The sequence below is a fragment of the Pinus tabuliformis genome, chromosome 4_2, assembly GCF_031772625.1.
Source record: "Pinus tabuliformis cultivar Carrire ecotype Pingquan chromosome 4_2, CPIR1, whole genome shotgun sequence".
Classification (NCBI taxonomy): Eukaryota; Viridiplantae; Streptophyta; class Pinopsida; order Pinales; family Pinaceae; genus Pinus; species Pinus tabuliformis.
The window spans coordinates 461194694-461266782 of record NC_142304.1 but is presented as its reverse complement, the minus strand read 5'-3'; the positions used below and the strand labels follow the sequence as shown (position 1 = coordinate 461266782).

Sequence of the window (72089 nt, the reverse complement as noted above, 5' to 3'; positions counted from 1 at the left end):
AGCTGATTTCCCTCCTCCTGCCATTGCTCAAGCGATGGAAAAATACTTCATGCACCGTACCGATTTGGCCGAAATTTTAATCGAACCGAGGGAATTTGCGAATTTCTTTTTGCCAATACGCCCGAATTTGATAACCATGCTTGAAATATAGAAAATACATTAACTCACTCCGCTCAAATGAATTCCGCTGTACAATACTGACCTTAAGCGGTTCTTACAGTTCATCCAATCCTGACCTTAAGCGGTTCTTGCAGTGACGTCGACGAATAAGTTCTTCAAAGTTGTATTTGCTTAATGACATACAGATTACGTAAAAATTAAGCTGATTAAGCTGGCGTGACATGTGCTGTCTGTGTTTTTAAGTAAAGTACAGAAAGATGGTTTAATTTTTTCCTTTTTATCTCCTATATTTTTGGACGAAGTTTCTATAAAATCTGATGGAGGGTAAATTTTATTTACTAAATATTTATATTGAATATTTTCTGGATTTTTCATAGGTTTCGATATGTATTTTAAAACTAACAAGCATGGTAATGTATTTTTTATTTTCTAAATAAGAATTTAACCTTTTGTTTGAGAATTTAACCTTTTGTTTGAGAAAATTAGTTAGTAAATATTTTTTTTTATGTTTAGTGTTATTTTTATAATTATAAGTTTTAATTTTTTATTTTAATGTGGAGTTTAATTTTTTTTTATTTTTTTTAAGTTTCTAAAGATTATATTTTCATCATATCTAATAATATATCGTTTTTATTTGGGCAGGCAATTGAACGAGTGACCTCATATCAAAAAGTGCCTTAAAAAAACACGGGATCACGGCATATCCAAAATCACATAGAAAGAGTTTAAATTATTATTATTATTATTATTATAATACCTTTGAAAAGTTTTAATAAAATCTTAATTTTTTTAAAGCAATTATATTGTGCAAACTATGTAATTCAAACTCTTAATTACAACAATTCCTCACGAAAATGAAATTAATATTAACCCAAAAATACAACTAAAAGACAAAAACATAAAAGAAAACCTAACTAATTTTAATAAGTGTGTAATATCTATATTCTCCCTATAATACTAAAACACCAAATTTAATATTATTAAATCTTTTATTATTGCTTAAATTTTTATTAATAATCTAAAAATAATATTAATCTGAAAATACAACTAAAAGATCAAAACATAAAAGAAAACCTAACTAATTTTAATAAATGTGTAATATCTCTGTTCTCCCTATAATATTAAAAGGCCAAACTTAATATTATTAAATATTTTATTATTACTTAAATTTTTATTAATAATCTAAAATTAATATTAACCCAAAAATAAAACTAAAAGGCAAAAACATAAAACAAAACCTAACTAATTTTAATAAGTGTGTAATATCTATATTCTCCCTTTAATATTAAAAGGCCAAACTTGATATTATTAAATATTTTATTATTACTTAATTTTTTTATTAATAATCTAAAAATAATATTAACCCGAAAATATAACTAAAACGCTGAAACATAAAAGAAAACCTAATTGCAACATGCCTTTGTAACCTCGCATGAAAATGCAGGGACTTAGAATTTATTTTACACAAACTACCCAGGGGTAATTATCTAAATCACTATTCCACATTCCTCATTAACCATTAGCTAGAGTGTTCATTAGTACATAACGTAATTTTAGGAGAGGAATAGTATGTTGCATAACCATTAAAAACCACTCTTGTAGTATATTAACATAAATTCTATGTTTTAACCGTGCATCCATTTCATGATTCCTTCAACCACATTAATTAATCACATACTTGACATTATCAACATCATATTATGCAAGGAATCAACATCACTAAATTGACATAATAAGCAGTCACATTATTGAACACCGATATACTCTGGAAACCCCATAGGGTGAAAACCAACAGACGTTTAATTTTATTAATAAACACTTGTGAGGGTGTTCACCCCTCACTCAATGGCTTATAAGGGAGTTCATCCCTTATCCATTGTTATAAAATATTACAATGAAATATCATTAAAATAAAACATACCTAGCTAAAAGCTATTACAATCATCATGAAACCATTTACCACAAATAACCACTCTATATCCTTGCGGCATGAATTTTTAGTGGTCCATCCTGAAACTTAGACTCATCAACATGGACCATTAGTTCTTATCTACCACAATGTTAAACATAATTTGTGTTTAGCACAAATAGTCATCATTTCTTGTCATTGTTGTCATCAACAAGCTTTGGTGACAAGATTAGATAAACTATTTATCAATCAATAATCAGTGTTTAAAAGAAATATTTTAACATCTATTCATGTGCACACATGAAATGTAAATATAATATCACAACATGATTTTTCTAACAACATTGTGCATTTATAAACAAATAATTATCGTGTATGTCAAAATAATTACCACATTACTATGATCATTCTAGCATCAACATGTGTTCATATCCAAAGGATACTAATGTAACCATTCATATGCCATTTAAAGGATACTAGCAACTTATCTTTTTTTTCCATATACGTAATTAGATAAAAACTTATTCAAAGAGAGCTAACCCCTTAGCTTCTTCTTTGTGCATGTAAGTAAGTAATCTTTCCAATACAATAGATATTATTATAATACATAAAAATACATGCCCTTTTCTAAGGGAAGACTAGCATGATAGACATCATTATTGCACATGCTAATGCAAGTAATTTTTCAAAAACCATCTTTCCCAAAAACCATCTTTCCCAAAATAGAGTTATTTACAAATTCTATTGTATGCAAAAAGACATGCATTGCTCTAAACAAAACTAATGTTTTAGTCATTATTTATTTCATGTGGATATGTGTGTTTTACAAAAGAAAGCTAATGCTTTTGTTCCATGTGATTTCTTGTTTCTCTTCCAAGGTCTAACACAATGATTATTCTTTTCTACGCACAAATTTTGGTTTCTCTTCAAAATCCTAACACAATAACTATATACTTTCCATGTATAATTATTTTTAAAGAATCCAACATCATATATGTAATTAACATGGATACAAAAATTATCTCCTTTCAAGAGATAAAACACAATATTTATATTTGTCATGCAAGCAAATAACATATTTCTTTCTAGGAATATCAAACATAGTAGCCCATTTTGGTGCATGCAAATAATTTATTGCTTCTCAAGAAATATCCAACATAATAGTTTTAGCTTGGTGCATGCCAAGAACTTAATTCCTATCACCATAACTATACCAAACAATGTATTCTTTCAAATGATAACACAATAATTATTTTTATTTGCATTCAATACAAATTCTTATCCCAAAGAATACTAACATAATAGTTGCCCTTTTTTCATGAAGTACAAATTTCCTGCTACCTTTTCAAAACAACAACTTGGGTAACCTATGTTTTTTATGCATAGAGATTTATGGGTTCTTTTCAAGAGATTACTCTAATTAATTTTTCTTTAGTTCACAACCCATGAAATCCTATCAAAAGTTACCCTAGTTAACTTATAATTGAAGTTATGGAAGTATTTCCAAGAATTAATCTAAATAAATCAAACATAATATTCTTTTCTTTTTTCAAGGAACTTTTAAATCATCTTTTATAATTTACATATATATATAAGTTTGTTTTTTTCCAAAAATATAACGTATGGAAATGTTTCCTTTTCAAAAATGATAGGTATAAAAACAACCCAAATATTAATAACATATCTCTAACTTTCCACATAAATTCTTTTATGTGTAAAATTCTAAGACATTCTTTCCCAAGAACATAACATCATTAAAATCCTCTCCATGCATAATGTATATAAACTTTCCTTTTCTATAAACATTATAGTAACTTATCTTTTCAAGAAATAGCATATAATTAACATGTATACTTATTTTTCAAAAGCCTAACATGACTTGATGGTTACCGTGACTTGAGATTATCTTTTGGTTGATAACATTCACCTATACTAACTCGTGATTCTTATGTCTAGTGCTTCTTATATGGAGCCAAAAATTCTAGGACACCAATTTCAAAGAGCTTTTCCTCAACACTAAAATCATTAGACCAAGCAATCATTAATATAAATCTTGTAAGGTTATTAATGAGTTGCCTACTTCCCATGTTCCCATGTTTTGGAATTACTTTCGTAAGAACATATTATTTTACCCCCAAAAACATAACACCAGGTCCCTCATGTATTCGATACATGTTCCTTTCTTTTTCAAACTAGTAGGAGTCCCTCGAAAACTTAAGCATTTGTCCCCCCAAAAAAAAATCGAAGAACCATTTTTGCGTTTCTTCAAAGTCAATGAGATAGTTACAACTGAATCTTGATTAAACTGCTCAAATTAAATTTAACCACTAATAAATTTATGTTATTAAATCTTTGAGGTCTTAGCTTAGGGATAGTTTGTTGTATGCAGATTTGCAAGCAAGAGGGAGTGGGAGAAAATCCCCAACCATTGGAACGCATCCAAACCAAGAAAACGAACAGAAGAATAGTTATCAAAAAATTAACCCTAACTTAATTCTAATCCAACTGTCATGTAAGAGAGGATAACTAAATTTTGATTGATATTCTTTCTTTAAAATAAACGTGAAATACGAATGTGACATACTCCCCCTATTAAAGGGAACACCATCCCGGGTGTTCATATATCACTAGGACTTAATTTCTATTCATTATAAAGAATCCAAACAACTAAAAACAAGATCCTTTCCCTTCAAAATGAAGGATTCCATTTCCAAGGAATACCAATAGGGAAAAGAAATAAAGTTGATCTATAGTCATAAGCATTTAAAACTTCAACACTAAGCAATTTCTACTTTCCGTAGCTTAACCACTATTCAATTATATAGAAACAAAACAAAATTTGTATACCAATTTACCGTTACTTACCAATTACTCTTACAAGTGATGGTCACTTTTATGCAAGCACTTCAACAGTGATTGGATGACCCATCGACACTCCATGGCAAGTAAGGTTTAATGTATGACTAACAAATTCAATCGCATTAGTCACAACATTTTTTATCAAATGAAATACTTTTAACTATCAATCAATTATGCAATGTCAAGTGATATTTAAATCACAATACTTTTACAAGTACTTAGAGATCACTAACACTCTAATCATCAAAATGATAAATCACTGCACCACATGCACACTCTCTTATATCTCGCTAAAAACTTCCACTAAAAATACCCAAAGAGAACCTAGCTTCTAATCATCGAAATAGTTAATAACTGCACAAAGAAATTTTTTTATTAATGCCTACTAGGACACTCAAAAGATTATTAATAAAAGAACTTACACTTCCAGTAATTCCTTTTTGAGCACTAGGCTCATTTTATGTCAAAATCATACATAAAGTATTTACACAATTATATATAAAATTCACTTTTAACATAACACATAGCTGATTAGTTAATTTTTTTAGCTATGAGAACCACAATAGGCTAAAAAATGTTCATCCCAACCCATGGGAACTGGTTTCCACAACCAGATCGAGTCATTTTTGCATCCAGACAACTCTTTGACAGAGACATTACAAGGTCTAGTGCACAATTCCACTGGCCAACCAGCTCAAGAATTCAAATGACCACATGGGTTCCAATATAGGATTCCTGTTAGTAGTGTCATGCCTATTCCTTTAACAATGTCCTAGTTATGAGGAAATTTTTGGCCTCCTCCAACATGCTCCAAATCAACAAAGTTTCCTAATGGTTTTTACCCTCTTGACCATCTTGGCCAACTCTTTTCCCTTATTGAGATAATGTATCTCTAGGGAGAGGAAATCTAGGCAGGAAAGTGCCATCAACCCAAGGCCTTCTAACCTTTCTCAACTATCCACAATTGTCTAGCATGCTAAATTTCTCTTTTAGCAATCTTACACAAAGTAATTTACATAATGAATCGTATGAACGTCATCATTAACAAAATAAACATGCATATACACCATGCATTTACACATACCCCTCGTCATGGGTCCACAATATATAGATTGATATGAAAAATAAATAACATAAATGTTATATGCATTCTGATTTTCCAGGTAACATAATCATGCATATCATATAACATTATACTTTCTCATTACGATTGCAATTCACATTGCAACGTTTTACCATGACAATTTTTCTTGTTCCCATTAAGCAACCACTACTTAATCCCATCAGCACGTTAGTCATAAATATGCATCGTTTAACAAGTATTCACTTTCAAAATCATTTTAGTTTGAGGCACAATACTGTCATGCATAAAAGTATATGCAAATTTTCATTAATGTGTAAATGCTAATGATAGTTGAGGCAACAATTTAAACATTTCCAATTTTCGACAGTGTATTGCCATCAACAGACCCATACATGAAGTAACTACCATAATCACTTGTTTACGAAATGTAACAATCTTAAATCAAATTCAGTTCATGTCTATAAGTTTTATTAATCACTCATGCAACACTAACCAATCACTACTACCAGCTACCTTAATGTGTAGTGCATTGTAACTTTAGTCATGTTCATTAAATGTATCATTAATATTTCCATATTTGAAAAAGTTGGTATTTTATTGTCACTTTCCTTAATGAGTGTTCAAAACTTTTGATAAGTCTGTCAAAGGTTTTAGTTTCTTTTATCAACATCAGGATTTAAATTTCATGAACATAGTTTTGCAGTAGAATTTATTACTTACTACTCTTTAATGTGTTTATAAACATGAATCACACATATCATGTCAAAAGTAGTCTACTGTATATATCAATATGTAGGATTTTAGATTCATACCTGAGCTAATGACCACTGGTGGCATACCTCGATTTATTTTCTGCTTAACAACTTTCAAAGGTTTGAGTGTTGCAACTTTTAGCTCTGATACCACTTGTAACATATCTCGATAACCTCACATGAAAATGCAGGGAGTTAGAATTTATTTTACACAAACTATCCATAGGTAATTATCCAAATGACTATTCCACATTCCTCATTAACCATTAGCTAGAGTGTTCATTACTACATAAAGTAATTTTAAGAGAGGAATAGTATGTAGCATAACCATCAACAACCACTCTTTTACTATAATAACATAAACTGTATGTTGTCACCTTGCATCCATTTCATGATTCCTTCAACCACATTAATTAATCACATACATGACATTTTCAACATCACATTATGAAAGGAATCAACATCACTAAACTGACATAATAAGCAATCACATCATTGAACACTGATATACACTAGAAACTCCGTAGGTTGAAAACTAACAAACGTTTACTTTTATTATTAACTGCTTGTGAGGGTGTTCACCCCTCGCTCAATGGCTTATAAGGGAGTTCATCCCTTATTATAAAATATTACAATGAAATAGCATTAAAATAAAACATACCTAGCTAAAAACTATTACAATAGTCATGAAACCATTTATCCACAAATCACCACTCTATATCCTTGTGGCATGATTATTCTGTGTACCATCCTACAACTCAGACACATCAGCATGGACCATTAGTTCTTATATGCCAAAATGATAAACATAATTTCTCTTTGGCACAAATGGCCATCATTTCGTTTCATTTTTGTCGCCAACAAGCTTTGGTGACAAGATTAGATAAACTATTAATTGATCAATATTCAGTCTTTAAAATAAATCTTTTGACATTTATTCATGAGCACATATGACATGTAAATATAATATCACAACATGCTTTTTCTAACAACATTGTGCATGTATAAACAAATAATTATCAAGTATGTTAAAATAATTACAATGTTACTATGATCATTCTCACACCAACACACATTCATATCCAAAGGATACCACTGTAACCATTCATATTCCATTTAAAGGATACTAGCAACTTATCTTTGTTTTCCATGCATGTAACTAGATAAAAGTTTATTTAAAGAGAGCTAACGCCTTAGCTTCTTCTTTGTGCATGTAAGTAAGTAATCTTTCCAATATAATAGATATTATTATAATACATAAAAATACATGCCCTTTTCTAAGGGAAGACTAACATGATAGACATCATTATTGTACATGCAAATGCAAGTCCCTTTTCAAAAAGCATATTTCCCAAAATACAGTTATTTACAAATTCTATTGTATGCACAAAGACATGCATTGCTCTAAACAAAACTAATGTGTTAGTCATTATTTATTTCATGTGGATATGTGTATTTTACAAAAGAAATCTATTGCTTTTATTCCATGTGATTTCTTGTTTCTCTTCCAAGGTCTAACACAATGATTATTCTTTTCTACATGCAAATTTTGGTTTCTCTTCAAAATCCTAACACAATAACTATATACTTTCCATGTATAATTCTTTTTAAAGAATCCAACATCATAGATGTAATTAACATGGATGTAAAAATAATCTCCTCTCAAGAGATCAAACATAATAATTATATTTTTCATGCAAACAAATAACATATTTCCTTCTAAAAATATCAAACATAGTAGTCCATTTTGGTGCATGCAAATAATTTATTGCTTCTCAAGAAATATCCAACATAATAGTTTTATCTTGGTGCATGCAAGGAACTTAATTCCTATCACCATAACTAAATACCAAACAATGTATTATTTCAAATGATAACACAATAATTATTTTTCTTTGCATTAAATACAAATTCTTATCCCAAAGAATACTAACATAATAGTTTCACTTTTATGCATAAAAATACAAATTTCTGTTGGCATTATGGCATTATGGACATGTGTTGAACTTGATGGCAACCCTCTCACAAACAAACATTTCTCTTAATGGGGACAAGAAGAGCCAAAAGGAGAGAAGAGGGGCCATTTACATATGCTTATTGGAACCTTTGAGCCATTGGGAGCTTATCGGAGCAATAGAGGCTCTTTCTCATATATAAAGAGCTTATCGGGAGTGATCAGGCCACATATGCATTTATTAGTGTTATCGGGAGATGTTTGGGCGCTTAAAACCCATATATGTATGCATTATCACTATCGGGAGCTATCAGGCTTATTAAAACCCATATATATGCACTATATCCCCTTTTCAGTGGTTACATGAATAATATCATTGCGGCATCGAAGTTTCGGCATATCGCATAACAATTATATATATATATATATATATATATATATATATATATATATATATATATATATATATATATATATATATATATATATATATATGTTTCGGCTGTGTAACCCGGAAGCATATTGCAATGGACCCGATGGTGGCATTAACTCTGGCTTATAATAATATCGCATCCGCAGTTCGGCATATATGCGATTGCGGTCGGACCCGATGAAGGCATCAAAGCATGGTTTATAAAAATATCGTGTCCACAGTATATCGGAATACATAAAGGGTCGCCCACCCCAATCCTCCGATTGCGATAAGAGGGGTCGGACCCGATGAAGGAATTAAAAGCATTTCATATTAAATAGCATCCGCGATGTTCGCCCATCTTATAAGAGCCTCCCACTTCAAATCGCCGATAGCGATGAAAGGAGCGGACCCGATATATAAATAAAGGCTAGTTAATGGGGCGTATCGCATCCAATCCATCGGATCAGACGCCGGGCATGTATTGTTAGCGATGAGGAGCGGACCCGATATATAAATAAAGGTTGGTTAATGGGGCATGTCGCATCCGATCCATCGGATCGGACGTCAGGAATAAATCATGAGATGGGCAGGCGCCGATAGCAATAAGGATTGGACCCGATATATTATTAGTTTGGATGCATTAAGTTAAAATCTCACCTTTTGTGGTTTTGGACCGCTATCACAGTTTTCCCGCTTAAGCCTTCTCTTAAGAGAATTGGTCAAAACAGTTGCGCCTCAGGTTTTCGGATCCTATGGTTTCAATTCATTGTTTTATCAAATGCGTGATTATATAAAGAGAAAGGGGATCTGGTGGCAAGGCATCGATTATGAATTGAAGATCATAAGGAAACTGTGCAGCCGCAGACACGCAAAAGATAGAAGTCTCTTCGGGTGTGGAGAATTGCTATTCAGGAGGTGATGTGGGAGCGGTCACCCACAGATTCTTTTTATCAAAGTTGCAATCATTTCTTATATATGCTCTATCCGCTTCTGCTGTCTACTAAAGGGTTCTAGGTGCGCAATATTAAGTTTTTTTTTGTTTAGCCTCCGGGTGTGCAGCAGTATGTAAATCCTCTGTTTGGGTCTTAATATCAGCCTCTGTTGACTAAATCGGGTGATAATTGTCATGTATATGGATCTGATGCTTGGGTAACTAGATCCGATTGTGATCATACATACTATCCTTGTAAAGTGTTATGATCTGGTGATTGGGTGATTCAAACGAATTATGTGCTTCAATGATATTAAAGGGTCCAGTATGAAAATTGGATGAAACGTGGCCTTTCATATTATGTATTGTGCTTCAGGTGTATCCAGTCTGAAAATGTATGAAACGTGGTACCTGGAGGAGAGAAGATTGTAGGCTGGCACCTACGTACTAGTATCTAAGCTAGTACAAGAGCAAAGGGGGTTGTAGCTCCCGTACTGGTATAAGACTGCACCAGTACTAATATTGTAAAAAGATTTTCTTATTAAGAAGAAGATTGAGATGACTTACAGCAGGTGGTTTTCTCCCACATTGGGTTTCCACCTTATATCATGGCGTTCATGTGTGTGACTTATGTTTGATGATCTATTCTATTTTACTGCACCAGTTTACTGTTAGTATGATTGATAATGTTCTAATGCACTCATTAAGGATCAACTAACTGAATCATAAGAAGTTGTGGAAGTAGCATATATGAATCTGAATATGGAAATGAAAATGTTTTATTAATGTGATAATACTGATTCACCCCCCCCCCCTCTCAGTATTATTTCCAACAATGGGTATCAGAGCAGGTCCTTTGGTAAAAGCTTGATCGCTTGAAGGAAGATCGTTCATTATGAGCAACTACGAGAGGGAAGCATCAATCAGGCCACCGATTTTTGATGGGACAAACTTCAATTATTGGAAGTTAAGAGTTACTGCCTATCTTAAATCTCTTGGTACGGAAGTTTGGGATATCATAGAGACAGTCTACACTTTTCCTTCAGCTACTCCTACAGATCCAGCCGAGAAAAAGAAATATGAAACAAATGCTAAAGCAGTCAATACTCTGTTGGGATGCTTATCTCAGTCAGGATTCGTAAAGGTTATGCAATATAAATCCACAAAAGAAATATGGGACAAGATTGTCTTGAGCTACGAAGGAGATGAACAGGTAAAGCGTGCTAAACTTAAAACCCTCAGGATTCAGTATGAGAATCTCAGAATGTATAATGATGAAAGTGTGGCTAACTATTTCCTTAGGGTAGATGAGATTGTTAACTGCATGAAAAACTTGGGTGAAGAAATAAAAGAGGCTATTGTGGTTGAAAAAGTTTTAAGATCCTTGTCCACCAAGTTTGAATCTAAAGTGTCCGCCATAGAAGAAAAGCAGAATCTACGAACTCTCACCATGTCACAGCTACATGGAATTCTAACTGTTTATGAAATGAGAAAAGGAGGTCCTTCAGATAGGAGAGAAGCTGCCTTCAAGGCTTCAGGCAAAGGAGAGTACCTTGAATCAAGTCATGTGTGAGAAGAAGAAGAAGAATAAAATTTTGTTAGAAATCTTCAATGAGGTACTGGCAAATTTAGAGGTAAGTTACCCTTCAAATGTTTTGCTTGTGGAAGAGTAGGTCACTATGCTGCCAAATGTCCTCATAAGGATAAGATTGACAAGGGAAAGGAACCTGTTAGATGGAACAAGAAACAGAATGCAAATAAGAAGAGCTATTACACCGATGAAGACAGTGATGGTCTATCAAATAGCGATGAAGATGAACGAGGTAATCCCTATAAACTTTTAATGGCTTTTGAAGATGATGATTACATGGATGCTCTAGATATAGATAGCTATTATGAGGAGATGTCTAGACTCAAGACATGCTTAGAAGAAAAGAATGTGATCATTGAGACTCTGCAAATCCAACTTGATGAAAAGGAACAATCTCTTGAAAAGTTAGAATGTGAAATTGTTGGGCTTTGAAAAGAAATTGAGAAAACAAAGGCTCTCAATCTTAAATTTGTTAAAGGATCTGAAACTCTGGATGAGATCATCAATGTACAGTGCTCTCCTCTAATTAAGACAGGTCTGGGGTATAATGGAGAAACATCTCAAGCATCCACCTCGAAGAGTTATCTCGATGCTGAAAGAAGATATGAGCAAAAGCCAAACAGAGATCACCAGGTAAAACAGGGACAAATTTCATCAAGAATAAACAAATACTACCAGACAAATCAGGGACAATTCACCTTAAGGACTAACAAAAGCTACAATCAGCCAAGATACTCTCAATTTACCTCAAGAATGGATGAAAATAGAAATCAAAATCATATGACTGGTAAATTCGATAATTGCAGAAGTTTCTTCAATGGCCAATGTTTCTCTTGCCATAACTTCGGTCACAAAGCAGCTCAATGTGTTGCCTACAAAACAATCATGACTAGAGAAGCTCAAAAACAAAGAAGTATGTCTGGAATCAAGAAAAGGACCTATAACAATTTTTCCGCCCTAGAAAGTGAAATTGAATGTTCCATTTGCAATAACTTCGGTCATGAAGAATCTGAATGCAGGAGCAGGTTTCAGAAGACAACTCAGAAGGAACATAGCCCGAATGCCAGAACATGGAGAATGAAGGAACCACAACGAGAAAGATGTGGAATAGCCTTTTACGTAGAAGGACAAGAAAATTTATGGTTTATCGACAGCGGATGTTCGAAGCATATGATAGGTGATAAAGATAAACTTGAATCATATACTACTCTAGAAAAGGGAAAGAAGGTTTCTTTTGGAAATAATACTCATGCGGCCATAAAAGGACAAGGCACTGCTCAGTTGAAAGAAAAGGTCAAGGCTGGAAATGTTTTGTATGTTGATGGATTGAAACATAATCTTCTAAGTGTCAGTCATATGTGCGATCAAGGAACCGAGGTAATATTTAGATCAAATGGATGTCGTGTTCGTGATCTTGATACACGTGAAACAGTGATCAAAGGAAAAAGAACTCCAAACAATCTATACATATTTGAAGAAGGACAACAACAATGCTATATGAGAAAGGATGATGAGCACTGGTTATGGCACCGGAGGTTGGGGCATCTAAGTTTTTCACAAATAAGGAAAGCATGCAAGTATCAGGCAGTTCGTGATCTTCCAGATATCAAAATTCCAGACAACACAATATGAAAATCATGTCAGTTTGGTAAACAAACCAGGACTAACTTCCCTGAGAAGGAAGGATCAGCCAGCAAACCTCTCAAACTTATTCATACAGATGTATGTGGTCCATTTAGGACAAGGACACCTCGAGGAGAGGAATACCTTATATTATTCATTGACGATTTCTCCAGGTTTGTTTGGTTAGGACTTATGAAGCACAAAGACGAAGCATTTGAAAAATTCAAATCCTTCAAAGCCTTGGTCGAAAATGAATCAGATCACAAAATTAAGTGTCTCAGGTCTGACAGAGGTGGGGAATTTACCTCAAATGAATTTTTTGATTTCTGTGAAGAGCATGGAATAAAGAGGGAATTCTCTACAGCAAGGACTCCTCAGTAAAATGGAGTGGTGGAAAGGATGAACAGAATAGTCCAACAAATGGCTCGTGCCATGCTTGATGAGTCTGGAACTCCCGCAACCTTCTGGGGTGAAGCTGCATATGCCGCAGTTGTTATTCTCAAGAAAACAAATGTCCGAGTGAACAACACTCAAACTCCTCATGAGCTATGGTATGGTAAGACTCCTTCGGTAAAACATTTTAAAATTTTTGGAAGCAAATGCTATATTAAGAATACTGATGAACAGCTTGGCAAACTTGAGCCTAGAGCAGATGAAGGCATTCTCCTTGGTTATTCGCCTTATAGTAAAGCATATAAGTGTTACAATAAAAGACTTGGAAGAATTGTTGACAGCATTGATGTAGTGGTTGATGAAAAAGGATACATTCCTAGGCAAATAAATCATGAAAATATCGAAGAAGATGAAGACTACCCTCAAAGACAGAATGATGAAGAAGAAGAACCTCAAGAAGCACCAGAAGAACAGATAAGGATAGAAGAAAAGACTCCATCCAGGTATGTACAGAAGAATCATCCAGAATCTCAGATTTTGGGACAAAAAGAGGCAGGCGTACAAACTAGAAGAACAACTGCAGAAGCTTCAAGCTATTTGGCATTACTCTCCTCCACTGAACCACAAAATGTAAGAGAGGCATGCAAGGATGAATGTTGGGTCAAGGCAATGGATGAAGAACTTGAACAGATCGAAAATAACAACACTTGGGAGTTGGTTCCTAGACCAAAGGATAAGAATGTCATAGGAACAAAATGAATCTTCAAAAATAAGTTGAACGAAAATGGGGAGGTAATTAGAAACAAGGCAAGATTGGTGTGTAAAGGGTATGCCCAACAAGAAGGAATAGATTTTGAAGAAACATTTGCTCCTGTTGCAAGACTTGAGGCCATCCGAATGTTCCTTGCTCTCTCAAGCTTTCAAAAGTTCAAAGTATTTCAAATGGATGTGAAATCAACTTTTCTGAATGGAGACTTAGAAGAAGAAGTATACATTGAGCAGCCAGATGGTTTCATTCTTGGGAATGATCCAAATCTTGTATGTAGATTAAAAAAGGCTCTCTATGGTCTTAAACAAGCTCCAAGGGCTTGGTACTACCGTTTGGACAAATATCTTCATCAACAAGGTTTTTCAAAAGGATCAGCAGATAGCAATCTTTATATAAAAATTGAAAATGACAAGTTGCTAATACTTGTTGTGTATGTAGATGATATTATCTTTGGAAGCAATGAAGAAGCTATGAGTCAAAACTTTGCCTCGGTAATGCAGAAAGAATTCGAAATGTCCCTACTAGGTGAACTGACATACTTTCTTGGATTGCAAATCCAACAAAATAAAGACGGTATCTTCTTGTCACAAACCAAGTACCTCAAGAAGATTTTGAAGAAGTATGGCATGGAAGATTCAAAGCCAGTATGTACCCCTATGGTTATAGGATGCAGTCTTAGTGCGAATGATGAATCAGCTGCAGTTCATCAACCAACATACAAATCTATGATTAGAAGTCTTCTTTATTTGACAGGTACCCGACCAGACATCATGCATGCAGTTGGAATAGTTGGAAGATTTCAGGCAAATCCAAAGGAATCTCATCTTCAGGCAGTAAAGAGAATCTTCAAATATCTTCAAGGAACTCAAAACTATGGTTTATGGTATCCTAGAGACATAGATCTCACACTTCATGCTTACACAGATGCAGATTGGGCTGGAAGTGTGGATGACACGAAAAGCAGAAGTGGTGGTGCTTTCTTTATGGGTTCCAGATTAGTATCATGGTTCAGCAAGAAATAGAGTTCAATTGCGTTATCTACAGCTGAAGCAGAATATGTAGCTGCTGCATCTTGTTGCACCCAACTTCTTTGGATGACGCAGACCTTACAGGATTTTCAAATCACTTGTACTCCACCTATCTCCATCTTATGTGATAATACAAGTGCAATCAACATTTCAAATAACCCAGACATGCATTCAAAAACCAAGCACATACCGATCAAGTATCATTTTCTCAGGGAACAAGTGCTTGAACAAAAGGTCAAGTTGGAATATGTTTCTTCTAACGAACAAGTGGCTGATATATTTACCAAACCATTGCCCAGGGAAACTTTTGAATACCTCAGGCAAAAGCTGGGGGTTGTTGACGCATCATCCTGTTGTTAATTCTCAGATTGATGCTTGTACGCAAGGTTCGTAATGGGGTATACGCGTACAAGGCTCAGGGGGAGCATATCTAATCCATTGTTGGCATTATAGTATTGCACCATATTTGATCTCAGTAGGAGCAAATAGGGCGGATGGCGGTCCTTGGTAACTTCTTGATTAAAGGTGCCGAGTTCGATCAGCAGAACGAGCAGAAGGGAAAACAGGGCGTTCTCTGTATTATAAGTAGCCAGTAGTTGTGGAGTGGAATGGTTACCCGAAAAATCTGAAGTTGATATCGCTTTCAGCATCCGGTTCATAATCAGGCGGAACAGGTCTCTCAGGGGGAGAAATAGTCAGGAGATGCAGATATCCGCCCTTTGCCCTTGATGTCAAAGGGGGAGAGTGATTTTTGTGCTTTTTGGTCAGTGTTGTTGCCATCAAGTCCAAAGGGGGAGATTGTTTGCACTATGGCATTATGGACATGTGTTGAACTTGATGGCAACCCTCTCACAAACAAACATTTCTCTTAATGGGGACAAGAAGAGCCAAAAGGAGAGAAGAGGGGCCATTTACATATGCTTATTGGAACCTTTGAGCCATTGGGAGCTTATTGGAGCAATAGAGGCTCTTCCTCATATATAAAGAGCTTATTGGGAGTGATCAGGCCTCATATGCATGTATTAGTGTTATCGAGAGATGTTTGGGCGCTTAAAACCCATATATGTATGCATTATCACTATCAGGAGCTATCGGGCTTATTAAAACCCATATATATGCACTATATCCCCCTTTCGGCGGTTACATGAATAATATCATTGCGGCATCGAAGTTTCGGCATATCACATAACAATTATATATATATATATATGTTTCGGCTGTGTAACCCGGAAGCATATTGCAGTGGACCCGATGGTGGCATTAACTCTGGCTTATAATAATATCGCATCCGCAGTTCGGCATATATGCGATTGCGGTCGGACCCGATGAAGGCATCAAAGCATGGTTTATAAAAATATCGCGTCCACAGTATATCGGAGTACATAAAGGGTCGCCCACCCCAATCCTCCGATTGCGATAAGAGGGGTCGGACCCGATGAAGGAATTAAAAGCATTTCATATTAAATCGCATCCACGATGTTCGCCCATCTTATAAGAGCCTCCCACTTCAAATCGCCGATAGCGATGAAAGGAGCGGACCCGATATATAAATAAAGGCTGGTTAATGGGGCATATTGCATCCGATCCATCGGATCGGACGCCGGGCATGTATTGTTAGCGATGAGGAGCGGACCCGATATATAAATAAAGGCTAGTTAATGGGGCATGTCACATCCGATCCATCGGATCGGACATCAGGAATAAACCATGAGATGGGCAGGTGCCGATAACAATAAGGATTGGACCCGATATATTATTAGTTTGGATGCATTAAGTTAAAAGCCCACCTTTTGTGGTTTTGGACCGCTATCATAGTTTTCCCCCTTAAGCCTTCTCTTAAGAGAATTGGTCAAAACAGTTGCGCCTCAGGTTTTCGGATCCTATGGTTTCGATTCATGGTTTTATCAAATGCGTGATTATATAAAAAGAAAGGGGATCCGGTGGCAAGGTATCGATTATGAATTGAAGATCTTAAGGAAACTGTGCAGCCGCAGACACGCAAAAGATAGAAGTCTCTTCGGGTCTGGAGAATCGCTATTCAGGAGGTGATGTGGGAGCAATCACCCACAAATTCTTTTTAACAAAGTTGCAATCATTTCTTATATATGCTCTATCCGCTTCTATTGTTTACTAAAGGGTTCTAGGTGCGCAATATTAGGTTTTTTTTTGTTTAGCCTCCGGGTGTGCAGCAGTATGTAAATCCTCTATTTGGGTCTTAATATCAGCCTCGGTTGACTAAATCAGGTGATAACTGCCATGTATATGGATCTGATGCTTGGGTAACTAGATCTGATTGCGAGCATACATACTATCCTTGTAAAGTGTATTAATTTGGTGATTGGGTGATTCAAAAGAATTATGTGCTTCAATGATATTAAAGGGTCCAGTATGAAAATTGAATGAAACGTGGCCTTTAAGATTATGTATTGTGCTTCAGGTGTATCCAGTCTGAAAATGTATGAAACGTGGTACCTGGAGGAGAGAAGATTGTAGGCTGGCGCCTACGTACTAGTATCTAAGCTAGTACAAGAGCAAAGGGGGTTGTAGCTCCCGTACTGGTATAAGACTGCACCAGTACTAATATTGTAAAAGGATTTTCTTGTTAAGAAGAAGATTGAGATGACTTACAGCAGGTGGTTTTCTCCCACATTGGGTTTCCACCTTATATCATGGTGTTCATGTGTGTGACTTATGTGTGATGATCTGTTCTATTTTACTGCACCAGTTTACTGTTAATATGATTGATAATGTTCTAATGCACTCATTAAGGATCAACTAACTGAATCATAAGAAGTTGTGGAAGTAGCATATATGAATCTGAATATGGAAATGAAAAAGTTTTATTAATGTGATAATACTGATTCACCCCCCCCCCCTCTCAGTGTTATTTCCAACAATTTCCTACTACCTTTTCAAAACAACAACTTGGGTAACCCATGCTTCTTATGCATATAGATTTATGGATTCTTTTCAAGAGATTACTCTAATTAATTTTTCTTTAGTCTACAACCCATAAAATCCTATCAAAAGTTGCCCTCATTAACTTATAATTAAAGTTATGAAAGTATTTCAAAGAATTAATCTAAAGAAATGAAACAAAATATTCTTTTCTTTTCTCAATAAACTTTTATATCATCTTTTATGATTTATGTATGTATGTTTTATTTCCAAAAATATAATGTATGGAAATGTTTCTTTGTCAAAAATTATATGTATAAAAACAACCCAAATATTAATAACATATCTCTAAATTTCCACATAAATTCTTTTATTCGTAAAATTCTCAAACATTCTTTCCTAATAACATAACATCATTAAAATCCTTTCTATGCATAATGTATATAAACTTTTTTTTTCTTTCTGTAAATATTTTAGTAACTTATCTTTTCAAGAAATAGCATGTAATCAACATGTATACTTATCTTTCGAATGGCTAGCATGGCTTGATGGTTGACGTGATGTGAGCTTCTCTTTTGGTTGAGAGAATCCATCTCTACTAACTCATTATTCTTATGTCTCGTGCTTCTTATATGAAGCCAAAAATTATAGGACACCAATTTCGAGGAGCTTTTCCTCAACACTGAAATCGTTAGACCGATCAATCATTAATATAAATCTTGTAAGTTTATTAATGAGCTACCTACTTCCCATGTTCCCATGTTTCTAAATTACTCTCATAAGTGCATTCTATTTTCCCCCAAAAACATAGAACCAGGTCCCTCATGTATTGGATACATGTTCCTTTTTTTTAAACCAAGAGGAGCTCCTCAAAAACATGAGCATTCATCTCGCCAAAAAAAAATCCATGAAACATTTTTGTGTTTATTTCAAAGTCGGTGAGGTACTTACAACTGAATCTTGATTAAACCGCTTAGGTTAAATTTAACCACTAATAAATTTGATTTTATTAAACCTTTGATGTCTTATGTTAGGGATAGTTTGTTGTATGCAGATTTGCAAGCAAGAGGGAGTGAGAGAAACCCCAAACCATTGGAATGCATCCAAATCAATAAAACGAACAAAATAACAATTATCAAGAACTGAACCCTAGCCAAATTCTAATCCAACTCTCATGTAAGAAAGGATAACTAAATTTTGATTAATATTTTGTGTGTAAAATAAACATAAAATGAGCATGTTACATAAACTAACTTTAATAAGTGTGTAATAGGGCAAACTTAATATTGTTAAATCTTTTATTATTACTTTAATTTTTATTAATAATCTAAAAATAATATTAACGAGAAAATACATATAAAAAACTAAAACATAAAAGAAAACCTAAATAATTTTAATAAGTGTGTAATATCTATATTCTCACTTTAATATTAAAAGTATGAACTTAATATTATTAAATCTTTTATTATTACTTAAGTTTTTATTAATAATCTAAAAATAATATTAACCTCAAAATACAACTAAAAACACCAAAATATAAAAGAAAACCTAATTAAAATATAAAAGAAAACCTAATTAATTTTAATAATGTGTAATATCTATATAATCCCTATAATATTAAAAGGCCAAACATAATATTATGAAATATTTTATTATTACTTATTTTTATTAATACTCTAAAAATAATATTAACCCCAAAATACAACTAGAAAACCAAAACATAAAAAAAAGCTAACTAATTTTAATCAGTTTGTAATATCTATCTTCTCCCTATAGTATTAAAAGACCAAACTTAATATTATCAAATCTTTTATTATTACATAATTTCAATTAATGATCTAAAGATAATATTAACCCAAAAATACAACCAAAAGACAAAAACATAAAAGAAAATCTAACTAAATTTAATAAGTGTGTAATATCTATATTCTCCCTATAATATTAAAAGGTCAAACTTAATATTATTAAATATTTTATTATTACTTCAATTTTTTTTAATAATTTAAAAATAATATTAACCCAAAAATATAACTAAAAGACCAATAAATAAAAGAAATCCTAACTAATTTTAATAAGTGTTTAATATCTATATTCTCCCTATAATATTAAAAGGCCAAACTTAATATTATTACTTAAATTTTTATTAATAGTCTAAAAATAATATTAACACAAAAATACAACTAAAAGACCAAAACATAAAAGAAAACCTAACTAATTTTAATAAGTGTGTAATATCTATATTCTCCGTATAATATTAAAAGGCCAAACTTAATATTATTAAATATTTTATTATTAATTAAATTTTTATTAATAATATAAAAATAATATAAACCCCAGAATACAAGTAAAAAGCCAAAACATAAAAGAAAACTTAACTAATTTTAATAAGTGTGTAATATCTATATTCTCCATATAATATTAAAAGGCCAAACTTAATAATATTAAAAAATTTATTATTACTGAATTTTTTATCAATAATCTAAAAATAATATTAACCTAAAAATACAACTAAAAGACAAAAACATAAAAGAAAACCTAACTAATTTTAATACATGCCTAATATATGTATTCTCCAATCAAAATTAATATTATTAAATCTTTTATTAATAATCTAAAAATAATATTAACCCAAAAATACAACTAAAAGGCAAAAACATAAAAGAAAACCTAACTAATTTTAGTAAGTGTGTAATATCTATATTCTCATTTAATATTAAAAGGCCAAACTTAATATTATTAAATATTTTATTATTACTTAATTTTTATTAATAATCTAAAAATAATATTAACCCGAAAATATAACTAAAAGGCCAAAACATAAAAGAAAACCTAACTGTAACATGCTCCGGTAACCTCGCATGAAAATGCAAGGAGTTAGAATTTACTTTACGTAAACTACCCACGGGTAATTATCCAAATGACTATTCCACATTTCTCATTAACCATTAGCTAGAGTGTTCATTAGTACATAAAGTAATTTTGGGAGAGTAATAGTATGTTGCATAACCATTAAAAACCACTCTTGTAGTATAGTAACATAAATTGTATGTTGTAACCGTGCATCCATTTCGTGATTCCTTTAACCACATTAATTAATCACATATTTGACATTATCAACATCACATTATGCAAGGAATCAACATCACTAAATTGACATAATAAGTAGTCACATTATTGAACACTGATATACCCTGGAAACCCTATAGGGTGAAAACTAGCAAACGTTTAATTTTATTAATAAACGCTTGTGAGGGTGTTCACCCTCACTCAATGACTTACAAGGGAGTTCATCCCTTATCCATTGTTATAAAATATTACAATGAAATATCATTAAAATAAAACATACCTAGCTAGAAGCTATTACAATCATCATGAAACCATTTACCCACAAATAACCACTCTATATCCTTGTGGCATGATTTTTCAGTGGTCCATCCTGAAACTCAGACTCATCAGCATGGCCCATTAGTTCTTATCTACCACAATGTTAAAAATAATTTGTCTTTGGCACAAATCGCCATCATTTCCTGTCATTGTTGTCGTCAACAAGCTTTGGTGACAAGATTAGATAAACTATTAATCAATCAATAATCAGTGTTTAAAAGAAATATTTTAACATCTATTCATGTGCACACAGGAAATGTAAATATAATATCACAACATTATTTTTGTAACAACATTGTGCATGTATAAACAAATAATTATCATGTATGTCAAAATAATTACCACGTTACTATGATCATTCTTGCACCAACACACGTTCATATCCAAAGGATACCAATGTAACCATTCATATTCCATTTAAAGGATAGTAACAAGTTATCTTTGTTTTCCATGTATGTAATTAGATAAAAACTTATTCAAAGAGAGCTAATGCCTTAGCTTCTTCTTTGTGCATGTAAGTAAGTAATCTTTCCAATATAATAGATATTATTATAATAAATAAAAATACATGCCCTATTCTAAGGGAAGACTAACATGATAGACATCATTATTTCACATGAAAATGCAAGTCCCTTTTCAAAAACCATCTTTCCCAAAATAGAGTTATTTACAAATTCTATTGTATGCACAAAGACATGCATTACTCTAAACAAACTAATGTGTTAATCATTATTTATTTCATGTGGATATGTGTATTTTACAAAATAAAGCTAATGCTTTTATTCCATGTGATTTCTTGTTTCTCTTCCAAGGTCTAACACAATGATTATTCTTTTCTACACACAAATTTTGGTTTCTCTTCAAAATCCTAACACAATAATTATATACTTTCCATGTATAATTATTTTTAAAGAATCGAACATCATATATGTAATTAACATGGATGAAAAAATTATCTCCTTTCAAGAGATCAAACACAATATTTATATTTGTCATGCAAGCAAATAACATATTTCTTTCTAGTAATATCAAACATAGTAGTCGATTTTGGTGCATGCAAATAATTTATTTCTTCTCAAGAAATATCCAACATAATAGTTTTAGCTTGGTGCATGCAAAGAACTTAATTCCTATCACCATAACTATACCAAACAATGTATTCTTTCAAATGATAACACAATAATTATTTTTATTTGCATTCAATACAAATTCTTATCCCAAAAAATACTAACATAATAGTTGCCATTTTTTTCATAAAATACAAATTTCCTGCTACCATTTCAGAACAACTTGTGTAACCTATGTTTTTTATGCATATAGATTTATGGATTTTTTTCAAGAGATTACTCTAATTAATTTTGCTTTAGTTCACAACCTAAGAAATCCTATCAAAAGTTACCCTGATTAACTTATATTTGAAGTTATGGCATTTCCAAGAATTAATCTAAAGAAATCAAACATAATATTCTTTTCATTTCTCAAGGAACTTTTATATCATCTTTTATAATTTACATTTATATATAAGTATGTCTTTTTCCAAAAATATAACGTATGAAAATGTTTCCTTTTCAAAAATGATATGTATAAAAACAACCCAAATATTAATAACATATCTCTAAATTTTACATAAATTCTTTTGAGTAAAATTCTAAGGCATTCTTTCCCAATAACATAACATCACTAATACCAACGCGCGCGCGATAGGGAATGCGTTCTGCTAGGTTTACGACCAGCTGCCGCCGCCATGGCTGCTCCATGGGGTGCGGAGCCCTCTCCCACCCCTCTGATTTCGCCTGCAGAAGCCTTCAAGAAGATCCTTACGCAGAGAGGGAAAAAACGAATGCAGCCTGAAGCTCCGAAGTTTATCAAAAAATTAGAAGAAATCCCAGAAATTGCTCTGCCAGAAGACCAGACAATCAAAATCGCCCTTGCCCTGGCTGACAGAGGTTTAGTAGGGCAGTTTATGGGATGATGGCCAACAACCAAATCGACTGATGAATGGGTGCAAAGAAACTGGAGACCCCTGCTCCCAAACAATGTAATCAGCTACCCGATTGGAAGGGGCTACTTCATCTTTGAATTCACTACCAAGGAAGACCGAGATTTGGTGTTCAGAAATGGCCCATATTTCATGGGAAACCAAGGTCTCTTTCTGAATAAATGGACACCCGACTTTGACCCCTCAGTCGATGTCCCAAAGGAGGTCCCTGTTTGGGTTCGGCTCCCCAATCTTCCAATACACTGTTGGAGCTACCAAGCATTGCAAAAGATAGGAAATGGACTGGGAAGATTCATCGACAAAGCTGATAACAAGGGCCAATACACCTGCGCCAGAATATGCGTGGAAGTGGATCTCGAAGCTGGGCTACCGGAAGCTATCAAGTTAACAGTGGGAGATTGGCATCACTACCAGAAGCTAGACTATGAGCAACTCCCATTTAAATGCAGGATCTGCCATGAACATGGCCATTTTCAACGAAACTGCCCTAAAGCACCATCAGGGGATAAAGAGGAATAAGAAGGATGGAAGGAAATAAAAAAAGGAAAGGTAGTCTCAAAGCCAAACGAGAAGAAGCAGACAGAATCAAAGGGAAATCCCCAGCCCAACGACAAAACCAAACCAGTCTCAAATGAAGGCCCATCCACAGCTGAAAAGGGGGAGGCCTCAGAGAAACATGAAGAAACTGAAGGTCAGCCGAAGGAAAGGAAAGAATCCGAAGAAGAATCAAATCCCCAACTAACCAAGGCAGATCAAGGGGGAAAAGCAGGCGATGACGAGCACATTAGTCTTGCCTCCGAATCAGGAGAAGAATCAGAAGAAAGAGAATCTGAATTAGACAGTTCTCAAATCTCTCCTATCAAAACATCCAGGGGCCGAAAATCCAAGAAGAAACAAAGAGAGGAGAAAACCTACATGGATGTTCTCCAAGGTTCCCAGAAAACCCTCAAGGGAATGATGAATACCAGATCCGGGCGCAAGAATAACAAGGCTCCAAAAGGAGCCACTCCCCCCCTCTCCAGTAAATAATGAAATACGTCTCCTGGAATTGCAGAGGATTAGGTAGCAGGCTGAAAGAAGAGGCCCTGAAAGACATTGTAAGGTTGCATATGCCTGAAATCCTTCTCATCCAGGAGACAAAGATGGAGGACTCTCTTCTCCTCCAATCCAGCAAAACATTCTGGCGCAAAGGCCCTGGAAGAGCTGTCAGTGCTAGAGGTGCCTCTGGTGGGATCGCCTCCTTCTGGGACAGCTCCAAATACGACTTGATTCAAGAAGAAAGTGGCCAGCACTGGATTTTCACTCAACTCCTTCACAAAGATTCTGGTCAACAAGTAAGTTTATTTAACCTTTATGCTCCAGTCTTGCCATCGGAGAAAAAAATATGCTGGGACTCGCTCCAGTCCTTTCTTGTTTTGCACAATCCAGGAAATATCATTATTGCAGGGGATCTGAACGTTACTCTAGCTGCTGAAGAGAAAAAAGGTGGTTCACCTGTAAGGGACCCTGCCAGAGAATGGGTAGAAGACATCATGAACGATTGGGATTTGGAGGACATCAAACCTTCAGCCGGGAAATATACTTGGTCTAATAAAAGACTAGGTCCCAGCCATATAGCAGCTCGCTTGGACAGATTCCTTGTCCAAACCTCCTTCCTCACTAGTGGCCTAATGACCTCATCCAAAATACTGCCCAACTGCACCTCTGACCACAAACCTATAAGTCTGGAGCTCTCCGTGGATAGATTTCTTGGACCCATTCCATTTAGATTTAGCCCATTATGGATTCAGCAAGAGGGGTTCAATGAGGTGGTTGCTGAAGTCTGGAACCGGAAAATTCAGGGTTCCCCTTTCTTCGTGTGGGAAGAAAAATTGCGGGCTCTTAAGAGAAAGCTCAAGGAATGGGCAAAAGCTTTGAAAACTCCTGCTGCCAATCGAAAAGAGTCTATAGAAAATCTTGCTGCCCTCCAATCCTCAATGGAGAATTCAGATATTACCCAAAGTCTGCTCCAAAAAGAAGTTGAGTTACAAAAAGCCTTTCATAAAGCCAGTAGGGACGAAGAGGAGTATTGGAGACAGAAATCTAGAAACTTATGGTTACAAGCCGGCGACAAAAATACTAGTTTCTTCCACAAACATGCCGAAGCCCGAAAGCAATACAAAAATGTTTCAGAAATCCGATTCCAAGATACAGTGGTTAATGATTTTGAGGGCATAAAGAGAGCAACATTCTCCTTTTTTAAAGATCTCTATTCAGCTCCTGATTACCAGCCTATAGATCCCCAAGCATATCCGTACAATCTGATCCCCTTCTGTGTGCAAGATCCCGTCAATAATATGCTGACTGCCCCGATCAGCATGGATGAGCTCAAGAAAGCTTTGGATTGCATGGACCCGGATAAAGCGCCAGGGCCTGATGGGTTCATTGCCAGGTTCTTTCAGTCTTGCTGGTCAATTATCAACAAAGACCTTCTGAGAATGGTAAGGAAATCCCAATTTTGTACTAAGATAGGAGGCAGCACCAATTCAGCCTTCCTGGCTTTGCTTCCGAAAGAAAAAGGAGCTTCTGAGTTCAGTAGATTCCGCCCCATTTCGTTGTGTAATACTAGCTATAAACTTATTACCAAAATAATATCCATGCGCCTCAAGAATATATTGCCGGACATCATACCGGAGAACCAAGGAGGCTTCATCAAAGGGAGAAAGATACTGGATAATATTGTACTGGTTCAAGAGGCAGTACATTCAAGTGTCCAGAGAAAAGAGAAAGGAATGGTAATAAAACTAGATCTGGCTAATGCCTTTGACAGGGTGAGGCATGACTTCCTGTTTGCAGTTATGACAAAAATGGGCTTTTCAACAAAATTCACAAATTGGGTGAAAGCCTGCATCGCCTCTCCTTGGATTGCTCCGCTGGTAAATGGAAGATCAACTGAATTTTTTACAGCTTCAAGGGGATTAAGGCAAGGCTGTCCGCTGTCCCCGCTTCTCTATGCCATTCAAGCCTCAGTGTTGAGTTTCCAGCTCGACTACTGTCAGCAAATCCAAACTCTGCCAGGTCTCAGAATGGTGCAAAATGTCAAAGAAATAAACCATGCTCAATTTGCCGACGATACTCTGCTACTAGGTGGAGCGAGTATTATTTCGGCCAATTCTTTCAAAAAGGAACTGGACATCTATAAGGAAGCATCCGGCAGCAAGATTAACTACTCAAAAAGTACAATCTATGGCTGGAATTGCTCAGCTAAAAACCTTGCTGATATAGCTAGGCTTCTTGAAATGAAAATCTGTCAAGACTGGGATTCTTTCAAATATCTTGGGATCCCAATTTTCAGATCCATCCCCAAAGTTTCCCATTGGATGCCCCTTTTGGACAAGCTCAAACTCAGAATTAATGCCTGGGGAGCCTCCTGGCTGAACACTGCTGGGAAAATTATCCTTATAAAATCTGTCTTAACAAGCATGCCTCTGTTTCAGCATTCCATTCTCCTCGCCCCCAAAACCTTTCTCAGTAAAATGGATGGTATGCTGAGAAGATTTCTGTGGGAAGGGGGAAAAAACAACGAAAGAAGGCTTCATTTAGTAAATTGGGATACCATTAAGAAACCTTTCATAGAAGGAGGTTTGCAAATTAGAGACTCGGCTGCCCAAAATCTCGCTCTTGGCTCAAAAATATTGTGGAATATTGTGGCAGGAAAAATAAGCTGGAGCAAGAAAGTGCTGTGGAAGAAATACTTTCAAGGTCAACGATTGAGATGTCTTGATCTTCCTCCAAAAAATTCCAAAGGCTCCCCAATATCCAAACTTTGTATCGCTGCTCTGGACAACTTCAGCCCCAACCTCTATTGGATCCCAGGTAATGGGAAAAAAATAAGAATTTGGAATGATCAGATTCTTGGAGACCAGCCTCTTCATCATATAAAAGGCCTGGCAAATATTAAGCTATGGTTGCATTCCAACAACAAGGAAACTCTATGGGACATAACCAACTGGACGGAGGATGCTGAAAGAAGATGGGACAGCTGGAATCTCGGGGAGGTACCACACCATTTGCAATCTGAAGCTTCTTTACTGTTAGACAATCTGCAAGGGAAATCACCATTATCAGCAACAGCCAAGGATAAAAGAGGGTGGGGCTCCCATACTGGCTCCTACTCGGTAGCTGAAGGATACAAAAGTTTAATTGCTGTCCCGAATGTCCCTCCAGACCCAACGCAATGGAAATTCATATGGAACTTTCCTTCTCTCCCTAAAATAGACTTTTTCTGCTGGACACTTGCTCATAATAGTATTCTCACAGGAGACAATTTGAGAAAACGGGGAATGGAAGGGCCCTCCAGATGTCCATTATGTATATCAGAGGAAGAAACAGCTGATCACCTGTTGCTGCTGTGCCCCTTTGCCAAGGCAGTCTGGAAAGGGGTCCTGAGTTCAAGGGCGGACAAGATTGAGCTACCAAGAAGTGTGCCATCCCTGTTCTACGAGTGGGCCAAGCTACCTCCAATCTGCACCAACAATAAAAACCTCCTTAGGACTGCTTGGATGTGGACCCCTAAATACATATGTTGGAAATTATGGCTGGAAAGGAACAACAGAATCTTCAGAGGAGAAATCTGCACTGTAAACAATGTTATATCCAAAATTAAAGCTTTATTGGGAGAGACTTTGGAAGCTAAGCCAACCCTAAGGAATGAAGTAAAGCTGGACAATGAGGAGGAGCTGTGGCTAAAAGAAATCGTTCCAAATAATCAACCCATCCCTACTATTCCAACCACTTGCCATGCTAAGTGGGAAATCCGTATGGAAGAACAGGAATTTCTAAAGTGGAGATCGGCACTAGATGACCATTGTCTTTTCTTCGACGGGGCCTCGAAAGGCAATCCAGGAGCTGCGGGTGGAGGTGGAGTGCTGCTGAAACCCGATGGGTCTACTTTACTCAAGTACCATTGGGGTCTGGGAATCGAATCAAATAATAGAGCTGAGGATCTAGCTTTGTGGCAGGGGCTGACTCTGGCTCTAAAACGGAACATTCAAACATTGACGGTCTTCGGAGACTCTCGGCTCATCATTCAAGCAATGAATTCTCCTTCGAATCAGTGGCAGATCCATTTAGGCCGAATTCTAAAGAAAATAAGACCCATGCTGGCTAAGTTTTAGAAAATCTCCTTCTTCCACATTATGAGGCAGCTTAATTCTCAAGCTGATTTTGAAGCCAACCTTGGAGCTGCCAGAAGCCAAAGAACCCTATCAGTCAATTTGGAAGATTCTCTCTGCATCATCCCATAATCGGATTAACCAGTAACTCTGTTTTAACACAGAAAACCCAGAAATTTGCTTGCTGGAAATGGTGTTTCAGTAACACAGTTATTTTATCAGTTGCTGAAACTGGTGTTTCAACAACGCCGCTCGTGGTGTTTCAGCAACGCAAAATTTTGACGTCAGGCTCTGTACATTCAATCGGACAGCTGCCCATTTCGCACGGCTCTTTCTGCTCCAGGGGAAATTGCTTTGACAAAAATCAAGGCGTTGGGGGGCCTCGAAAGGCAATCCAGGAGCTGCGGGTGGAGGTGGAGTGCTGCTGAAACCCGATGGGTCTACTTTACTCAAGTACCATTGGGGTCTGGGAATCGAATCAAATAATAGAGCTGAGGCTCTAGCTTTGTGGCAGGGGCTGACTCTGGCTCTAAAACGGAACATTCAAACATTGACGGTCTTCGGAGACTCTCGGCTCATCATTCAAGCAATGAATTCTCCTTCGAATCAGTGGCAGATCCATTTAGGCCGAATTCTAAAGAAAATAAGACCCATGCTGGCTAAGTTTCAGAAAATCTCCTTCTTCCACATTATGAGGCAGCTTAATTCTCAAGCTGATTTTGAAGCCAACCTTGGAGCTGCCAGAAGCCAAAGAACCCTATCAGTCAATTTGGAAGATTCTCTCTGCATCATCCCATAATCGGATTAACCAGTAATTCTGTTTTAACACAGAAAACCCAGAAATTTGCTTGCTGGAAATGGTGTTTCAGTAACACAGTTATTTTATCAGTTGCTGAAACTGGTGTTTCAGCAACGCCGCTCGTGGTGTTTTAGCAACGCAAAATTTTGACGTCAGGCTCTGTACATTCAATCGGATAGCTGCCCATTTCGCACGGCTCTTTCTGCTCCAGGGGAAATTGCTCTGACAAAAATCAAGGCGTTGGAAGAGTTAGAGGAAGGCTCCAGAAAGGCATACTCAGGTTGTCAGAATCAGCTGGTAACATCAAGGTAAAGAACCATCCGGCAGAGATACAGCGTTGCTTCTCCAAAAGACGACCCTGAATCAAAAATTGATCATGGAATCGTGGACTTCATGAACTCAGAGAGAAATGAAATTGAGAAACTCAATCCAATGTAAATGCAAGCGGCAGCTGTTTTGCCGCCTTTTAAATAAAAATCTAACCGTTAAAGTCAAAAAAAAAAACATAACATCACTAAAATCCTCTCTATGTAGAATGTATATAAACTTTTTTTCTACAAATATTGTAGTAACTTATCATTTCAAGAAATAGCATGTAATTAACATGTATACTTATCTTTCAAAAGGCTAACATGGCTTGATGGTTGTCGTGACTTGATATTCTCTTTTGGTTGAGAGCACTCACCTATACTAACTCGTGATTCTTATGTCTGGTGCTTCTTATATGGAGCCAAGAATGTTAGGACACCAATTTTGAAGAGCTTTTGCTCAACACCGAAATCGTTAGACCAAGCAATCATTAATATAAATCTTGTAAGATTATTAATGAGTTGCCTACTTCCCATGTTCCCATGTTTCGGAATTACTTTCGTAAGCACATATTATTTTTCCCCCAAAAACATAACACTAGGTCCCTCATGTATTAGATACATGTTAATTTTTTTTCAAACCAAGAGGAGTCCCTCAAAAACTTGAGCATTCATCGACCAAAAAACCAATCGAAGAACCATTTTTGTGTTTCTTTCAAAGTCAGGGAGATAGTTACAATTGAATTTTGATTAAACCGCTAAAATTAAATTTAACCACTAATAAATTTTATGTTATTAAATCTTTGATGTCTTATCTTAGGGATAGTTTGTTGTATCGATATTTGCAAGCAAGAGGGAGTGGGAGAAAGCCCCCAACCATTGGAACGCATCCAAACCAAGAAAACAAACAGAAGAATAGTTATCAAGAACTGAACCCTAACTAAATTCTAAGACAACTATCATGTAAGAGAGGATAACTAAATTTTGATTTATATTCTTTCTTTAAAATAAACGTGAAATACGAATGTTACATTCTCCCCCTGTTAAAGAGAACACCGTCTCAGGTGTTCATGTATCACTGGGACATAATTTCTATTCATTATAAAGAATCCAAACAATTGAAAACAAGATCCTTTCCCTTCAAAATGAAAGATTTCATTTCCAAGGAATACCAATAGGGAAAATAAATAAAGTTGATCTATAGTTATAAGCATTTAAAACTACAAAACTAAGCAATTTCTACTTTCCGTAGCTTAGCCACTATTCAATTATATAGAAACAAAAAAAATCTCTCTACCAACTTACAGTTACTTACCAATTACTCTTACAAGTGATAGTCACTTTTACGCAAGCACTTCAATAGTGATTGGATGACCCATCGACACTCCATGGCAAGTAAGCTTTAGTGTATGACTAACAAATTCAATCTCATTAGTCACAACATTTTTTATCAAATGAAATACTTTTAACTATCAATCAATTATGCAATGTCAAGTGATATTTAGATCACAATACTTTTATAAGTACTTAGAGATCACTAACACTCTAATCATCAAAATGATAAATCACTACACCACATGCACACTGTCTTAGCTCCTGCTAAAGACATCGACTAAACATATGTAAAGAGAACCTAGCTCTCTAATCATCGAAATAGTTAATAACTGCACCAAGTAAAAATTTTCTTAACCCCTACTAGGACATTCAAAATATTATTAATAAGACAACTCACACTTCCAGTAATTCCTTTTTGAGCACTAGGCTCATTTTATGTCAAAATTATACGTAAAGTATTTACACAATTATATATAAAATTTGCTTTTAACATAACACATAGCTGATTAGTTAATCTTTTTAGCTATGAGAACCACAATAGGCTAAAAAATATTCCTCCCAACCCATGGGAACTGGTGTCCACAACAAAATAGAGTCATTTTCACATCTAGAGCTCTTTGACAGAGACCATACAAGGTCCAGTACACAATTCCTCTAGCCAACCAGCTCAAGAATTCAAATGACCACATGGTTTCCAATATAGGATTCCTCTTAGCAATGTCCTGCCTATTCCTCTGACAGTGTCCTGCCTATGAGGAAATTTTGGGCCTATAAGCTTTATTAATTAGTCATGCAACACTAACAAATCACTGCTACCAACTATATTAACATGTAGTGCTTTGTAGCTTTAGTCATGTTCGTTAAATGTATCATTAATATTTCCATATTTGCAAAAGTTGGTAGTTGATTGTCACTTTCCTCAGTGGGTGTTCAAAAATTTGGATGAGTCTGACAAAGGTTTTATTTTCGTTTATCCACATTAGGATTTAAATTTCATGAACATAGTTTTTGTTAAGTTATGGTATGTTCTATGCTTATAACAATTTACTTCTTTTCCTTATTATATTCCAAAGATTAGCAATCACACGTACATAAAGTAAAGTGCAGATAGAACATTAAACGATCGACAGAAAACAAGCCAAGACAAGAGACACAAGATGTGGCGGCTAGCCAGGGACAAACCCCACAATGTGTGGGGAAACCATTTGATCAAATCTTATTTTATCTTCAATAATTCAGCAGAGAGAAATAGTACAATAAATCTGATTCATATCAGCAGTAGCAAACCCTAGATCAACAGCATCAGCATTAGCGGCTTCATTATCAAACTAGGGCAGACGATATCTTGCAAACCGTTCGTCGGATTGACTTCATTCCTCGACCAAAAGTTGTGGCTTTCAGGGGAGGTTCAGATGAACCTACAACACAGTTCCAAAGAGGAGATCTTCTAGGCCATGCAAGTCAATCTTTACTTCTGTAGTTGCAGCTTCAGTTTCAGCAGTTTCCAGCTTCAAACTAGGGCAGTCGATATCTTGCAAACCGTTCATCGAATTGACTTCATTCCACCACCAAAAGTTGTGGCTTTTAGAGGAGGTTCAGATGAACCTACAACGCAGTTCCAAAGAGGAGATCTTCTAGGCCACGCAAGTCAATCTTTACTTCTGCAGTTACAGCTTCAGTTTCAGCAGTTTCCGGATTCAAACTAGGGCAGTCGTTATCTTGCAAACTGTTCATCAGATTGACTTCATTCCACCACCAAAAGTTGCGGCTTTCAGAGGAGGTTCAGGTGAACCTACAACGCAGTTCCAAAGAGGAGATCTTCTAGGCCACGCAAGTCAATCTTTACTTCTGCAGTCGCAGCTTCAGTTTTAGCAGTTTCCGGCTTCAAACTAGGGCAGTTGATATCTTGCAAACCGTTCATCGGATTGACTTCATTCCACCACCAAAAGTTGCAGCTTTCAGAGGAGGTTCAGATGAACCTATATCGCAGTTCCAAAGAGGAGATCTTCTAGGCCATGCAAGTCAATCTTTACTTCTGCAGTTGCAGCTTCAAATTCAACAGCTTCCGGCTTCACATGTGTGAGAGAGAGACCCATTTCAGCGCAGTAGAGAGAGAGAGAGATGTGATGAGATGAGTGAGTCCAAATGAGGAAAAGTCCTCTTATATTTATACACAACGTTGGTGGGTGAATAGATGCGACTGTTGGGCTTCTGAGCCTACATGAGTTGTAGGTCGGCTTGATAATAATTCCATAATCAAAATAAATTCATATCTCCATGAATACTTATCGGAATCGGATGATCTTTATATCAATCCTACACCTCTCAACGAGAGGAATCTAATAAAAATATTATCAGCCATGAATAAGATGACCCACATGAAGTTTTGCCCTGGTTTCCAATTTTAACACTCGCTCTCAACCATGGAGAACTTCATCTGCAATCTGTCTATCGGTCGTTACTATTCATCCATCAAATGCACTACCCTGTACAGCTTGACCCTTGCCCTGCTCTGCTCTATTCTACCTGTTCTGCTTTGTCTTGTTTTGCCTTGCACTGATCTATACTGTTTTGCTCTGTTTTGCTCTGCTCTTGCATTGTTCTGTTCTTCTCTGCTTTTGTCCGAATTATGAAGAAGAAGAAATGATCGAGGATGTATCATACTGACTCAAAGTCAGTCTCAGAGTATGTACCACTAGTCCCAGACCAGTCTCAACTAACCCGAAGTCAGTGTCATAGTGAGTACAACTCCACTGGTCCTAGACCAGTATCATCCTCCATTGACTCAAATTCAGTCTCATAGTGTGTACCACTGGTCCCAGACCAGTCTCAGCCGACCCGAAGTCAAATTCATAGTAAGTACCACTCCTACCACTGGTCCCAGACCAGTATCGTAGTCTCAGAGAGTGTACCACTGGTCCCAGACCAGTCTCAACCGACCTGAAGTCAGCGTCATAGTATGTACCACTCCCACTGGTCCTAGACCATTACTGCACTTACACGAAGTCAGTCTCGGAGTATGTACCACTGGTCCCAGACCAGTCTCAACCGACCCGAAGTCAGCGTCATAGTATGGTACAACTCCTACCACTGGTCCCAGACCAGTATCGCAGTCTCAGAGAGTGTACCACTGGTCCCAGACCAGTCTCAACTGACCCGAAGTCAGTGTCATAGTATGTACCACTCTCACTGGTCCCAGACCAGTACTGCACTGACACGAAGTCAGTCTCAGAGTATGTACCACTGGTCCCAGACCAGTCTCAACCGACCCGAAGTCAGCATCATAGTATGGTACAACTCCTACCACTGGTCCCAGACCAGTATCATTGATCCCAGATCAATGGAGGTCATCCTAGCGTAGGGAGTACGATAGATACAATGATGCGTCCATCGGTACTACTATGGTCCCTAACTTCATTTCCCTGCTCATTGATAAGATGAGAGGTACTTCCCATGAGTCCCAGACTGCATGGGTAGGATGCTTCGACAGGAGAACTAATCAATCCTGTCCTCACAGGAGAACACATCAATCCTGCTACAATCACCGTGGAGAACACATCAATCCAGGCTGCCATGGAGAACACATCAATCCAGGCCTCACAGGAGAACTAATCATCTTGCTACACAGGAGAGCGAATCATCCTGTTCCACAAGAGAGCGAATCATCTTGTCCCACAAGAGAGCGAATCATATTTTTCCAGTGTGCACCACCAGGGGAGGGTGAGTCACCCTGTGGTCATATGTTGCTCCAGTAGGAACTGCAAGCCCTCAGAGCTCCCAAAGCTCAATGTATGCAACATGCAGGACCCTTGTACAAGGGTTTCTTGCCGACTCCAAGTCGTTTGGGAAAATCACATATTTGATCTATCGTCGGGGCTTTGACAAGGTGTATCAACCTGTACATCATCTTCATGTGATGGAGCTTCCTTGCTCATCGACTTATCATATCCCAGATGATGTCTATCTGTTGGAGCAATTGACGAATACAGGATTCCTCAATAATCGAATCCCACCTCTGGTTGTTACAGAGAATCACAGTGGTATCCAATGTAAATCCAAACAGCTCATTGAAGAGCTTTCGCAAACAGACTGCCTCACACGAGGTTATGCTAGCAACAATATATCCTGCTTCGGCGATGCTCAAAGCCACTAGCTTCTGCTTCCTGCTCATCCAGGATATAGAAGCAGATCCCAAGGTGAAATAGTGCCCAGAAGTGCTCTTACGGTCCACCACACTGCCTGCCCAATCAACATCAGTATATCCAAGTAGTCTCACATCTCCAGCAATGTATCTTAATCCATGAGAGATTGTGTCCTGAATACATCTCAGAAGATTACTGGCATCAATCGAGTGAGGCTCAACCAAATATGATCTCACAATGCTAACTGCAAAACATATGTTCAGACGGAGGTTCACCAAGAACATCAATGCGAATGAGTTTTTGAAACTCAGAGGCATATCCCAAGTCTGGTCCGACATCACTACCATATAACTTCTAAAAGTTGAGATCCTCGAGGTAGTCATAGGCTTGTATTCCATCATACCGAATATTTCCAATATATTTACCACATATTTTCCTTGAGATAGGAAAATTTCCCTTGGCTTCTGCCACACTTCAAGTCCTTGGTCCTTCATTTCAAATTCAGAAGCCATCTCCCTCTTACATTTGTGAATGAGAGGGTTTGCACCGGTTATAAAGAGGTCATCCACATACAACACCAGTATGAGAGGTTTGTCATCTTCAACCTTAAAGTAAAGGTTAGGATCAGCTTCACTCCTAGTGAATCCCAGCTTCATCAAGTAGCTATCGATCCTCTCATACCATGCTCGGGGTGCTTGCTTCAGCCCATAGAGAGCCTTCTTCAACCTGCATACATGAGATTTTCAATCATAAATCTCAAATCCTTCAGATTGCTCCACATAGACCTCTTCTTTGATAGAACCATGCAAGAACGCGGTCTTAACATCCATCTGATGTAGGTTCCATCCTTGTGAAGCCACAAGGGCTATGATCAAGTGGATGGTCGTATATCTGGAAACAGGTGCAAATATCATAGTCTATACCTCCCTTCTAGGATAAACCACGAGCAACAAAATGAACCTTATACTTTTCCATACTTCCATTTGATGCATGCTTTATCTTGTAAAGCCATTTGAAGTAACAATTGTCTTGTCCAGGGTCTGGGAACTACTTCCCAGACATCATTCTCCATAATAGACTCATATTCTATGGTCATAGCATCCTTCCATAGTTAATGCTTCATGACATCTGAGAATGATGAAGGTTCATTTTGTATGATCGTGCTCATCATGGTCAGGTATCCCTGATACCTGTTAAGTTTCTTACTTTGATGGAAGGTTCCTCAGGGTGCAGCATGTCCTTCAGCATCATCAAGTATCCCCTAAGCCATGAAGGCCTCTTCCTAGAAGATGAAGGCTCATGTGGATGAGGATCAATCGGATCCATGGGTTCTTCTACATCAGGCATTGATTCATCATCCTTCTCTTTCGGTTCCCTGGTTTCGGCTTCTTGAGAGCTACTCAAAGTCAGCAGATTGTCCACCTTGCTGAGAGCCATATCTTTGTCAAAGGTGACATCATGACTAATCATGACTTCCCTTTGATCGGTGGTGAACATTTCTTCAGGAGTTTAGGAACCCAATGCTTGATGAGGGCATCGATTTTGTACATATACGGCGGTGATTGTAGTTTCAGTCCATAGAAACTTTGGAAGTCTTTGATCATGTAGCATGGCCATGATAGCTTCCATCATCGTGTGGTTCTTCCTTCCCACCACACCATTCTGCTCAGGAGTATGTGCTGTAGTAGTCTCCCTCTTAATGCCAACCTCAGGTATGCCTGAGTAAACCAATTGTAATATATCGGAGGTCTTGCTTTGGCTTGAGGGGAATGGTCCCCTTTTGAGCTTTCCTTGGCACATCTCGAACATACCCCTTCTTTCTCTACTTGGAATTCGGGCATCCCTGTTACCATCTGTCTTACATCGGGTAGAGCTTTGTAATGAAGGTGGGCAAACCTCCGATGCCAAAGTTCGGAGTAAAGAGTTGTTTCACAAGACATGACACCTAGCGGACTTCCATCGACCTGATATAATGAATCAACACTAAACCCAAGAGTAAAGGCATATTTAACATTATTTTTCCATATGCATACCTTGCCATTGCTAAAGGTTACCTTGTAGCCTCTGTCTTCCATTGCCAAGATGGACACTAGGTTCCTTTTGAGGTCAGGTGCATTTAATACATCCTAGAATTTCTAGCCTTCTTGAATGCTTGTCCTCTTCCTTGATTCCCAGCTCTCCTCTTACCTTTGCTGTTGAATTTGTCATTCCTTTGATTGCCATCATAGGGATTTTGAGTTGCAGCACTGCATAATGTACCATGCTTCTCTAATCATGATTATCATCATGTTGCCCATGTCCATGATTTTATCCATCATAATGCTGCTCAAACTAGAGTGCATCATCATCATGCTATCCTATATGTCCATGATCTCATGTTGCCCTTTATGTCCATGATCTCATTCATCATGATGCTCATGATCTCATACATAGTGACTTGCTTTATCGCAAATGTAACATCGTCATTTTCTTCTAGCCTTAGGTCCAGCCTTTCCTTTTGATTTAGTCCTGGAATTATTTATTTTCTTTGCATGAGAAGAAAAGGCAGCAGGAGGACCTTTAGGCATGGGCATTTCTTGCACTTCTTCCCTTGTTTCTTCTTGAATGCATCTAGCCATTAATTCCTCGAAACCAGGAATTACATTATAGTTCAAAAGAGTAGTCCTGAACACATACCATTCAAATGGAAATCCTCCAAGAGTTGTGAGTGCCATTTCTCTGTCAGTAATAGTTTCCCCAATAGATAGCAGATCGTTCTTGATCTCGGTGATTCTTAAGAAGTATGCTTGCATATTTTCATCTTTACCCTTCTTGATTTCCCTCAGCTTATTTCTAAGAAATAAAACTTGATTTTCATCACTAACTTTAAATAAACTCACCAGTCTATCGTAGATTTCCTTGGAGGTGTCCAGTTCAGAGATGTAGGCCACCAAGTGCTTGTCGATAGAGTCCCGGATGATCTTCTATTGTTTTGACTTCTCCATTTTTTCATTTGTTCCAGGCAGCAGTGGATGCATTTGATGGAGGCTCAACAATATTGCCTCTCACATAATCCAACACTCCTTGATTCTCAAGGGTTAGATCGATAAACATCTTCCATCCGTGATAGTCAGCTTTCTCACGGAGCTTGTCTTCAACAGGAAAGAGTGTTGAGGACCCCATATTTCTTTTAGGATAGCCTTGCCAATATTCTCTTCGATGATTGCTCTTGCTCTTGCTCGGGCTTTGTCTTCACCTCAGCTCTGATTCCATGTTAAGTTATGGTATGTTCTATGCTTATAACAGTTTACTTCTTTTCGTTATTATATTCCAAATATTAGCAATCACACGTACATAAAGTAAAGTGCAGATAGAACATTAAACGATCGATAGAAAACAAGCCAAGACAAGAGACACAAAATGTGGCGGCTAGCCAGGGACAAACCCCACAATGTGTGGGGAAACCTTTTGATCAAATCTTCTTTTATCTTCAATAATTCAGCAGAGAGAAATAGTACAATAAATCTGATTCATATCAGTAGTAGCAAACCCTAGATCAACAGTATCATCATTAGCGGCTTCATTATCAAACTAGGGCAGACGATATCTTGCAAACCGTTCGTCGGATTGACTTCATTCCTCCACCAAAAGTTGCAGCTTTCAAAGTAGGTTCAGATGAACCTACAGTGCACTTCCAAAGAGGAGATCTTCTAGGCCACGCAAGTCAATCTTTACTTCTGCAGTTGCAGCTTCAGTTTCAGCAGTTTCCGGCTTCAAACTAGGGCAGTCGATATCTTGCAAACCGTTAATCGGATTGACTTCATTCCACCAACAAAAGTTGTGGATTTCAGAGGAGGTTCAGATGAACCTACAGAGAAATTCCAAAAGAGGAGATCTTCTAGGCCACGCAAGTCAATCTTTACTTCTGCAGCTGCAGCTTCAGTTTCAGCAGTTTCCGGCTTCAAACTAGGGCAGTCGATATCTTGCAAACCGTTCATCGGATTGACTTCATTCCACCACCAAAAGTTGCGGCTTTCAAAGGAGGCTCAGATGAACCTACAACATAGTTTCAAAAAGGATATCTTCTAGGCCATGCAAGTCAATCTTTACTTCTGCAGTTGCAGCTTCAGTTTCAGCAGTTTCCGGCTTCAAACTAGGGCAGTCGATATCTTGCAAACCGTTCATCGGATTGACTTCATTTCACCACCAAAAGTTGCAGCTTTCTGAGGAGGTTCAGATGAACCTACAACATAGTTCCAAAGAGGATATATTCTAGGCCACACAAGTCAATCTTTACTTCTGCAGTTGCAGCTTCAAATTCAACAGCTTCCGGCTTCACATATGTGAGAGAGAGACCCATTTCAGCGCAGTAGAGAGAGAGAGAGATGTGATGAGATGAGTGAGTCCAAATGAGGAAAAGTCCTCTTATATTTATACACAACGTTGGTGGGTGAATAGATGCAACTGTTGGGCTTCTGAGCCTACATGAGTTGTAGGTCGGCTTGATAATAATTCCATAATCAAAATAAATTCATATCTCCATGAATACTTATCGGAATCAGATGATCTTTATATCAATCCTACACCTCTCGACGAGAGGAATATAATAAAAATATTATCAGCCATGAATAAGATGACCCACATGAATTTTTTCCCTGGTTGCCAATTTTAACAGTTTTGTAGTAGAATTTATTACTTACTACTCTTTAATGTGCTTATAAACATGAATCACACATATCATGTCAAAAGTAGTCTACTATATATATCAATATGTAGGATTTTAGACTCATACCTCAGCTAATTACCACTGGTGGAATGCCTCGATTTCTTTTCTGCTTAACAACTCTCAAAGGTTCGAGTGCTGCAACTTTTAGCTCTGATACTACTTGTAACATATCTCGATAACCTCACATGAAAATGCAGGTAGTTAGAATTTATTTTTCACAAACTATCCACATGTAATTATCCAAATCACTATTTCACATTCCTCATTAACCATTAGCTAGAGTGTTCGTTACTACATAAATTAATTTTAAGAGAGGAATAGTATGTTGCATAATCATTAACAACCACTCCTTTACTATATTAACATAAAATGTATGTTGTAACCTTACATCCATTTCATGATTCCTTCAACCACATTAATTAATCACATAATTGACATTATCAACATCACATTATGCAAGGAATCAACATCACTAAACTGACATAATAAGCAATCACATCATTGAACACCGATATACCTTGGAAACCCCGTAGGTTGAAAACCAACAAATGTTTAATTTTATTATTAACTGCTTATGAGGGTGTTCACCCCTCGCTTAATGGCTTATAACGGAGTTCATCCTTTATCCATTGTTATAAAATATTACAATGAAATAACATTAAAATAAAACATACCTAGCTAAAAACTATTACAATCGTCATGAAACCATTTACCCATAAATCACCACTCTATATCCTTGTGGCATGATTATTCCGTGGACCATCCTCCAACTTAGACACATCAGCATGGACCATTAGTTCTTATCTACCACAATGATAAACATAATTTGTCTTTGGCACAAATGGCCATCATTTCCTTTCATTGTTTTCATCAACAAGCTTTGGTGAAAAGATTAGATAAACTCTTAATCAATCAATAATCAGTATTTAAAACAAATCTTTTAACATCTATTCATGTCCACACATGAGATGTAAATATAATACCACAACATGTTTTTTCTAACAACATTGTGCATGCAAGTAAGTAATCTTTCCAATACAATAGATATTATTATAATACATAAAAATACATGTCCTTTTCTAAGGGAAGACTAACATGATAGACATCATTATTGTACATGCAAATGCAAGTCCCTTTTCGAAAATCATATTTCCCAAAATAGAGTTATTTACAAATTCTATTGTATGCACAAAGACATGCATTGCTCTAAACAAAACTAATGTGTTAGTCATTATTTATTTCATGTGGATATGTGTATTTTACAAAAGAAAGCTAATGCTTTTATTCCATGTGATTTCTTGTTTCTCTTCCAAGGTCTAACACAATGATTATTCTTTTCTACACACAAATTTTGGTTTCTCTTCAAAATCCTAACTCAATAATTATATACTTTCAATGTATAATTCTTTTTAAAGAATCCAACATCATAGATGTAATTAACATGCATGCAAAAATCATCTCCTTTCAAAAGATCAAACACAATATTTATATTTTTCATGCAAGCAAATAACATATTTCTTTCTAGAAATATCAAACATAGTAGTCTATTTTGGTGCATGCAAATAATTTATTTCTTCTCAAGAAATATCCAACATAATAGCTTTATCTTAGTGCATGCAAGGAACTTAATTGCTATCACCATAACTAAATACCAAACATTGTATTATTTCAAATGATAGCACAATAATTATTTTTCTTTGCATTAAATATAGATTCTTATCCCAAAGAATACTAACATAATAGTTGCCCTTTTATGCATAAAAATACAAATTTCCTGCTACCTTTTCAAAACAACAACTTGGGTAACCTATTCTTTTTATGCATATAGATTTATGGATTCTTTTGAAGAGATTACTCTAATTAATTTTTCTTTAGTTCAAAACCCATAAAATCCTATCAAAATTTTCCCTGATTAACTTATAATTAAAGTTATGGAAGTATTTCAAAGAATTAATCTAAAGAAATGAAACAAAATATTCTTTTCTTTTCTCAATAAACTTTTATATCATCTTTTATAATTTATGTATGTATGTTTTCTTTATGGAAATGTTTCTTTGTAAAAAATGATATGTATAAAAACAACCCAAATATTAATAATATATCTTAAATTTCCATATAGATTCTTTTATGTGTAAAATTCTCAAACATTCTTTCCTAATAACATAACATCATTAAAATCCTCTCAATGCATAATGTATAGAAACTTTCTTTTTCTTTCTGCAAATATTATAGTAACTTATCTTTTCAAGAAATAGCATGTAATCAACATGTATACTTATCTTTCAAATGCTTTCAAATGGCTGACATGGCTTGACGGTTGACATGAGTTGAGCTTCTCTTTTGTTTGAGAGAATCCATCTATACTAACTCGTTATTCTTATGTCTCGTGCTTCTTATACAAAGCCAAAAATTATAGGACACCAAGCAATCATTAATATAAATATTGTAAGGTTATTAACGAGCTACCTACTTCCCATGTTCCCATGTTTTTGAATTACTCTCATAAGTGCATTCTACTTTTCCCCCAAAAACATAAAACCAGGTCCATCATGTATTGGATACATGTTCCATTTTTTTTAAAACCAGGTCCATCATGTATTGGATACATGTTCCATTTTTTTTTAAACCAGGAGGAGCTCCTCAAAAACTTTAGCATTTGTCCCCCAAAAAACAAATCCAAGACATATTTTTGTGTTTATTTCAAAGTCGGTGAGGTAGTTACAACTGAATCTTAATTAAACCGCTCAGATTAAATTTAACCACTAATAAATTTTATGTTATTAAATCTTTGATGTCTTATGTTAGGGATAGTTTGTTGTATGCGGATTTGCAAGCAAGAGGGAGTGGGAGAAACCGGAACCATTTGAACGCATGCAAACCAATAAAACAAACAAAAGCACAATTATCAAGAACTGAATCCTAGCTAAATTCTAATCCAACTCTCATGTAAGAAAGGATAACTAAATTTTGATTAATATTTTGTGTGTAAAATAAACGTGAAAAGGGCATGTTACATAAACTAACTTTAATAAGTGTGTAATATCTATATTCTCACTTTAATATTAAAAGTCCAAACTTAATATTATTAAATCTTTTATTATTACTTAAATTTTTATTAATAATCTAAAAATAATATTAACCCAAAAATACAACTAAAAACACCAAAACATAAAAGAAAACCTAATTAATTTTAATAATGCTTAATACTTATATTCTCCCTGTAATATTAAAACGCCAAACTTAATATTATTAAACATTTTTTTATTCCTTAAATTTTTATTAATACTCTAAAAATAATATTAACCCAAAAATACAACTAGAAGACACAAACATAAAAAAAAATAAAAGCTAACTAATTTTAATGAGTGTGTAATATCTATCTTCTCCCTATAATATTAAATGACCAAACTTAATATTATCAAATCTTTTATTATTACTTAATTTTTTATTAATAATCTAAAGATAATATTAACGCGAAATAAAACATAAAAGAACACCTAACTAAATTTAATAAGTGTGTAATATCTATATTTTCCCTATAATATTAAAAGGTCAAAATTAATATTATTAAATATTTTATTATTACTTAATTTTTTATTAATAATTTAAAAATAATATTAACCCAAAAATACAACTAAAAGACAAAAAAAAACAAAAGAAATCCTAACTAATTTTAATAAGGGTTTGATATCTACATTCTCCCTCTAATATTCAAAGGTCAAACTTAATATTATTAAATATTTTATTATTACTTAATTTTTTTTAATAATCTAAAAATAATATTAACCTGAAAATACAAAGACCAAAATATAAAAGAAAACCTAACTAATTTTAATAAGTGCGTAATATCTATATTCTCCTTATAATATTAAAAGGCCAAACTTAATATCAAAAAGATTTAAAACAGTCGATGAAGGAGCACACGGTTAAGGTGCTTCGTAAGCAAAGGTCACCGGCCAAAAAATCAAGCATGGTTTCCGTTGGTGTGGTTCACGCCGAGTGCGATCCTCGGGTGACTTTGACAGCTTAGACGCCCTTGAGTTGTGGCTTCTCAGCCACATGGTAAGAGTGATTTTCAGGATTCACCCACTTATCAACTAGGAAAAAAGCCAAACTTAATATTATTAAATATTTTATTATTACTTAAATTTTTATTAATAATCTAAAAATAATATTAACCCCAAAATACAAGTAAAAAGTCAAAAGGTAAAAGAAAAGCTAACTAATTTTAATAAGTGTGTAATATCTATATTCTCCCTATAATATTAAAAGGCCAAACTTAATAATATTAAATATCTTATTATTACTTAATTTTTTATCAATGATCTAAAAATAATATTAATCCGAAAATACAACTAAAAGACCAAAACATAAAGAAAACCTAGCTAATTTTAATAGTTGTGTAATATATATATTCTCCCATCAAAATTAATATTATTAAAACTTTTATTATTACATAAATTTTCATTAATAATCTAAAAATAATATTAAACCGAAAATACAACTAAAAGACCAAAGCATTAAGGAAAACCTAACTAATTAATGTGTAATATCTATATTCTCTCTCTATTATTAAAATGTCAAACTTAATATTATTAAATCTTTTATTATTAATTAATTTTTTATTAATAATCTAAAAATAAAATTAAACCAAAAATACAACTTTAAAAACAAGGCAAAAAGATAGCTAATTTTAATATGTGTGTAATATCTATATTCTCCATATAATATCAAAAATCCAAATTTAATATTATTAAATGTGTTATTATTATTTTTTTTATTAATAATCTAATTTTATGGAAACCATATTGATACATAAATCTCTCAACTTAACACTTTATATAATTAGATATTAACTATTCGAAATTTATAAATTAATTATTAGAAAGCAATAAAAAATATATTAAATTTAATATTGTTATATTTTTATATAATTTATATAATTTTAATTAAAATTTATTTTTAAATAAATATAAATTTAACTATAAAAATATTTATAATATTTATCCATAGTTACTATGACGGAAGGGTTAGTATATGTATAGCGATATTTTGTGTTTAAAGCTTTACTAACTGCTTTGTAAATTAACCTAAACCTTATTTTTATTAATATATATTACATGTTATTATAGGTATATAGTTTGGTAATTATTGCATAGTAAGGATAGTTTATGATGATGATGGTTAATATCTATAGAGACCAAACACTGGTCTATCGGATCTAAAGAAACAAATTATTTATTTTTATTTATTTTATTCCTATACTTAAAAATCTTGGAGAGAAGCCTCCCGAGATCACTATAATTTTGACATTGTAAAAGGCTAGGAAGGTTAGTATTGTAACAAAGATTGTGAAACTGAGATCTAATGTGGTTGTACGCAGGGCACTCTAAGAGGAAGTGGTTTTCATCGTCAATGTTACTATTCTCACATATATGGCAGATCCTTTCCATCCATGGCATTTTAGGAACTGCCCAACGACCTGTTTCACTATGGAGCTCATGAGAATTCGTTTTAATCTTTGCTATAATAATTTTCTTCTTTGAGCTTGTTAAAATAGAGAGATACTTTTTATCTTCTAGGGTGGGGTTGATGACCTTCTTATAATAACTTAATTTTCTTTTAGCTGCTAAATCTTTCTCACGCCATATTTTTTCTTTGAACTTAGAAGTAACAATATCTTTAATGTTATTTATGCTTTGCAATGCATCATTCTCGTTGATCCCCCAATAGTTTAACCAGGCCCTTGTGTCTTTATGCCACCCTCGATTGAGCCTTAGGTGGTTTTGGCTAGATTTTAAAGCTAGCTTAGGAAGTCTATGATCATCTATGTTATTGAATTTGTGCTTGTACAGTAGAAACCTAATCATAGCTAGGCTCTCAATAGGGAAAAATACCTGCTTCTATAAGGAGAATAGGATAGCGTGTATTAATTTTAATTTTCAGGTTATAAGTTATAAAATTCTTTTGGATTTGCTCAATCTTTCTCCAAGATTCTCTGGAGATGCTGCAACCCCAAACCTCGCAGCCATATAAGATAACAGGAGTGACAAAAGTTTCAAAGAGGAACTTCTTTTTATCCCACATTACGAGGTTTGTTGTTTTACAATTATTTTCAAGACCAAAATAAGCTTTCCACCCTCCATTAATCCTTTTCTCAATGTTATGGCTCTAGTTGAGCTTGTGATGAATATCAATTCCTAGGTACTTGTAAGAATACACTTCCTCCAATTTATTATTGTCATACATAAAATTAGCGTAAGTGTCCTTCTTGGATTTGATAATCATAAATTTTGTTTTGTCATTGTTAACAGTCATACCCATGGTAGAGCAGAAATCCTTAAGAAGCTTGAGTTGCTTATCAAGATCAGATGGGCATCTTGCCAAAAGAACAATATCGTCAGCATAGAGAAGAAGGATGATGACTATCCCAGCTAAGATCGTGCCATCACATCCCGCTTCCTCTAAATAGCCTTCGAGCTTATCGATGTAAATTCCAAATAGGGTAGGGGAGAGGGGGCAACCTTGTTTGACTCCGATTTTACACTTAATATCTATCGACCACCCCTCATTGCTCTCTATCTTGGCAATTACATTCTCGTATAACCTTACAGCGGCAGCTCTCAACTCGAGAGGAACCTTTAGCTCTTTTAATCTATTCCGAAAGTTGTATCTAGGAACCGTATAGAAAGCCTTTCTAAAGTCCACAAAGCAACAAAATAAATTGGATTTAACATTATGACATTCCTCCACAATGATCCTAAGTGTAACGAGGTGGTCTGTTGTTGAGTGATGCCTTCTAAAACCTGCTTGGCCTTTAGCCCATTTACCTTCACTTTCAAGCCATATGCTTAAATTCTTTTCCAAAATACTACCATATAACTTGGCTGAGAGAGGGATGATCATAATTGTCCTATAATTAGAGGGGTTATTTGTATCCCCACTTTTAAAAATAGGGATAATGAGGATCTCAGTCCAAGGTTTAGGGAACCCTTGCTTGACTGCTTGATTGAAAAGCTTGTGGATGTGGGGGATGACAACAGGACCTCCAATTTTTAGGATTTCCGCCTGGTAACCTTCAATGTCCTTAGCTTTCCCATTAGCGAGGTGATTAACCCCAAAATTAATGTCTTCTAAAGAGAAAACTTCTTTTGTTGTGAGAAGGGTTTCCAAATTATCCATGACATTTGGAGATTCATAAAGCTTTTTAAGATAGGAATTCCAATCTTGAAGAGAAATTTTATTATTATCTTTAGTCTTCCTAGTCAGAATCTACCTCCAAAATTTCTTAGGAGCTATCTTAGAGAGGTGTAAGAGATTCTCTTGTCTTTGACGAATGTACTGCCTCTTTTTCCTTTTAGTTAGGGCTTTGTATATTTTATCTTGTCCATTTTAAGAGATTCATCAACAGCTTCTTTAATTGCTCTCCTCGCACTTTTACAATATTTGTCATACCATGGATTGGTTTTGCTATTTCTTTTATTATTTGAAACTTGAATTGAGAACTTGTTAATAGAATATGAGAGGGTTGTAGTAAAATTATTGTAGAGGTCTTCTATGTTGTCTATACTAGATAAAGGAAGCAAATTAGTTTTTAATTCATTTAGAAAGAGATAATTTTTATTTCTATCAAATATTAAGTTCTTTTGGTTGTAAGTATTGTTTTCTGTGGGAACTCTATGGATGACAAAATTGAGAGCTATAAGTAAAGGCCTATGATCAGAGTCAGGTTCATGGTCGTTTAAGATGTCAAAATTTATTATTTCATTGTATAATGGGAGATCGGAAATGATGTAGTCTACCACGCTGCTACCAAGTCCATGGATGCGGGTCATCTCGCTGGAATTGGGCCACTTCTTTACACTGTTGCAAATTATGAGATCCTGAGCACTACCCACTGACCCGTTTCACTATAAAAATATAAAAATATAATTTTTTTTTTTTATATATAAATTATGAAAAAAATAATATTTGAGAAAAATAAATTTATAAAAATATTTTGGATCTTTTGTGTTTTCTTAAATATTTTATTTGTTTTTATTTGTTTTTAGTATTTTCGTTATTTGTTTAACGAATTTTAATTTGTTAAATTATATATATATATATATATATATATATATATATATATATATATATATATATATATATAGCCAAGATTATAACAAACTCTCATGAGTTCTATAGTGAAACGGGTCGTTGGGTAGTTACTAAAACACCATAAATGGAAACGTTCTTCCATCTCTGGGAGAATACGAACATCAAGGATGAAAATCACTTCTTCTTAGAGTGCCCCGCATACAACCACATTAGATCTGACTTTCAAAATCTTTTTTGCAATACTGACCTTCCTAGCCTTTTACTTTGTCAAAATTTGCATAGGAATAAAATCTTAAATCAAACTTAATAATTCATTTCTTTAGGTGTGATAGACCAAAGTTTGGTCTTAGTGGACGTTAACCACCACCACCATCATCATTTATATATTTTCTTGTGTATATTTTTGTTTTATTTTATTTATTTTATTATTTGTTATATGATGTTGTCTTCTTGACTTTTTTTATCATTTTTTATTTCCTGACTTTTTTTTATAATTTTTGACTTCATTTTGTTTGGAGTTTCACTTTGATTTTTTTGTTAGTTGTATTTTTAGATTATTTTCCATTAATAATTTTTTTAATAATATTTGATTTTAATAAATTAATTTAATCATTATTTTTCAAAAACTAGTATAGTAATTACTTAATAATATTTATTTTTAATAAATTAATATAATAATTTAAATAATATAGCAATTACTTTGTTAATATTATTTTTTAAAAACAATTGTTATTTGAAATTTTTCTCTCTATTTAATCTATTCCCTCGTGAACCACAATGATTTTGCCTCTTCATCTATAACCACAATGATTAGCTGTACCCAAAATTCATACTATCTTAAAATTTTAGTATATGTTTTATATTTCATTCCAAAATATCATCTTTAATCTCTTTAAAATTTCACAAATGAAAATTCTAAGAACTCTATATATCAACATTGGTGGTTGGACGTTACATGCATTTTATCCTTGATTTGTTTTTTATGCCTGCATATATCATATTTCATTCAGCCACTAAAACCATGGATTTGCATCTGCATTAATGTGTTGAAGTAGTATGACGGAAAATTTTGGGATTTTCCTGGAAGGTAACATCTATCATTAAAAAAGTCTGATAAAAACATGAAGTAATCTCATGAATCCTTCAGCCTTATAAATATCCATTTCAGAACTATAGATCAAGAATCTTCAAAAATCTTATAAAAATGAATCCAGCTTCTGCAAAATATTAAAGAAACTCACACCACAAAACAGAATCCAAAACCAGTAAGTTGGATGAAAAACATAGTACTTTGTGCAATACTTCAGCAAAAATTATTCAACACTCACATAACTTGAGAGTAAATACGAAAAACTACCACAAAATCTCTTTATTCAAATCGAATTAAGGATACGGGAGCTAGAGAATCTTCAAGAAAACCATTAAAATGTACCTGCATCAGAATTTGCAGTGCTCCTCAGGCTTTCACGTTTTCAAATAGCAAAGCTGGATACCTACGTTATCCGAAGAAAATTATGCGTTTAGGGGGATTAATATATTGCTTGACATTCTATTAAAGGAAGACTTCAAAATCAGCTGTATACATCGCGGGCTCATATCCATTCCTAGTGCTGGCACGCTACAATAGCACAGGGTCAGGAGCAGATATGTGCTGCTGCTCTCGCGATTCGATGATGGGTCTTACAAGGTCAAGAAGCCCATACTTTCAGGTTACCCGGAAAAGGAAACGAAGCTCTTTGAAACGACATGAGGAGCTTCGATGAGTGTAAGGATTTACTAGGCTATTAAACCCATGTAGAAGGCATTTTCAGATGCAAATTTCGCATGAGTTAATGACATAGGCTTCGTAGAGGGTAGAAAAGTTTCAGGTTATAAAAGCTCAGAGGGATAGCGCCAAACATCATATTATTACTGCCATCGGTGATAATTTTATCTTGTGAGCAGTATCTTGATATTTATTAGATACGCAATATAATTATGGGAAACTACACTACTACATAAAGAGGGTTTTAAAACAATATTTGAGACAATTTTTGAGTAAATTGTGACAATTTTTTTTTGTGTATTGTCTAAAATATTGTCTTTAAGTGGGTGTCAAAAAAATTATTGTCTTAAAAAATATTGTACCTATAAAGACACTATATAACACAAGCATTATTGTCACTTAGAAGACAATTTCATTTTTGTCTCTCTAGAGACAACACTTGGATTAGAGATGATATGTCTTTAGTACTAGCTATTGTTTCTCTAAAGATGATAAAAAATTTATTTAAAGATCACTTTTGTCTCTTTAGATACAATATAAAACAATGAATCCAAAAATATCTCATCATTGAAATAAATCGATATAACAAACATTTAATTAAAAATAAACTACAAAATAGTTGATTAATTCATGTTAACGCATAGTGGAATCAAACCACCAACCTCTTCTTTGTAAGGCAGACGCTCTTCCATTGAGCTAGCACACGTTAAAGAATTATGTGATGAGTTATGGCAATCCTAAAAATTACATTTATAGTCATTGATTTAAAAACAAATTGCAGCTACACGATGAATTTCAGACAAAAAAAATTTCCTATTTCAACAGAGGTGATGTTGTGACAGGTCCCCTCGCCCATCATGATATTTTTTTATGACAGTTTTATTTTAAAATTGCCCTTCATATGACTTTTAAAATGATCTAAGCCCATGGGGATTTGGATTGACTGTCAATGGGTGCACTGTTAAAGCACTCCTTTCGATAGGTCACTGGTTTAAATCCCCCGTGGATGCTTACCTAAAAAAAGAGACTTTTAAAATGATCTAACCTCTGCAAATTATATCTATAATTGCTTTTTCATGAAAATTGTGAATATAAATATTGTTGCGGATTTAGAAGTTATTGCTCCATTTTTCTTACATTGCATGTAGTGAGCATTAATACTTTCACTAAGCTTTATATGCCTTCTATGAACAAAAATTTCTCTAACCTAAAAACATATACAACCAGAGGCTTGGGAAAATCAAAGAAAATATAAACTTTAACTATGTTAATATTCCAACATGTAAAAGATAATAGCAGAGCATGTTATGAATTATATTTTAAAAAAAAGAAAAGCCATAATTGATATTGATGAATTGCAACTAGCATATATGCTCATTTCCTCGAAATCTGAACAAATCAGACTTGTCACTACATTAACTGTATTTGCTGAATAATAATCATATCATGGAATTCCAATGGTATTTGGGGAAAGCTCTATCATATCATAGTGATATCATGGAATGGTAGTGGTATTCGAGGAAAGCACTATCATATAACAACATATCATCCACAAAGCACTGTAAGACCATCTCAGATGAGTGAAATAATGAAGAACATGCTACTATGCAATTTATCTCATCCGGACGCAACTTGACAATGGGCCTCATCACCAATTCCAAATCAGACGGGTACTTCGAAATTAGACGGGTGATAGAATAAACAAGAAGAACAGGCAACACGTAGAGTAAGTTAATCAAATTAAAACCCTCAGCTCCCAGAGAATGATATCATCAGACTGATAGAGGATTGACACTGGAATAAATGACACACAATATCTTCATAAACTGCTACTCTATAGGGTTCATAAACAAAGGGATTTCCTATTCATAAGGATGCAATGCTTATGCAAAGACTTGATGGTCATTGAGCCTATCATAAAATATCAGAGAAACTGGAAAATATTATAGGGTGTATGCTGGAAAGTTCAAATGGAACCTTTATTTATCTGACTGTGGACAGTATAAAATCATTTTATTTGACCTGTTAGGAATGCATTCTAATTGGTTCTATTGTAAGAAATCTAAATGTAATTTGTTTTGTAACAAATTCCTCTCTATAACCGTAACAAAAGAAGAAAGAATATATGAAAGGAAAAGAAAGAATATATTGAAAGGAACTAAACTGAGGGTTACCTTAGGAATATTTTTTCATAACAACGACGTTAACTCTGTCCTTTGCACTACATATTACATTCTGGAAAAGACGCTAGAACTTACAAGAGGCCACCCTTTGCATCCACCAATAGTTGGGACCTACTACTCTTTCAGCCCTCGGGTTATTTGGAAAATTTGAAAACAGTTATGAGTGAGTCAAGACTCGTAGCATTTGAATTTTCAAACAAATTGAGGGCTAGGTGGTGTACAGATTGAGCCCTACAAAAGCCCTCAAGTCGAAAATTGACATATAAAAAAGAATATGAGAAAATCTATGTAAGTTGAGTGATATCAGTTTTAACATAAAGTGAGAAGCTAGACACAAAAAAGGAAAAGTCAAATCTCCAAGGTACAGTGCTTTTATTGAAATCTGTAATGTATTATGTTTCGATTCTTCTATATGTTTACATAAACAAGGGAATATTTTGTTAAATACAAGCACGCCCATACTTTTCCAAAGCAAGATCTACCTAACGCCTAAAGGATTTCTAAGAGACCATACTTTTACAAAGTATTTGAATGCTTCAACGTAACTTTTTACGAAGAGTTATTTAAAGTTAGAGTGCTTTTTTTTTTAAACAGGTTGCACCCACTTCTAATTCATTTGAAAGGTGTAAAATCTAGACTTACTTCGCTTTATAACTCATAACGAATAACTAAGCCACAATAAAATTATTCTTTGTTCCTAAAGACTCAATCATATGATACAGGAAAAAATGGTTAGACACACTTATTTTATGACTCAGCTATGGTAAAACAGGTAAACTTCCTCTATCATAATCATATGTTCCAAAAGATCCATTCAATCATGTGATATGAGATAAAATCTAGAGTAAAGAATGGTCATGGCTTACAAAGATAATCCAAAGTTAAACATTGATATTTGTATGTAACCATCAGTTCAAAGTTTTCATTGATGATAGAATGTGGAAGAATGCAGGCTTAGGAAATGGGAACATGCCATGTTCTTCCCATCTTTAGCATTCAAGGAAACACAAGCCTACCTAATGCCCGCTTTACATGTAAAGGAACATGGAAAGTACAAATTTATTAATATTTTATTAACGTTTAAATTATTCTCTAACAGAGGTTGGTATTAAGATTCTAAGAAAGTCTCTCAAAATACTAACAGATTGTTTTGAAATATGAAAGGTATATGCTTGAAGTCCTAAATTTTTTAAGATGTGGCCAATCTTAATTATTACAGACTTTCAGTTTCTGTCTTGTACAACATTATGATACAAATTTTGTCTTATACTTCAGAATTTTCTAGAAAACCTTAAACACAATAGTTAGGGTAGTATAGGTGAGAACTTGAATACTTACACTTCTCCCAAAAAAATCGATTATGTGAAAGTTTGAGGACCAAAGGTAATGTCAAGTCTGTCTGGTCTGGTGTATCATATTGTTTAATACAATCATCCTACGAGGAAAATCATTTGAAAGGGCGTATATATGTCTTCAAAGGTTTGTTGGGGGATAGAGCTTTCTTCCCGGATTTTTCAGAGGGCTGAGGCAGAAAAAACCGCTAGGAAACTCGTTACCCACCACAGAAAAATGTTTCGGACTTTGCATTGACATGCGCTCCATATAAGGAGAAAATGATCTTGCACAGTCATGATACAGAGTCCCTTCTGTCTTTCCAGCCTTTCCCTTGGGGTTAGAATATGACACCAAAAAGTTTGCAATACAGGTGAGTCCTCGACGATTAAGAGGTGAGGTCCCTTGATCATCTTCAAAGTCCATGATAATAGATGTAGAGCTAGCTTCCTTTACAATATGAAGGAACAAGCCATTTCTATGATGACCTGATCGTCCATCTTAGAGTCGTTTCCTTCTCAATATATTTGTGGCATTGAGCACTCCAATGAATTTTTCTTAAAGACGTTCAAAATTTTGGTCCCGCACTTGCATAAAATCTTGGAGTTCAAAAAATAATTGCGTTTTGGCTTGACAATAATATGACATAATGATTCGAAGAGGGAACTCTTAAATTATGTTGTATGGGTCTAGGGAGTCGGAGATTGGAACATTGGATTATGGTACTATTGTCATTTTTTATTGGTTGGTGGTGTATTCAATCAAGCATAGTGAAGATCTACTTAGGGTACCCGTAACACTGAGAACGTGGTCAACTTGTCCCGCAAATACGTATATATATCTATATATCTATCTATCTATATATATATATATATATATATATATATATATATATATATATATATATATATATATATATATAAGTAATTTTTTGATATGCCATTCATTATGATAGTTTTTAAAATTATTAACAAGTTAATCTTGACGTGTTTATTTTGAAATAATGTGTATTCCACAGCTGAAAACAATGAAAATGTGTAAACGGGCATCAATTTTAAAGCCTACCCCTCCTTATGAACTTTGATAAGTAGAAGTGGTTATTGAAAAGAGTCAATTCATAATACAAATTTTTGGGAATGGGATCTAAAGGTCTCTTTCTTTACTTGCTAAAATTTCACACCTTCGCCCTACTTACCAACAACATAAAGCTCAACTGATGCACCATCCAGTAAAGGCTTCTTTTTGGTATCTGCTACACTATTCTATTTCCTAGAAGGAAATTTGACTCTGTTGTTTTAGTTTACATGTCATTAGAGTACATAATAACAAGCATCCAATTCACCATAACATATGAGGCATAATGACATAAAAACAATACTGGCAGAAAAATAAAAATTTGCACCAAAGTTCAGAAATCTTATTCCAAATTCTGAAATCCCTCTCCATGCAATTCCAAAAATGAATCTGAGGCAATAAACTTTGCTCCAACAATCTCTTAAACCCATAAACTTTGCATTTCCTAAACCTATCGAATAACCAAGAGGATCTAGGACAACAGTTGGAGGTGGAGTTGTTGCTATAGGTATCGCTTTTAACTGAAAATTGGGACCTTTGGCAGGTGAAACATTGATTTCTATCTCAGTGGCTAATAATTCTTCATATGGAAGGTAACAAGGTACATATGGACCATGCCTAGTACATACCTTAGTCCTCAGAATGGAGTCCCCATCTAGAACATGTTCCAAAAACTTAGGTACACATACAATTGTTACATTGGTTTTTCCCATTATAATATGGATATTTTGTTAGAGACTTTTATTTGTTTTCTCTTCCCAACCCACATTCATGCCACCACAAGGGAAACAACAAACATTTGATCAATTACATTTCACAGTTGTCAATAACCTAACTTAAAATGCTATTTTGGCAACCAATAACTCTATTAATAGATTTTTGCTTTGGAATAGTAGGGGATTTTTGAAGCTATAAAAAGAGTGCTTAATGCACAACGAAATTATCCATATAGTTATGTCCAAAAGAAATATAAATAAGACGTATAGGAAACAATTAAATGAAAAACAACACAATATATATGACTTAAATGACACAATAGGCTGACGTAGATAAGATTCAATAATAATAATAATAGTAAAAATAAAAAGGGGTGTGTTGCAAATTTTTCTTGAACAATATGGTAGGAACCATCCTCTTGCATTTGATAATGAGCCTAAACCATCTCTATCTAGTTTTAATAATCCTCTAACAAACTAGGTCCCCAAATGGCAAAACTCTAAAAAACCATGGACTTGATGACAATATCCAAAAGTTCCATCTTGGGAAAAATGTCCTAAAAATGGTGTTGAAAACAATAATGCTCAAAAAGGGCAAGGGAACCATAGCCCTTATTGATCCAAGGCTAGAGAACCAATCTCAATCCAAATTGAGAGCTTGAAAAATCAAACACCTAGGTAGGTATAAGCTATGGTGATCTCAATCTCCACCTATTAGAAATGGAAAATCATAATCTAATAGGACATTCTCCAAGCCATTAAAGATCATAAACCCTAATTTTCCCAAGGTGGGTCCTTTCAAGCACCTCCAAGGTAGATGCCAAGAGGACCGCAACATCAATAAGAGGATAATGGAGACCAAGACATGTTGAAAGAAGCAAGGGTTTAATATGCTCCTACAAAAAGGAATCATACACTTTGATATATATCCCGAACAATGTGGGTGAGAGAGGATACTCGTGCTTCACCCAAATGGTCTTCTTGATAAAACTAGACAATCCATTCATTATTTGGAGGCACCCAAGAACAAACTAATAGACATATAATAGGAGTAAACAAAATCTTTTAAATTCCAATGTCATCCATGGAACACTGCTTCTCTCAATATAACATCAAAAAACTTTGAAAAACCTACAAAGTAGAAGAAGAATTTTGAAGAGAAATGTCTCCCCTCCTCCATGATGACACAAAACTTGAGGATATGGTTGACGGTTCGATATTGAAGTCAAAATTCTTCCTTAACCCTTGAGCCAAAGAGGTATCTCCTCAAGTATCTCTAATAATATCCTATGAAGAGTCATAGAATTTAGATTAGAGAGTATGACCCACCATGATCATCTAATAATTAATTGTAATAGTAGTAGACCCAAATTTAGCTTGTAAAAAACCCCTTTATCATTATATATATCTATATATATATATATATATATATATATATATATATATATATATATATATATATATATATATATATATATATATTATTTTATTTTTTCTTTTTTTGTCAACCACGATAACCCTTTACTGCCTAGCTAGAGCTCGGACCTAAAATCATACTTTTGTGGATCTAAAATCATACCTTTCAGCGATTGTTTTGAGGACGCGAAAATTTATAGGATCTCCTCACAAGTTGATTTGCAAATTGTAGCCATGTCATCATATCCCTGTAGTCTCTCGCGTGATGAATTTAATGTTGTCTCGGTAAATAGTTGTTGTTACATGTCTCCCAGTGATGATATAGGTCTAATACCCATAGTAAATGCATGGCTTTTTTTCTACAAAATCTGGCCTATAAGGAGCTAAAAGACTGTTTTAAAGTAATATAGTTACTATCCATTCCCTCTTATGCTACCAAAGAGTCACAACAACTAGAGTTCTCCATAGTGGAAATAAGTATGAAATAGATGACACTGCAAAAATAGGAGATATGAATCTAATAAGGGTCGACTTCCTACCACATGTGCCTCCATGAATGAGGGTTTACCCACTATGCCTCATATGAAAATTCCATGGGGAAATACTTGATAGTGTCATTACAAACTCAGTCCTACCATAATGCTTATAGATCGAATGCCTATTGAATATTTCTCCTTACTTTATTATAGGATAAAGATGAGCATATTAGCCACATATCATTAGATTCCCCTGAAGTGTAGCTGACATGGCCACCTTTTGAGAGTCTGGATCCATCACACAGATATTGCATTTTCATACTTGTTTCTAACAATAGGCTATAATTCAAACCTCTCTAATGCTATACTTTGGAATAATGTCAATTACAGTACCATCTTGCAGAGATGTAAGTAAGGCATTAAAGGTTTATGAATGTGATGCAATGGAAGGATGTACAAACACCAATTAGTAGATATATATTCTCAATCTCCATCCATCCCTTTGATCTGTGCACCCTTGTTGTAATGGGTGTCCACAAATTCTATTGATTTGTGCTACTTGATTGCTTCTATATCGAAAATGATTATCTCGAGCCTACAAACACAAATAGTATTACCTTACTCTGTGATAACATCACTGGAAATATTTACTGAATACTAGTGCATCTACTTACACCATTAAGTGATGGAGTATATTGATGCATTGAAGACATTATCAACATATCCTACTCAATGAGGCAATAAAAAGAAATGGATCATATTAAATCTGGCTTGTGGTGTGTTGATCACCTTAAGAAACAATGTCCAAGAAAAAGTAAACACATGTCTGCTCAGGGCTTAGAGGTACTATTACTCTTACATATTGCACTTACATACTCTTGGTTAAAATTAGCACACAATGGTTAATCAAGTCATTCTACAGGGCTACAACAATTATAGGACTACATTCTCAAGATCAAGCATACTAAATTTATGTAGACTCAGTTTGAGATAATGCCTGTCAATTTCTCAAATAACTGCACTCGAATCTGGACCATCATACCTTGGTTATGTTAAATATTATAGAAATTGAAGGCTACATAGATATAACGTCTAGAATTATTGTCATGTATGAAATAAGAGTGCTATATAGTAGCTCCAGCCAGGTAACATGCTCCATGCATAGGCCTTAATAGGTATTAGTAACAACAAAGTAACTTACTATATACCAACAGTAGCACTGTACTCACAGAGGTCTACAACTAGATACTAGGGTTAGCAGAGTGATCTGTTCTGCGTGTAGGCCTCAATAATTACTAGTGACAACAGAGTCGCTTAGTAGCTGTGTAGACCTTGATGAGGCATAGAATATCTATTGTAGCATTGACACTAATAGCAAGCATCTCAAGAGTATTTGTAGTCGTTCTTGGTTATTAGATCTGTCAGCAGAAGTGTTATAGGTCACACTATTTGTTCTAAGTCTACTTTTTGCATAAAATAGATAATTCATTTATGATGGTTTCATATCACTAGGCATGCTTAATACAAGCTAGATTCACATCATGTCTTCACAAGATCCTTCAAGTATCAGGTTATAGTGTCTCATGATCCAGGCTTTAGGAGATCTGAACTTTAAGTCATGTAATTATTTCCCTAAGAGTGGATAATAACCATACCTTCATTATGATTTAAGGAGGTACCTTTGTCTTGTAAGTTAATAACAATACTTAAGGTACTGGGCCCCTCCTACTGCAATTCATAGCCTTGATGTATGGATTGTTTAGACAATTCAATAAGATTCTAATATATGGTCTATTAAGACAATTCAATAAGATTATGATATGTGGACTATTTTGATTTAAGCTCTTGCATAAATAAATTCACTGACGGTCTTATATTATGCTCACTCTAAAAAAGACTCCATGCATAAAAGCTAAATCCTCAAATTTAGCAGAAGCTGTATTTTTATACAAAATATTGAAAATCAGATAATCGTATTACTTCACCTAACTCCCAAACTGTACAATTCCTTTTAAATGGTTAATCTTCAACCATACAAAATTCTACTTCATATCATGCACACTAAGACTCATAGAAAAAAAATAAGAAAATGGTATCATCCTTGACAAGACCGTGATTTTCATTGTTTGATACACTTTTGACCCCTGGAAACATGCAAGGGTTAACTTTAGAAAACTTCAATAGTTCTACTTTTAGAAGACACAAGAGAATGTGTACACTTTAACACCAAAGTGTAAGAAATATACCAAATCCAAGATTGTCACACCATATGGCATAAAATAATAGACATGAATGAACTGAACAAAAGTAATAATTAAATTCCACATCATATTTTGTAAGTTGTGTAACTCTAAAAGTAGGTCACAATTACAAATCACAAGTAGTCACACCACAAAATAATAGAAAGCATGAAACGAAAGTAGGAATTAAATCCCATCACCTATTGTAACACTCTAAAAGTAGTTATCCTTTCTAAAGAAGGAATGTGTTGCTCCAATTGCACTTATGGGACTGGAGAAGATGAAGAAAATTTGTCACTAAGCTTAGAGAGCCTACCTAGCAGTGATTGAACTCTATCAGCAATACCTAAAGGGTGGAAATCATTTTCCAATAGATGATACAAATTTTTCACTTCTTGCGGAACACATGTCATGACACCTTTGGAAACCTAAAACATAATAAAGACACAAGTTACCCAAATAAGTAGATGTTGCCACTTTCTTTTCATGAACCCAAAGAGCCTTTAAAGTCGGTAAAATTAACTTATATTTGAAGGTAAGAGTTAACATAAACCATTTTTTTATAAATAATAATGGAGATACGCAAAACCAAATAGTTTGAAGTGAAGACGCTTTTGAATTATTAAAAAATGAAGCACATTATGATTATATGGTGCAAAACTTTAGTATAAGCTATAAATATACCTATTAAGTGAGCTCTATACATATTACTTACCACTTTAGATAGAAATGTTGAGCATGACAAATGCCAAAAAAACATATTATTATTAGACACATTGGAAGAAAACTCCTTGAACTAATCATAAAGTATAATACTTATACTTGAAAAACCTATACAAATGCAAACATCTCAAACAGTGATAGATGAAATTAAGCCTTTTGATTGAAATAACTTACCACTTCTCTTGTATCCATTAAGACAAAGAGGACATTGCTGTCAGATTTGCAGTCCAGAGTAGTGACGGAACTGCTACACTGATGAAATTGAAACTAACCATTGTAGGGTGCCCTAAAGACTAGCTCCAGAACAAGAAGAAAGCTGAGATGCCCTTAAGACTAGCTCCTGAACAAGAAGAAAGCTAAGAGTACCTCTAGAACAACAGAAGCTAATAATAGCTCCAAAACAACAAGAGGGGCCTTCGCTGTATATTATTGACGATGTTTGCATAATATTAATGGAATTTTAATTAAGAAATCTATTTTCCTATAATAATTTTTCTCAAACCATTTGAAACTTATTTTCTTAAATTTAATTATGATGAAGGTAAGGTACTTCAAACAATTAACCACACTCTTATATATTAATTTTTAAAATATTTTCCCAATTTGCAAGATGAGTCAATTATTTTATGTTTTAGTTTTTTATTTTATATATATATATATATATTTTTTTTAATATATAAAAATTCTTTTATGTTTTTTTTTAATATAACAATATTGTGGAAATTATAATATTTAATTATTTAAATTTTTTTATTTTTTTAATATAATAATATTGGAGAAATTGTAATATTTTATTATTTAAAATTTTGAATATATAAATTTATTTAAAACACAATTTTATAGTTGCAACACAACTCGAATTATAGTTATTAACTTTGAAATTAAACACACTATAAAGATTTTAATTAAAATTTTCAATTAAAAAAAATCGATAATATAGGTGTTAAGACTTCTCGGAAGGATGAAGTCTTCTATTCATTTCTCACTATTTAACTCTGAATTTATAATAACTTATCTGGGGCCATATAAAAACCTTACGTATATAATTAAAAAAAACTGTTCTTCCTCACCTTTTCCCTCCAATTTTTTTTTTCCAAAACTAAAATTTAAAATGATTTTTTAATTTCAATTCTTTTTTATGTAAAAGTCTTCGCATTTGGAAATTCTATGTCCAACACTTATTTATCTAAAATCTCATAGATATAAACCTATTTAAAAAATCAGGCACTTTATATAAAATTAAATCACCTTTACAAATTCTCATCGTTGATGTTTTCTTCGTTGTTTATGCCTCTAAAGACCAAAACGAAACTGAAAACGGAAAATTATCCAATTTCATGATTGCTTTTCATTTCGTTTCCTACCCTATGTATGTAGTTAGTGATCTATTTGTGGTGAAGCAAGTGCCCCCCTTAACATGCCTTCTATTACAACGAGAGAACAATCTTTGTGGGTAAACTATGAACTATGGATTTTATGTTAGTTGATCTAGTTGATTAATCATTTATCACTTACATTATTGATTTCATCAAACTAGTATAGATTTATCTATATATATATATATATATGTGGATCAAATTTTTTCACTTATAAATTGTAATTCCCCGAAAAAAATGTAAATATTTGATTTACTGTCGTAAATATAAACTGAACCTGATATTATTATCTGTTTAAAATTTAAATATAATTTTTTTTCATTATGAGATGTAACGAGTGTTTCTTTAAAGGATGGTAATTTCTCAAGGAGGAAGTTGTCCTCTTGAGGTAAAAAAGACAGTTGTTGTGAGAGAAACCATAACTACCTCCCCTAACTAGAAGAGTTTCTTCAGAAAAGGAGGTGAGGAGAGGAAAATCTGCACTGTAGGCACAGGCAGAGGAGGAAAAACAAAAAAAGGAAAGAAGGCTAAGTCTGGTGATGATCATATACCCCTGCATGCTGTGCGAGCAACTTGCGAAAGACTATGGTCTAGCAAGTAAGCAAGGGGGGAGATTCTGGTCCTGAAAGACGAATCTCATGGTCGGGCGGTTGAGAGGCAGCAGACCCAGATTTGGGTGACCTTCAAGAAGATATTTACCAGCTGGAAACACCAGGTACGTAAAGAAACCCTTGGGGTGGAACTGCTGTGTGAACTTTGTAACATCTCATTTTTACTGTTAAAAGAAGGGTGTGGAATGTTTTCCTTATAGTGAACAGTGGAGGAAACATGAGAGGAGAGATGGGTGTCCTCCTAAGAAAATCTTTACTAATGTAAGAGCTTAGTAGTCTGCGAGGAGTTTAGCTTTCTTGTTTTTTTTAAATTGGAGATAAATGCAAGAGAAGTCTGTAGGAAAATTTATCCAAAGATTAAAAAAAAAGAAATAGAAAACTCAAAGATTTATTGCAGATTCAGAATTTCAAAAAAAACACTGCCATTGCAGTAAACCCAAATCCATTCAATAATTAACAGAAAGATTGTCATTCAGGGGCTCTTTTTTTACATATGCTTGAACACAAAAAAATGCAAGAAAATCTAGAAGATAGAATCAAAACCCCGGGGCACTACCAGTGGAGCGATATTTATATAGATTCTAAAGAAAATGTTGAGGAGAAAAACAACATCTGCAAGGATATGCAAATTTAAAACTAGAATCCTTCTTTCCCTATTTGCATGCAGTTATGAATTTAAATGACAGCATTGCAAAAACATGTAACTTTATATATATATGACAGAAGAACAAATCTTGCAATTTCGTAACCATATGGAAGCGAGTAATCCTGAGAAAATAGATAATAACATAATCCTGAGCTCTGAGGAGCATATTTAAGTTTAAGAGAACTTGCAAAATAGTATGAAAAAGAGACTAGTAGTAACATAGAGCTAGACCCTAAAGCAAATGCCAATGCACAACAACCTGCTAGGCATAAACCATTTTCACCGTGCGGAGATAGCTTACACAAAATATCATACAACATGTAGTACAAAACCAATAACAATCTGTGGAAATTCAAAACTGTACACATAAAATTGCATTTTCACAACCATAGTAATAATCCTATAACTCATGGAACCCTAACAGGGGTTAAAACATTACAGTATAACAAGAATAATCGCAACACGCAGTAGAGAGGGCGTGCTTCTTTATAACTTAACACTACTCAGGTCACGAGGACCTTAACAAACAAAACTGGAGAATAATTAAATGAAAATGTGCATAGTCAGCAATGAAACTTTGGTAAGCCCACGATATATTAACCAGGAACACAACCTAAACAGTCCTCCCTTAAATAAAAATATTACATAGCAAATTTAAGAGTAAACCCGAGGGATTGTCAAATTTTATGGTCTACAGTTCACAGGAATAAATTCTGAGAAAAGATTTCCCAAACCCTGGAAAGAGGAAGGCAATCCTGTCCAGCGTATAGACCCCGCCATAAATCTGTTACCATAAATGAAATAGGAGCCATAAGGAATTGGGCCGGAGGGCAATCTCTAAATAGAAGGAAGAGCCCTTCCTATCTTTCAACAGAATGAGTAACTGCCAAGAGAACCAAAGAATCGTCCATCTTCAGGAGAAGTAATGTAGGAACTTACCTGTTAACCAAACATTGAGGAGATAAGAGCTGGAAACTGGGTAGCATCTACCCGAACACTCGCATGACTCACTGGAGGTCAGCTCCATAACCCTTGTACACAAAAAAGAAGACAAATGTGAAACATATTAGAATTTCGGACAGAAACCAAACAAAACCTGTAAGGAGGAAAGGGAACGAAAAACTTAAAAGATGGCATGATAAAATCCTTACCAAAAGACAAATACTGTTATAACTAGGTCCAATTCAGTCTGGAGCTCGGCAGTGTACAAGAATCATCTCCATTCATTCGACGAGAAGGAGTTCTGAATGAATTCGGCGCGAGGAAGGAAGACAGAGCTGAAGCAAGGCCTGATGCAAGTGTTTTGGGTAATCTCCACGCTATGGGTAAAACATGGGTGAGGCATATCGGTCCAGCTCTGCCCTCAAATGGGCATCCATACACCCACACCATTGATGAGGGGAGAAGTTCGAGGGTGCAAGGGAAGAGGGTACTCAGATCATACCCATCATGTGATAGAGCCAGTGGATAGTAAATACCAAAGCCAGGTGTAAAGAGCCAGCAGTGCCAGCATTAAATCCGACAGCTAATTCTCTGCCCACCAGAGAGATATTTCTGATTATGCATAAAAAAAAATAACAAAGAAAAGCATTACCCTTTGATATTTCTAATTTGATGCATGTGTATTAGAAATTAATAAGGTTAACACATTTGAGTAGTTATGCACGTATGGGGTAGATTAGGGTATGACTTAAGTAAAAAAAAAATTATTTGGTAAGTTAATTCGTGGGTATATTACAAGTGGTATCAGAGCCAAGTATCAAAAACTGTGGCCTCTGGGAATTGGAACTGATAGACAGATAGAGTACAATTTATTTTCATCATTATTGAGCAGCTAATGCATTGACTCTTCTTTTGTTACTTTTTTATGTTAAGTACAGGAAAAAAAATAGAAGACTGACAATATGAGAAGAGCAGACAGTGCATCACATAGGTTTGTGGTGGGCTAGGGACCTGCAGAGAATAACCTCGAATTATGGGTACAACTTGGAGAAGAGGCTCACAATACAAACCTTGCAATTTTGGAGACAGTGCAGGAGTTGAAAAATGAAATGGCCCGATTGAGGGAGGATAATGTAAGGTTAAACATGGAATAGGAGAGGATTATAAAAAGCCTATCTGACAAGCAGAATCAGCAACCATTGAATCCAAGATCTTAGCAGAAAAGGATGTTAGAGGAACAGAATCATCACACAGAACCTGAAGAGTTAGAAGGAAGGGAGGAGGAACGATCTGATAATGCCTCTGAACAATAGACATTAAAAAGGAAACAAATAAAGTTGCAAGGGGAATTCCGTAAGATCAAACTAGCACACTTTGACGGAGAACAGGAGGAAGCAACCAAGGCGTGGTTGATTAATATGAAAAAATACTTCCAACTATATGAATACGATCACAACCTCAAGGCACGGTTCGCCATTTTCCAATTACAGGGAAAAGCCACCCTGTGGTGGGAAGAAGTTAAGATGGTAAGAGGAGTAAGTGAACAGAATATCACTTGGGAAAAATTTCTAAAATACTTTAAAGAAAGATAATTGAACAAATGTTTCTATGACAAAAAGGCAAGAGAATTCCATGATTTGTGATTGGGACAACAAACTATGGATGAATTTATCACTGGTTTCACTTCATTGCTCAGTTATGTGCCTTATATTTGAGAGGAAAAGGCTAAAGTACAGAGGTTCGTCAGTAGTTTACCTTTTAGCATGAGGGAAAGAATCAAATTTGACAACCCAAAGATGATGGACGAGGCCATACGTAAAGCCCAAATTTGCTACCAGCAAAGCAAGCAGAAAGGAGAAATCCTGGGTAGGAAATGGGTTGACAAAAAAAGCAACAAGCTAGCTGAAAATACTAAGGGTAATCGAGGTGGTGGTAATAAAGGATTCGCTAAGGGGAAAAACTGCAGAAACATACAGAAGAATCCGCTCCGATTAAATTCCTCCATTGAGTCCAGAAGCAATGAACAGCGTGGAAAAATAGACAACGAAGGGACAGCAAGGCCTCCAGTGCAATGTTGGGGTTGTGGTGGACCCCATTACATAAAAAAAATGCTCTCAATGAAATGGAACTGAACAGGTTTCCCAGGTCTATGAAGCATCTATAGTTGGCAATGTAGGACAGAGTCTACCAAATATTAATGCTTCTCTGGAAGATCGTCAGGCGGAGTACCTACCAACCATGGTGTAATTTGAAGGTAAACCCTTAGACCATGTTGTAACTGTTTTAATTGATCCTGGAGCTATGTTAAGTTATATTATTCCTAAGGTTGTGTAGCATTGTAAGTTGCAGCTTGTTAAGTTTAAGGACCCTTGGCTAGTACAGTTGGCAACAAGGGAAAAAAGATGGGTATTTGCTAAGGTAAAAAAAATACCCTTTAAAGATAGTAGGACAGCTAGTGACATCAGATTTAAATGTGCTTTCCCTTGGTTTGTATGATATACTAATTGGTATGGACTGGTTAGAAAAACATTGGTCCATAATTAATTGTAAAACCAAGACTATCTGTTATAAGGATGAGTTTGGAATAAAGCAAGAGATGTAGGGAATTAAGCGGCCAGTGCAGATTCGGCCGATAACCGCCTCATAGTTAGCAAAATGCATTAGGAAAGGATGTCAAATTTATTCCATCCAAGTGCGTTATGCCAACTCGAAAGATAAAACAGCCACATTGGAGAACATTCCTATGATACAAGAATTTGTTGATGTGTTTCCAAAAGAGATTCCCAGACTGCCACCCAAAAGAGACATAGATTTTACCATTAAACTGGTGCCAAGATTAGCCCCGGTTTCCCAAGCACCCTACAGAATGAGCACACCATAATTGACAGAGTTAAAAATGCAATTACAGGATTTGTTGGACAAAAAATACATTCGCCCCAGTGTGTCACCCTGGGGAGCCCCGGTGTTGTTCGTTAAGAAGAAAGACAGGACTCTTCGCATATGTATGGATTATCGTCAACTGAACAAATTGACGATCAAGAATAAGTATCCGCTACCCCATATTGATGAATTGTTTGATCAAGTAAAGGGAGCAACAATTTTCTCAAAGATTGATTTACGATCAAGGTATCACCAAATCAGGATTAAAGAGGAAGACATAGCTAAGACAACTTTTAGAACTTGATATGGCCATTATGAATTTGTGGTGTTACCCTTTGGGTTGACCAACACCCATGCAAATTTTATATGTCTAATGAACAACATATTTCACCGGTAATTTGGATAAGTTTGTGCTTATTTTCATTGACGATATACTGATTTATTCTTAGAATATGGAGGAGCACCAGGAGCACCTCAGATTAGTATTGCAAACCCTCTGAGAACACCAATTATACATTAAGTTCAGCGAATGTGAATTCTTTAAAGAACATATACAATATTTGGGGCATATAATTACTAAGCAAGGAATCGCAGTGGATCCTGAAAAGATAAGGACCATAATGGAATGGCCGGTACCTAAGGATGTGGTAGACATCTGATCTTTCATGGGATTAGCAGGCTATTACAGACAGTTTGTGGAAGGATTTTCGAGAGTATCTTATCCAATAACTTCCTTACAGAAAAATGGAAGGACCTTTAGGTGGTCCCCTAAATGTCAAAAAAGTTTCGAACAACTAAATATCTGCTCAGCACTGCACCCATTCTAAAGATAGTCGATCCCAGCGAAGATTATGTGGTGTGCATGGACGCAAGTAAGGAAGGGGTAGGAGGTGCGTTAATGCAGGAAGGGAAGGTAATAGCATACGAATCAAGAAAATTAAAAGAGTATGAGAAGAAATATTCCGCTTATGATCTAGAGTTGGCAGCCGTTATTCACGCCTTAAAAATGTAGCAGCATTATCGTATGGGAAGAAAATTCTATTATTGATGGATCACCACAATCTAACCAGTTATTTTCTCCAGCCCACTTTAAATGCAAGGCAAGCACTTTGGGTAGATTTCTTAAATGGTTTTGATTTTGAGATCAAGCATTTGAAAGAGAAAGAGAAATGGGTGGCGGATGTTTTAAGTAGAAAATTGCAATGTCTATACGAGACTTCTTGCAGTGAGGGGAAAAACCCCTTGGGTTAAATGATTAAAAGTGTAGCAGGACAAGATACTGCTTATCAGCAAATAAAATAGCAAGTTCATCACCCAACCAGCAAGGAAAAACAACTAGATTATGCTTTGGATGCTGTATTACAAGGAAAGGCTATACGTGCCCAATCAGAACTGCATTAAAAATCTAATTTTAGATGAATATCATAAGAGACATTACGCTGGACACCTAGCATATTAAAAAATGATCACTACACTTCGAAAAGAATATTATTGGCTGGGTATGAAGAAAGATGTGGCTGGATACTTGGCACGTTGTTTGGAATGCCAACAAATTAAAGCAGAACACCAACACAGTGCGGGGTTATTACAACCATTACTTATTCCGGAATGGAAGTGGGAAACCATCTCTATGGATTTTATAACAGGTTTGTCAAAGTCAAGGAAAAATAACAACTCCATCATGGTGGTGGTGGACAAGCTAAGTAAGTCAGCACATTTTATACTGGTGCAATCTACTTACAGAGTTGTGCAGATCGCCCATGTATTCATGCAAAATATATTTAAGCTGCATGGATTACCAAAGACAATAATCTTAGATCGTGATGTAAAATTTACATCGGTCTTTTTGAAGACATTACACGAAGAATTGAGGATTCAGCTAAATTTCAGTATAGCTTATCACCCACAAATTGATGGGCAAACAGAACGGGTGAACCAGGTGGTGGAAGACATGTTAAGAGCATATGTGATGAAGCAACCAACCAAGTGGGAGGACTACCTTCATTTGGTTGATTTCATGTACAATAATGGCTATTATGCATCATTGCAAATGAGCCCATTTGAAGTATTGTATGGGCGGAAGTGTCGCACCCCTTCAAGCTGGGGTGGACTGGAAGACAGTTTGATGTTAGGTCCTAAATTCTTAAGGAAATGGAGGAAATGGTTAAAAAGGTACGTTCTAATCTGAAGGCAGCCCAAGATAGGAAAAAGAACTTTGCTGACCGGAAAAGAAGGTTTAAGGAGTATCAAGTCAGTGATCATGTGTATGTGAGAATTCGAGGAAAAAACGTGCACGTTACAATGGAGCGGGTGCACTAAGTTAGCACCTCGATTCTGTGGACCTTTTCAGGTTTTGGCCAAGATCGGGCTAGTAGCATACTAGCTCACCCTGCCAAGTCATATACGGCTCCACAATGTTTTTCATGTTTCCGTGTTAAAAAAATATGTTTAAGATCCTAAGCATGTAATTAGCTGGTAGGATATACATGTAAAGAATAGCTCTGGCAAATCAATCTAAATGAGTTATGTTAAAGTAAAAAACTAATTTAAGATGTTTCATGTTTCAGGTCAAACCGGAAGGAGAAATCTTGGTTGAACTACTGAACATCCTTGATCAGAGAAAAGTAATATTGTGGAAATGGGTTATTACCCAAGTTAAAGCGTAGTGGCAGAACTTTGGGCCTGATGAGGCCACTTGGGAAGATGAAGAAGTTATGAAAGAAGCTTATCCAGGGCCGTTCATGATTGAAAGACATCAGGACGATGTCCAATATCAGGGAGGGAAGATGTAATGCACGGCAAAAAAATGTAAATATTTGATTTACTATGGTAAATATAAACTGAACCTGATATTATTATCTGTTTAAAATTTAAATATAATTTGTTTTCATTATGAGATGTAACAAGTGTTTCTTTAAAGGATGGTAATTTCTCAAGGAGGAAGTTGTCCTCTTGAGGTAAAAAAGATAGTTGTTGTGAGAGCAACCCTAACTACCTCCCCTAACTGGAAGAGTTTCCAGAGAAAAGGAGGGGAGGAGAGGAAAATCTGTGCTGTAGGGACAGGCAGAGGAGGAAAAAAAAAAAAAAGAAGGCTAAGTCTGGTGATGATCAGATAGCCCTGCACACTGTGCGAGAAACTTGCGGAAGACTGTGGTCTAGCAAGTAAGCAAGGGGGGAGATTCTGGTTCTGAAAGATGAATCTTATGGTCGGGCGATTGAGAGGTAACAGACCCATATTCAGGTGACCTTCAAGAAGATCATTACCAGTTGGAAACACCAGGTACGTAAAGAAACCCTTGGGGTGGAACTGCTATGTGAACTTTGTAATGTTTCATTTTTACTGTTAAAAGAAGGGTGTGGAAGGTTTTCCTTATAGTGAACAGTGGAGGAAACATGAGAGGAGAGATGGGTGTCCTCCTAAGAAAATCTTTACTAATGTAAGAACTTAGTAGTCTGCGAGGAGTTTAGCTTTCTTGTTTTTCATTAAATTGGAGATAAATGCAAGAGAAGTCTGTAGGAAAATTTATCCAAAGATTAAAAAAAAATAGAAAACTCAAAGATTTATCGGAGATTCAAAATTTCAAAAAAAGACTGACATTGTAGTAAACCCGAATCCATTCAATAATTAACAGAAAGACCACTGTTCAGGGGCTCTTTCTTTACATATGCCTGAACACAAAGAAATGCAGGAAAATCTAGAAGATAGAATCAAAACCCTGGAGCACTACTAGTGGAGCAATATTTATATAGATTCTAAAGAAAATGTTGAGGAGCAAAACTGCATCCACAAGGATATCCAAATTTAAAACCATAATCCTTCTTTCCCTATTTGCATGCAGTTATGAATTTAAATGACAGCATTGCAAAAACATATATATATATATGACAGAAGAACAAATCTTGCAATTTCGTAACCATATGGAAGTGAGTAATCCTAATAAATTAGATAATAACATAACCCTGAGCTCTGAGCAGCGTATTTAAGTTTAAGAGAACTTGTAAAATAGTACGAACAAGAGACTAGCAGTAACATAGAGCTAGACCCTAAAGCAAAATTCCAATGCACAACAACCTGCTAGGCATAAACCATTTTCACTGTGCGGAGATAGCTTACGCAGAATATCATACATCATGCAGTAAAAAACCAATAACAATTGTGGAAATTCAAAACTATACACATAAAATTGCACTGTCACAACCATAGTAATAATTCGATAACTCATGGAACCCTGACAGGGGTTAAAACATTACAATATAACAAGAAGAATCGTAATGCATAGCAGAGAGGGCGTGCTTCTTTATAACTTAACACTACTCAGGTCACAAGGACCTTAACAAACAAAACTGGAGAATAATTAAATGAAAATGTGCACAGTCAGCAACGAAACTATGGTAAGCCCACGGGATATTAACCAGGAACACAACCTGAACAGTCCTCTCTTAAATAAAAATATTACATAGCAAATTTAAGAGTAAGCCCGAGGGCTTGTCAAATTTTATGGTCTACAGTTCGGAGAAATAAATTCCGAGAAAAGATTTCCCAAACCCTAGAAAGAGCAAGGAAATCCTGTCCGGTGTATAGACCCTGCCATAACTCTGTTACAATAAATGAAATAGGAGCCATAAGGAATTGGGCCGGAGGGCCATCTCTAAACAGAAGGAAGAACCCTTCCTATCTTTCAACAGAACGAGTAAACTGTCAAGAGAACCAGAGAATCGTCCATCTTCAGGAGAAGTAATGTAGGAACTTACCTGTTAACCAAACGTTGAGGAGATAGGACCTGGAAACTAGGGTAGCATCTACCCGAACCCTCGCGTGATTCACTGGAGGTCGGCTCCATAACCCTCCTCCACAGAAAAAAAAAACAAGTGTGAAACATATTAGAATTTCGGACAGAAACCAAACAATACCTATAAGGAGGGAAGGGAACGAAAAACTTAAAAGTTGGCATGATAAAATCCTTACCAAAAGACAAATACTGTTATAACTCAGTCCAATTCGGTCTGGAGCTCAGCAGTGTACAAGAATCATCTCCGTTCATTCTACGAGAAGGAGTTTTGAACGAATTCAGTGCCAGGAGGAATACGGAGCTGAAACAAGGCCTAATGCAACTGTTTTGGGTAATCTCCACGCTACGGGTAAAGAATGGGTGAGGCATATCGGTCCAGCTCCGCCCTCGGATGGGCATCCATACACCCACACCGTCGATGAGGGGAGAAGCCTGAGGGCGCGAAGGCAGAGGGTACTCAGACCATACCCATCACGTGATAGAGCGAGTGGATAGTAAATACCAAAGTCAGGTGTAAAAAGCTAGCAGTGCCAGCATTAAATCTAACAGCTAATTCTCTACCCACTGGAGAGATATTTCCAATTACGCGTAAAAAAAATAGCAAAGGAAAGCATTACCATTTGATATTTCTAATTTGATGCATGTGCATTAGAAAATAATAAGGTTAACAC

The 72089-nt window shown here is 35.1% G+C and overlaps 1 protein-coding gene across 1 annotated transcript; it reads left to right on the top strand.

Annotated features, from left to right (window-relative positions):
* The first annotated feature begins 23841 nt into the window (after nt 1–23841).
* On the top strand, nt 23842–24228 carry LOC149169955 (uncharacterized). The gene has a single exon (XM_089425399.1). The coding sequence runs from the start codon at nt 23842–23844 to the stop codon at nt 24226–24228; it is 387 nt and encodes a 128-aa protein (XP_089281525.1).
* The last annotated feature ends 47861 nt before the right edge of the window (nt 24229–72089 follow it).

What these genes read in the sequence shown, in the direction of transcription:
- LOC149169955 (XM_089425399.1), top strand. Translation starts at nt 23,842, where the DNA reads ATGGGAAACCAAGGTCTCTTTCTGAATAAATGGACACCCGACTTTGAC.